The 60,556-nt window shown below is 41.5% G+C and overlaps 4 protein-coding genes and 4 non-coding genes across 12 annotated transcripts in view; 4 read left to right on the top strand and 4 right to left on the bottom strand.

The window, feature by feature from the left end:
- The first annotated feature begins 771 nt into the window (after nucleotides 1-771).
- Nucleotides 772-853, top strand: Trnas-aga. Its single transcript has one exon. It is a non-coding gene; the product is annotated as a tRNA-Ser (tRNA).
- An 8,358-nt stretch (nucleotides 854-9,211) lies between these two features.
- Trnas-cga lies at nucleotides 9,212-9,293 on the bottom strand. Its single transcript has one exon. It is a non-coding gene; the product is annotated as a tRNA-Ser (tRNA).
- A 456-nt stretch (nucleotides 9,294-9,749) lies between these two features.
- On the bottom strand, nucleotides 9,750-9,831 carry Trnas-cga. The gene has a single exon. It is a non-coding gene; the product is annotated as a tRNA-Ser (tRNA).
- A 168-nt stretch (nucleotides 9,832-9,999) lies between these two features.
- On the bottom strand, nucleotides 10,000-10,072 carry Trnar-ucg. The gene has a single exon. It is a non-coding gene; the product is annotated as a tRNA-Arg (tRNA).
- Nucleotides 10,073-13,445: 3,373 nt separating this feature from the next.
- Nucleotides 13,446-15,223, top strand: LOC108151248. Of its 2 annotated transcripts, none has more exons than XM_017279775.2 (3): nucleotides 13,446-14,181; nucleotides 14,243-14,956; nucleotides 15,022-15,223. In XM_017279775.2, the coding sequence occupies exon 1, from the start codon at nucleotides 13,489-13,491 to the stop codon at nucleotides 14,164-14,166; it is 678 nt and encodes a 225-aa protein (XP_017135264.1). In that variant the 5' UTR covers nucleotides 13,446-13,488; the 3' UTR covers nucleotides 14,167-14,181; nucleotides 14,243-14,956; nucleotides 15,022-15,223. The 2 variants fall into 2 exon arrangements, with proteins under 2 accessions (XP_017135264.1, XP_017135256.1); XM_017279767.2 differs by having other exon boundaries at nucleotides 13,447-14,181; nucleotides 14,240-14,956; nucleotides 15,022-15,218.
- Nucleotides 15,224-23,140: 7,917 nt separating this feature from the next.
- LOC108154357 lies at nucleotides 23,141-26,141 on the top strand. The gene is made up of 2 exons (XM_017284656.2): nucleotides 23,141-23,282; nucleotides 23,350-26,141. Exons 1-2 carry the CDS (start codon nucleotides 23,196-23,198, stop codon nucleotides 23,923-23,925), a joined length of 663 nt encoding a protein of 220 aa, XP_017140145.1. The 5' UTR covers nucleotides 23,141-23,195; the 3' UTR covers nucleotides 23,926-26,141.
- LOC108164647 (ubiquitin-conjugating enzyme E2 N) lies at nucleotides 25,103-27,837 on the bottom strand. Of its 2 annotated transcripts, none has more exons than XM_017300497.2 (2): nucleotides 27,649-27,837; nucleotides 25,103-26,141 (listed from the first exon to the last, which is right to left on the bottom strand). In XM_017300497.2, exon 2 carries the CDS (start codon nucleotides 26,028-26,030, stop codon nucleotides 25,575-25,577), a length of 456 nt encoding a protein of 151 aa, XP_017155986.1. In that variant the 5' UTR covers nucleotides 26,031-26,141; nucleotides 27,649-27,837; the 3' UTR covers nucleotides 25,103-25,574. The 2 variants fall into 2 exon arrangements, with proteins under 2 accessions (XP_017155986.1, XP_017155987.1); XM_017300498.2 differs by lacking the exon at nucleotides 27,649-27,837 and adding an exon at nucleotides 27,415-27,488.
- Nucleotides 27,838-59,875: 32,038 nt separating this feature from the next.
- Nucleotides 59,876-60,556, top strand: part of LOC108163093 (sex determination protein fruitless) — a 128,466-nt gene continuing 127,785 nt past the window's right edge. For all 3 annotated transcript variants that reach the window (XM_017298220.2, XM_033395741.1, XM_033395736.1), the window contains exon 1: nucleotides 59,876-60,556. This exon is cut by the window's right edge and continues 22 nt beyond it. The gene's annotated coding sequence lies outside the window, so the exon portion shown is untranslated.

Here is a 60,556-nt window from a genome sequence, read left to right as displayed (position 1 = left end):
ATGGTTTATGTTGCTCTTTGGAAGTGGAGGTTGGATAATATCATTATCTTCACTTATTGCAGATACTATTGAATTCGAGAAGCTGGTATTGGTACCTCTATCCAACCTATAATATTCCCTCTGCCACTTGAACTTATCTGTAGTCGGTATATTATGCACACAGAAAGATTGGAAATAGTAAGTAGTATGATAAGTTATGCCGAAATACCGTTCATATTATAGTAATCTTTTTATAGATAATAGTACTTCAGACTCTATATATATTTCTGGCTGAACAATTAAAACAAAAAACGAACTTGGTTGTCTTATTGGAAGACGAGGAAGACGAATAATCATTTCAAGTCATTTGAACCTGTGTTCGGCGTACTTCTGCCACTCAATGGGATTCTGGCCACACCGTCTATTGCTGTTTTTTCGGCCTAATGTTTATACATATATCCATGAATCGTCATCTGTGTAGATGTTTTCTGTATACAGAAGCAGCTCGATGGTATTTTTGGATCGTGTGGAAACTCGAGCCACTTTTAGGGCGATTTTTAGATTGAGTGGCGGCCAACGTGAGGTGTGAGGTGATCATGGAAAATCTTATCAATCTCAGGATGTCAGTTTATCGCAGAAAATACCAAACTTTCTAATGCAAATGACGATTGGGCCCTAATAAGGCAAAAAGTGGTCTAGGCCAAAAGTATAAATTGTAGCCCTGAGATAATCGTATAGAAGACCCTCGTCGATTGCCGTTTCACGGCGATTGGGCAGGCAGGTGTCACCGAAGCAGTCGTGGCCGAGCGGTTAAGGCGTCTGACTAGAAATCAGATTCCCTCTGGGAGCGTAGGTTCGAATCCTACCGACTGCGTAGAATGACCCCATATTTTGTATCTTCTTTGTCTTTAAATATTTTTTTTCCCCATTATTTCTCACTGACTTTAGTGACCCAAGAAAAAAATCATAGACGAGGGAAACAAACTCGAATTGTAATTAACCCCATATTGATTGAATTTTAAAGGCTTTTAAAGCCCGTGCCACCCGCTGGGGCACAGTCTGAACAGTCCGCCAGAGAGGGACCCAGAAATGGACTCAGCATTGGATCATTGACCCCGGGACTCTTAAGATGGCAGACGAAGAAGTGTTCCAGAGATGCCAAGCGCGTGATAGACAGGCGACGAGCGAGAGACGACGACAACTTGCGCAAATCAACGACAGAAATCAGAGCAACGCATGAAGCCGACGAAAAAAATTCGCGAAAAAAAAAGAGAAGACAAGAAATGGGCAAATGTTAGATACGCGTATCTTTCGGTTTGATTTCGGGGCTTTCTGGCGGTTGTTTCTGCCGAGAGATAAACGACCGCACAAATGAAAGACTTTGACCCAAATTCGGCTCAAAGCCTGCGTTGATTAATCGACTTTTGCGCTGCTGCTCATCTCACAGATACGAAAAAAAAACAAAAAAAATAGAATTTGCACAGCTGCTCCACAGGCCCAAACCCAAAGCCAAAGCCCAGACCCAAGTCCGAACTAATTGAGGAAATCGAATGTAAAATTATGTGAGCAGCAAGCAAAAAAAAATATTCGCAAACAGCCGTGACGCATGTATCTGATAGATACGCGGATACACACCATTCGGACTTCACACGAAACCCAAAAGAGTTTTTGACCTTCTTCCTCCATCGCTTTGTTCGCCAAATTTTCACTTTTGCCCCCCACTAAAAACAGTTAATATTATGTGTCGAAATCACTTCTTCTGTTCGACACTCCCATTATTTTTGTCCGATTTCATATTTGCAATCCAACTCCAAAGACTGCTCCAGTCTTCGGATACCTGGAAATTGTCTCAATTCGAGCGGAGTTTGCTGTTATTATTTCAGCAATACTCGAACTCGTATCTGCTCGACAAATGTGGGCCAAAACTGCAGACACCCCTCCGGAGATCACCCTGAGAAGTAACCCTAGCATAGATACAAGTGTTCAGAAGTACGACATTCGATGAGTAATTTGGCAAGCTTATTTCCGACAAGAAATTCAAGATACATATGCATCTCTGGGTTGGGTTTATCTAGGGTTAAGATCGCTCGAGGGATGAGGGATGGGAAAAACATAGAGATAAAGAGATGTACCACGACCGCTAGCTATGTTCTAATTAGTTTCCATTTAGTGACCTATTTTATTTGAATTTTTAGAGTGTTAAAATATCTGACTGTGTCCCAAGGTTCTCAGAACAACGGAACGAAGGGGACTGAAAGCATTTTCAAAAGCATTTCATGAGTGTAACCCTTTAAAGAACGATACTGAATCCATTATGAAACAGTTTCTGGCTATTTATGGAATACAACTTTTCCTAATCCGTGATGCTTAAGCCTTTTAACAGTAGAGTGTCCCAAACTTGGCCATAAAATAAAATGTATTTACATTTAATAAGCAAAATCAACTAACCAAGTTCCTCATGCGGTAAAAGTTTTGTTGCCCTATTTCTGTACTACCACACACTCTATAAGTCACAAGTTAAACGTTTGCCCTGGCCACGCCCCCGAATGTGGGGGGCAGACTACAAAACTGTCAGAGGGGCGGAGGCAGAATGGAGTCCCACAAGGATGGGTAGGGGCAGGAGGGATGGATGGATGGATGGATAGATGGCGGTGGCTGACTCAACTTGGAAGGGAAGTGCAAAATGTTGAGAAATCATTTGCATAAAATAATTTTGCGTGTTTTGAGTAAATAAATTACAGAACAAGTGTAGGGCAGGCCGCAGCAAGAGAGAGAAGTAGTAACCGATATGGCTACGGAATACTGGCCACAGATACAAATACAGATGCAGATACAGCTGCACATAGATATACAGATACATAAGCCCACACACACTTGTGTGGAGAGGCAATGGCAAAAGTTTTTCTTCAGTCTGTCTGAACGGAGTTGTGCAGACAAAAGATACAAATATAGCTACATATCCCTAGCCCCCGAATCCTCTATCACCATCTGTGGGGATACCCTCCTCCAGCCCCTCCCAGTCCTTGGTAACATGTCGTTGAGCAATTAATAACGGATTATGAGGCGACGGCGACGACGACTCCCACTAGCATTGACAATGCGGAAAAAAATGGCATAAATATGGGCTACAAGGGACGAGAGGAAAGGACGAAAGGTGGGATAAGCTCTCTGACGGTATCTTTGAGATTCACATTTTTGTGGACAAAGAATAAAAACACCCAGTAAGTACAAACAGTACTTCAGCCCGACATTCGGACTCTGAGATACCCCTGTTATCAGCTAGGGAAGGAAAGAATCTTCTCGAGTACACAGATTATTAAAAGGCAATTTTGGCATGTCTATAGGTCTGTCTATCTATGAAATGAACATGGGCCTGCCTTCTCTTACATTTTTGCTGTCCCCTACAATCGTTTAAGTGTTCATAGCCTCTACAGTTTTTAGGATATTGCTTTAATATTTGGTTTGAAATTACGCAGAATCATTACCTGCCATAGTTTCAAATATCATTTTAATCGCTAGACTATTAGACACAAAAATTATGCCTTTGTGGCATCTTCTACTGTTGTTGAGGCGATAAAAAAAATCTTCGAGAATCATGATAGATTCCTTTGATCTAAAAAATGGTCCATAATTTAAGAATATTGTAGGAAGACTACAATCTCAGGCCTCCTAGATCTGGAGATTATCGAAACCTTAGATCAAAAACCACGCATGCATTTACTCATTGATTAATTCCTTGAATATTTCTGTTATAGATCGTATTCGAATCGTTAGCTCGAATACAACATACCCTTGAAGCCTCTACGGATTGCGGGGTATAATAAAAGTAACGCATATCTATGCGCTACAAATGTATCTTTCATCATTGGCTCTCCTCCGCCTCCCTACCCCCATCGCACACAGCTTTTCTTTCTCGGCTCTGTCGCTGTACCCTTGGCGCTGGTGCCAGGCTTTTAAGCTGATGAAAAGGAAAATTCCCGACCATTCAAAGTCCAAAGTTTTCTTTCTTTTGAAACGTGGTTCCTCCTCCATTCCCTCACTTGATTTCCATCTTTATTTTTTTTTTTTTTTGGTTGAGGGCAGGATTTCTTGTGAAAAGCGTAAAAATTGCTGTAGATTAGCCTCGACGACGGCGACATTGTTGGGGCTCTGTTTGCGTTGAGGGACATCTCATATGAGTGTTGGGCATTAAACCTCCAAAGTTCGTCCTGAAACTGGTATCCAAAGGGAGTAGAAGGAGTGAAAGAAGTAAGAACAGAGAGAATGCTTAAGGAATAGGAGTGTACGATGTGGAATTGGCATTAAATGTAAAGAAAGAAACAACAAAAATATCAAAGGAATTTAAGGCGCGAATTTGGGATGCCCCTAAATGAATGGATTAATATTATGTATAACCATACTTTTAGGAGTACTTGAAGGAGTGAAGAAAGTGTTGACTATCTTGGCCCTGATTAGTTTTCTTTTTCATCGATTGGAACTCATGGCTCTTCAACCCTCTAATACCTCTTAAGAACGACCTACAGATCCATTCGACATCCTATATAAGCCCTGACAGTTCTTCGCATTTCCCACCTTTGGATCTGCTGCTGTTTCTTTTTATTATAAAACAAAAAACAAGCTACAAAATATATATATGGAAATTCCACTGCTGGGGTCCCCAAGCGCCTCACTGCCCCTCCTCGCCCCCTGTCAGACCACCCTGTCAAGTAAATTCTATTACACTTTTCGTATTTTTTTGTTGTCTTTTTTTCCAGCTTTTTCGTTTTATTTTATGTGCGTCTTGTGATTTTTTTCGTTGTTATTTTGGTTGATTTTTGTGGAGCTCTCTCAAGTGCAATATGCAGGCCTCCCTGTGTCCTGGGCCCCGCTTTCCCTGCCTCTTCCCTACGAGGTCTGTCTCATTCTTTTTAGTATCCTTTTGGATTTGGCTCTCCGGCTCCTTCATGTATTTTTTATCTAAATGCCCCAAAGGCATTCTTTTGCAGCATAGACAAAGTCCTGGCTGGTGCCTTCTTCTACTCATCCGAAAAAAAGCGAAGAAAATAACGCAGTTTCTCTGTTGCTGCTTTTGTTGTTGCTGTTGTGGCACGAGTATTTTTTTTTTTGTGACTTTCAACAGAAGTTGGGGAAAAAGTTGCAAAGACGGCAAAAGTCATGCGCCAGAGAGCTCCTGAAGGACGCATCAAGGAGACACACTGTGGCAGCAGTTGTTCTCCCCTCCCCTCCCCTACCCCCCCACCACCACACCACAGCACACCTCACCCCCTCCCCGCTGGCCTTCTGTTTCTCTATCGGTGTCCCCGTCTCATTCTGGCCGCTTCATCATCATTAGCGCCCTCCCAAAAAAAAATGCAAAAAGAAAAAAATGCAACACACAAAAAGAAATGCCGAAAATATGCTTAGGGTTAAGTGTTCCCGTTAGAGGGTAAGGCAGCTGGAGGCACACCGTCACCCTGCCTCATGCCGCTCTCCCTCCTCCTCCTCCACCTCCCCCCTGTTCTCCTGTCAGGGCCATCGCCCTTACCATCATCGGTGCTACCATCATCGCCCTCGCAATTGTCAAGGCCCTAATCCAAAGGTTTCTTGTGTTCCAGGGGGTTTCCAGGGATAACGGTGCATACGGATACACACTGTCCATTGTTTGACCACGACAATTGTTACAAACACAAAAACCTATGCGAATAAAGGCTACCCCGAACAAGGGATACTCTATCGCCATATGGAGGGACCAGGAGTCATCGAGAGATGGAAATGTTACTGTTCCCCAAAAAAGGAATGATTCTTAAGTAGCCATCGATCCATCGATTCTACCGATCCCCGCTCGAAGGCTTTGGCAAGGGTATACAAAGCAGCGCCCCCCCCCCCCCACCCCCCCCACCATCAAGAGGCGGCCCTGCAGTTCAATGCACCTCATATCTAAAACCCAAAAAAAAAAACCAGAAAGAACGTATATAAAATTCTGAAGAAGAAAACAAAAATAAGCAGGGAAGGCCTCACACGCACACATGCATCTGCGAGTGTTCTTGGGTGTGTGTGTGTGTGTGTGTGTGTGTTTGTGTGTGTTATTTATTGCGACACAAAGGACTCTTGCAGGGAGAGACAGACGTTCAATGTCCTGCAGCCTGAAAACGGGCTAATAAAATGTGACGAGCGTAACGCAAAACGCAACGCGAATTGAAAACTTTTGCTGTGGCAGGACACATGGCTAGCCCACACACACACACACACAGACAGCACGCAGGACATTGACACCCGAAAATAAAATGAAACAAAATAAAAAAAAAGAAACGCCAGCGAGCCGAAAAGTCCGAAGCCCTACGAAGACGCCGCCGAAACTGCCGACGAAAGCGAAGCCCAAAAAGCCAATCCCTCTCACAGGACATGGCCAGAACGGGACACGGGCACGTGTGCGTGTCGACAAAGCACACACAAACACACACACGCACACACACACACAAACACACACACAGGCAAGAGTCTGTTGTCTGTTGGATTATCCCCTGGCCCAAAACGTCATCGGGCCCTGGTCCTGGTTCTGGGCCTGGGTCTGGGCCTGGGTCTGGGCCTGGTGTCCGGGAGTGCATTGAACCTTCCGCAGCCGCTGCCGTTTCGCCTTCGTCTCGGTTCTTCGGCTTCTCCTTCTGGACGTAAATCAAAATGAGAGTGTGTCCTGGGTGCTGCACAAACCGGCAACAGCTGATGATGTGTCCTGGCCTGGCCATTGCGTATACGCAGTGGGGAACCCTCGGTGCACCCACTCAGGGTATCGCCCCCGGGCAGCGGTGTGGGACCGGGCCTTTGGTCTCTGGCCTGAAGTTCGTTGAACGTTTTCGTGTTTCTTGATGTTCCTTCTTCAAGTTGATGTTTGCCGCGTCTCAAGTTGCCATTCCATTTGCAGCCGAGCCAGCTGCCGGGCAACATGTTGCCGGCAACATTGAGCCAAGAGGCGGTGTACTCAACATTCCAGGAATTTTTTATGAAATTTCAAGGGCATTTCAATTGGGCGGGAAGTGCTTAAATGTAATTCAAGGCAATTCGAAAAACTTCAAATATAAGAGGTAAAATCTCTGGAATCAGATAATCTGATATCCAAATACAGCTCTTAAGAAGCTCTGTACTTCCATCTTAACCCAGAAAACTGTTGTTTCGAGGCTGAATCCAAAAGATACAACTGATTAAGAGCTTATTTTTTAGCGAATTAGTACCACTGAAAGACTAAAGTCTAAAAATAGGACCAATACCAAGCAGAATACATAAAATTACAAAAAAAAAAAAATAATAAACTTCTACTTTGGCTCAAATTACCTTCAGAAATACCCATTCTGCCGATTCGATTGAAAAATCCTGTGAAAGGTCATAAAATTTTCTTTACAAGCAATTAATTGATTTGCATATAGGCGCTCCAAATGCCCAGTGAAAATTATGAAGTTGTGCCAAGGCAGCTCATCGTAAATATGAGGACGTGATCTAATCAGCCAGGCCTAAAACCAATTGTGGTCTCATGCCATCATCACACATCTCATCTACATATCCATCGACTGTGAATCAGCCATGGAATATTTTCCGAATTCCCGATCATGAGAGTCTGCACAAGAGAAAGCCATACTTTATAGGAATTTTTCAATAAAGAAAGAAAGAACATTGAGAGGTTCTTTTGATCAACTTTAATAATAATTCTACAAGATTTTACTAGTTTTTACTGGTTATAGAAGACGCCGCTTGTCACCTCAATCAAAGATGGGCAATCGGCAGCGTTGGGCGGCGTCATCAAGCAGAATAAAAACCCCCTCAAGTTGGAATTGGATTGCCACTTGGCTTGGATCGGAGGGCCTGAAGTTGGAGGTCGGACAAACGACCACCAAAACGACGACGACATGCAAATAATCTTCATACATACATATGTACATATGTGTGTTGTGTGTCGCTTGGTTGAGCATTGTTAAGATCGGTATCTGCTGGATTGGGAGAGGGGTGGGGGGGAGGGTGCCATTCATGGCAGAAGTCGGCTGAATAAAGCAGTCAGTTTCCGAGTTGGTAATACATTTTCCAAGCAACGTCCCTCTCCGGCTCTCTGGGCTGGGGCAACAATCTAGTTTGGCTGCACTTAATTTCAGCGCTTAACAGACAATTAAAATCCAATTAATTCTGACGTTTATTATGCTAAGCCGACTGTGGACGGGGCGACCCCTGTGCCGGAGGAGCCAGTGCCAGTGCCAGTGGCAGAGCCGGAGCCAGCCTTCGGACCGTCGGGTCTCCACATAAATTCATGGCTCCCAGCCGCCTCGTCCTACCATTGCCCAGTAGTAGTAGTAGCAGAGTTCTTCATGCCGCCGCCGCTCTTGTTGCACTGTCGCTTCGCGTTGTCTAAAAAACTTGCTCCTCTGCCTCATGTGAGAGCAGCAAAAAGAGTTCCCTGTTGCACTGAAAAGTTGCCCCCCCTTCCCAGCGCCCAGCTCTCGGTTGCAGCCACATGTTGATTTGTACATGGTTGAGGCATGAAAGAGTCCAATAAATCTTTCAATTTGGTATGCCAATTGGCAGGGATTACATTACTTTGTGGCCAAGCTCAGCATTCATGGATCTGCCTCTGATTACACACATGTTTCGGTAGACTACAGGGGGACTTGTGTCCCCAAAGTATGCTGCCCCTGAATAAACTTTAAATCTTTAAACAATTTCCTTCTTTACACAAAGAGTCATAAAATAATTACCGTTTCTGGCCAATCATCGGATGACCGACCAAAGACCCCTTGGCACGACCCAAGCCATAAGCAAAAGGACCGTAGCAGACAGGACACATTTCGGGCCTTTTTTTGGCGTACGCACGCACACACACATGCCAGACGGAAGGGCAAAACGAAAGTAAAGGAAAGCCAGCCAAACAAATAATTTGTACAAAAATAAAAGCAGCCGAAAAAGATACAAAAAGCGGAGAAGGTTCAGCCAAGGTTCAACGAACCCGAACACCCGACGAGTCGGCAGTAAACGTAAATAATTTGTGCGTGTTTCCCGTGCTGGTATTGGTGCGTATCTGTGTGTGCGGTGGGATCTACGTCTCTGCCAGACAAACGGCGACACAAAAATGCAGACGAGGCGACAAACCCACCGACATACCATTAATTATTCAAATGGGGAAATCAAATTTAATAGAATTTTGAAATGAATTTCATGAGAAATGAAAAATAAAATGGAAAAAAAGACTCTGGAGAGAAGAGAAGACTCCCGCATCAATCGCAGCCGGTAGGATTCGAACCTACGCTCCCAGAGGGAATCTGATTTCGAGTCAGACGCCTTAACCACTCGGCCACGACTGCTATTGGCCTGACCGCAGACAGACTTTTTTGCAGATTGAATGGGAATGGTATGCTAAATGATTATCAAATTAATTGATCATAAATGATAACAATCAAGACTGAAACAAGCTTCATTTGGGCAATAGTTTCCCTAATCTACCAAACAGAGATATGGATTCGTATTGCCCTTTTGTTTATCTCTGCGATATAAGTACCGAAATTTCTAGCTATATTTGAGAATAGTTAATGGGATATTTAATTAAAATTTATGTACATTTAAACAATATAAAATTCAAGTAACCCGAATTTGTATTGAGTGTATTGAGTTGTATTATTAAATTGATTCCCTGAACAATTTTGTTCAATTCAATTGAATTAGTTGCTAGATGTTTATTATTAATATTTTAAATAAAATGCAGGCAAAAATTACAAAAAAAATGTAGCCTGAGAAAGCCCGGAACAAAGCCTCAGTCAAAGCGCAGCCGGTAGGATTCGAACCTACGCTCCCAGAGGGAATCTGATTTCGAGTCAGACGCCTTAACCACTCGGCCACGACTGCTTGTTCCAAGTGTGTGTCGTAAAGGCCACATAGCGTTCTGGCAGGCAACAGGCGGGACACAATGCTATCCTTGGCATTGCCTTTAACTAATAATAAATTGTTGTATAAAATAAAAAATAGTTTAGGAAAAGCCAAACAAAAAAAAAAAAGAAAAAGTTAACTTTTGTTCGACCGTGACAGGACTCGAACCTGCAATCTTCGGATCCGAAGTCCGACGCCTTATCCATTAGGCCACACGGTCAGTTGTTCTACGAGCATCCCGAATCAAATAAAACCAGCCGGTGGTCGAGAACTGGGTATGAGAATGGGATCTGGGCTTAAGTGTGGGATTACTTCTATGATGATGGTGTGATGGGGTGGGGGGGGTAGAATGAGTTCTTGAGCAGGGAGGGGAAGTATGAAAAGCGGGAGACAAACTGCATTCATTTTTTCGTCTTTTGTTGTTGTATTCTTGAGATATTCATGTAGATTTTTCAGATATATTTAAGAGCGACCCGCTCTGCGTCATCACATGAAATAGAGGGAGAGGGGACGAGATTCGGAAAGGGCAATGCCTCTCAAACTGCTTGCCCCCAAAGGCGCGAAACGGGAGTGGAATACCCCGCATTTACCACCCGGTTATTTACACCATTATTGTGTTAGGTCATGATTATTTTATCAAGAAGAAGCTGCAATAAAAACGCTGTTGGCTGTGGCCCATCCACCCCCGTTTCCACTCCCAAGCTGACGTCGTTGACGCTTCTTGGACCAATATTTTTTCTTTTTTTTTTTTTGTTGGTAGGGTCTATTCAAGTGTTTTACTTTTTGGGGCTGCTTAAATATTACGAGTGTGTATGTTTAGCATTTGGATCGATAATTTCTGTCTGCGCCAAACGCATTTACGTGTTTTATATACACATATGTATGTGCACATATGTATGCGTGTGGCTTTGTTTTTGAGTTTACTGTCTACTTATGGGTTGGAATAAGCTTTGGGATGGGTGGAAAAACATATTGGGAAACTACAACATAATAAAAACAAATCCAGGGCCATATAAAAATACAAGAGATTACACATCTACATTTTAGTTGATATTTTTTCATATATGTATAAATTGTCATTAGCTCATTTTTTACATTTCACATTTTGACATATGTTTGTGGACGTTGACATGCAATGACTGCATCTTTCAAGAGGCGATGCAGTTACTGCACCGTCAAGTGGCCCGTGTGACACCAGCAGAAGGCTGTTACGCGCGGATCCCAGGCAAAACGCAGCCCTCCTCCCGCCCAACCGACCGAGGGGCGCTGCCGCATGACGCGCGGTGCGTAGCCGAACCAAACGCGAACATGCAAGAAAGATAGCTATTAGACTAACATTCGAGGAAAATTAGTACTAAACTTACTAAGAAACTAAGCATGCAATCAAAGTACAAATACCACTACAGTTACTAATTAATAGAAAGGTGTGTAAGGATTAATAATTTAATAAGAGGAAGAGAATTAGTGGTGGATATAATATGGTAGAGCATAAGACCCTAAACGGTTCATGCAAGGAATAATTCGATCTACAAAGTGGAAGGAACAACGGTATAAAATTTCTAGTCAGTCTAATAGGAATCGTGAAGTTTATGCGGCTCAACAGATCAGTGCTGTCTTCGTCACCCCTGATCAAGTTGTGCATAAATATCACACCAAGCATTTTTCTACGGTTAACTAAGGATGGGAGGTTTACTAATAGTAGTCTACTAGAGTAAGATGGGAGTCTTACACCCGCATCCCAGTTAAGGCCCCGCAGAGCAAAGAGTAAAAAGTTTTTCTGTACTGATTCTATACGGTCCTGGTGTACTTTGTACTGAGGGCACCATACACAGGAGCCGTATTCTAAGATCGGACGAACAAGCGAGGTATAGAGAGTCTTTGTTATATAGGGGTCGTCAAATTCCTTTGACCACCTCTTTATAAACCCAAGCACGCCCATGGCCTTATTTACCATGGTAGAAATGTGTTCGGAAAACTTTAACTTGGGGTCTAACATAACACCCAGATCATCCACCAGGGTAATTCTCTCAAGAGAACCACCAAATAGGGTGTAGGGAGCCAACAAAGGGCTAGAACGATGAAATGTCATAACTTTGCATTTCGAGGCATTAAGGTGTAACAAGTTTGCACAACACCATGACTGAAAGTTATTGAGATCGGATTGCAAGCGAGAATGAAATGAAATGTCCTTGTACTGGACACAGAGTTTAACATCATCCGCATACATAAGTACTCGAGAGTATGTTAATACTGAAGGTAAGTCATTAATAAAGAGTGTGAAGAGTAAGGGGCCTAGATGGCTGCCTTGTGGTACTCCCGAAGAAACCTTTACTGGTAAAGAGAGGGAGTTTTTGAAGAGGACTCTTTGAGACCTAGAACAAAGATAGCTAGAAATCCATCTCAGGAGGTTGGGCGGAAACCCTAAAAGGTCAAGTTTATGCGCTAAAAGGGAATGGTTTACAGAGTCGAATGCTTTACTAAAGTCGGTGTAAATAACATCCGTCTGTAAGTTACATTGAAAGCCTTTAATAATAAAAGAGGTAAACTCTAACAAGTTCGTGGTGGTTGATCGCCGCCTTATAAATCCATGCTGAGTTGGAGATATAAGTGACTTGCAGAGATGTTGCAAGTGCGGAGTTAAAACCCTCTCAAACATTTTAGGAATAGCGGATAACTTTGCTATACCTCTATAATTTTTTGCATCAGACTTGCATTGTATTTGCCAAGTTCTAGAAAGTTCTTAGGTGAACATTTTTTATAACAGCTTCCTAAGCTTGATTAATGGGCCATAATATATATAATCTAAAAATCGTTATGTATATTTTTATTCGTTTTTAGGCTTTTGGTTTTAAATGGTTTAAAATTGAGGTAATTATTGAGGTCACATTTCATAGCGGGAGGAGAAATTACTAATTTGAAAATAATAAAAAAAAGGCCTATTTAAACGGAGTAGCCTGGTCCATGTTGAAATTATACACGGCTCAAATATTCCCGCAACGCGCTCTCTTTTCGGGGCTTATTTTGCTCTCAATACAACAGCAAACACATAAATGCATATCTTTCTCTGTCGTCTCTGACCGTAAAATAAGACCCAAAAGAGAGGGAATACTAGTCTAGACTGGTGCCAGCATTACTGATCAGTGTTCATCAACAAATCTGAAAATTTAAAAATACTTAAATGTACTGTAAATATACTTAAATATATTCGAATGGACTTTATGGTAAAATCTTATTCTGGAAAAAAACTATATACATTTTAAGCATTCAAAATAATGTTATTATACCCGATACTCAAAATAAGTATAGGGGTATATTAGATTTGTGGTGAAAGTGGATGTGTGTAACGTCCAGAAGGAAACGTTTCCAACACCATAAAGTATACATATGTATATATTCTTGATTCGCTCCGCCCACTTCCGCCCCCACAAAAGACGAAAACTAAAAAGGCGCAATCAGAAAGGATAACCATATCTACCAGATTGCCGAATCTGTCCTCGTTTTTCTGTGCATTTTGCAACACTGTACCATTTTGTGCAGATAAATAGAAAATTCCACTTCGATACATTCTTTACTTGACAGGAAAGTCATTTACCAGCACCGTTCTGTTGACAGAAGAACACTTCTCTGGAGAAAAAAATGTCTGCTTGTGAATATAATTTGACGAACAGCAAAAAAGAAATGGAAAACGCTATTAAAAAAGAGGCAAAAGGCTCAGATGTGGAAACAGACGAGAAATTTGAAGGTATCACAGTGGATGCCGCAGATCAGCAGCGGGTGGTTTCGTATCGGCACTTCAGTCCAGATCTTTGCTTTTCGTTGAGCGACTCGAGCACCGATTCTTCTGATACCAGCAACAGCTGGGACTACAAGCGACGCGGCGTTAACAAGAAAAGACTTCACAAGATGCGTGCCGCCGCCATGCGTTTAGCAATAGGACCATCCCTCTCGCCCAATGCAGGGACAAGTTTATCAAGCTCAGATGACGCTGATCCTATCAGTCCCCCATCCTGTAAGCGGCTGAAGACCTCGGCCACCACTTCGAAACTAGAGTCATCCAAACCGAGTGCCCCGAATGTGCGCATAAAATCAGACGCCCATCGGAAGAGACTGGAAGCGTTTCAGCAGAATCTGCGTGTGGTCAATGAACAGATAGCCAAGAAGTATTCAGAGCTCAACTACGGCGGTTTACGTGCTGAACCCGGTACCATTCGGCGTCTTCTTGGACGTGCCTGCGTTGGCATCAATAAATTTGCTGACAATCCAAAAAAAACTCCAGAAACAAAGACTGAGGAGAAAGGCGCAAAGAAGAACTAGAGCGTGGACATTCTAGTAAGTCCTAGTCCTCGGGAACATTTTTTCCCAATAATCTTATTGTTTTTGAATACAGAAGGATGTCAAAATCAAAGAAGGTGGACACTCAAGATGGAGGGGGGCCAGCACCAACACGACTGAACAGCAATGAATGGATCTGCATTTAAACCATAAACAAAACATACTATAGAATACTACGCAAGGCGCCGTCGTAGGACTTTAACACTTTTTCGGAATTTGATTATAGCTAAATCAATTATACACATGTAACAATTATTCGCAGGGCACTATTTATGCTTTCTTAGGCCATCCACATCCATCTGTAATTATTTTTCCACGCTGAAGACAAGAAACAAAGATAATTTTATCTAGAGGTGGAAATAATACCGGAATCCAAATCGATATTCATCACTTGGCAGCTTTTGCTTATCGATACATGACACTCCCTACACTAGTGAAATAAAAGAACGAATTTCGCGAGAAAAACAAAAACAGATCTGATTGTAAATTAGTGAATAAAAAATGGAAAAACTTAGATTTAAAATCGAGCTTGAAGTTCGGGATCGTTGCGCCGTATAGAAGGGACTACAGACCGAAGCCAACATCGAGCGATGAAAACGACGGCGGTTCGGACATGGCAATGTGGGACGATGAAGAAACCGACGATGGAGCTCAGGATGGGGAGGATACATCAGTATCCGGTAGACCATAAGCCAAATGTATTGTAGAAAGCAAGCCACAAAGATGACTAAAACATGTCCGTCCCCAGCTTCGTTTCTGGATCTCAACTTCTGTAATTAGTTGCTGGTCTTTTTTTTTGTGACTTGTTTGCTAACCAAAACTTACTTTTCTACTTAGAGGCGGAGAAGAAGGTGTACAATTGAGGCAAACATCCATTAATCATGCACCGAAGGAATTAGTGGGGCCACCCACTGGCGGAGCCTCGTTTTGGATTGTTTTTTGACCGGGCATTGTTACCACTATCCCATTTCCAAACCATCAATAATAACGCAATGTGGCAATGGGCAGGCAACACAGGAGCTGACAGAATTAGTTGCAAAAATTTATTTATGACTCTTTGTTGGGCTGCCGTCTTGTTGTGTTTTTTGTGGTGGGCATTGTTACCAGCAGCCACCGCCACAGCCACCATTGCCATTGCCAGGGAGGCAGTGCCTCTTGGCCCGCCGCTCACCTGTGCTGTGCTGATTTATAGCCCCCCCCCCAAAGTGCTGCCAATAATTGGCCATAGATCGAACCAAAGAACGAGAGAACTTTTGTCTCCATCTCGAATGTGCACTGAATGTTGTTCATTTTGATACCCCCCCCTCCCTTAACACATGGGTGGGCAGGGCTGGATTCTGCATGGTATACTTGAAAGAAAGTAACCAAAATTTTAGGTATTTTCCAATACCAAAATCTCTAGTCATTAAAGCTCCTATTCTGTAGAAATCGGCTGAAATCCAAGTAACGACGGGGTAAACCCATAGTCGTAATGTTGTCTATAATTTTAATTCTTTAGTGGATTTTCTCTTATTGTGTATTTTCCTTTTGTTCCTTTTTTTTGGGTTTGTCATGGCCATGGCAGAAATCTCATTAAGTTTTACATGCAACGAACAACTGACATGCAAACTACATTCGGAGAGATATAGAGATAGAGAGAGGACCAGGGGAAATGCAGTGGAAGGCCAACTTGGAGCAAAAGACCAGAAGAACTCGGTTGCCAAGTGCGTGGCAAAGGCGAGGCTGATTAGCATATTACCATGTAATTAGATAGTTTGTAATTAATTTTAATTGTAGCCCAGGCTACTACTCTCTCTCTCCCTCTATTGGTCTCTCTGCACATTGCAGCGGAAAACTTCGCACTTTCCCAAGGGGGGAAACTAACTGCAAAAAGATGGGATTATCAATGGGGGGATTATAGCATGATAAAACCCTACACTGAAATGTCGCAACTCTCAATATGATTTGAAGTTGAGAATACATGTATCCCGGCAACAATCTATTGCTATACACTCTGAGAAACACACCCATATTTAAAGTAAATATTATTTAAAAACTTTTAAGTAAATAACTAAATAATAATATCCGGTTTTTACGTAAAAACCTAGTGAAATTAAATAGAACTCGCTTTGATTTAAATATAACTTTATGCAAAAGACTTGTATACGACGAAATATATTTAATTAAATAATATAAAACACTTTAAAAATAAATATTAAATTCTGTAGGAAATATATTAAACATACAGATGCAAATATTTTATTGAAATATATTTATGTATGAAATATATTTGGATCAACTTCGGTTTATTGTAGACAAAAATATTGCCTCGACGTCCAATAATTTACTCATGGCGTGTAAGCTTTAAGTAAATAACTAAATAATAAATAAATTAAATATCCGGTTTTTAACTAAAAACATAGTGAAATTAAATAGAATTCGCTGTGATTTAAATATAAATTTATGCAAAAGACTTGTTATACGAAATATATTTAATTAAAGAATATAAAACACTTAAAAAATATATATTAAATTCTATAGGAAATATATTAAACATACAGATGCAATTATTAAATTTAAATATATTTATCTATGAAATATATTTGGATCAACTTCGATTTATTGTAGACAAAAATATTTCCTCGACGTCCAAGCTAGTGGGCAGGGGGTTCCAGTAGTATTCCCCTAGTATTTTCATATTAATGCTAATGTTAATTCTTTTCACAATTTCCACTCTTGGTGCAAATATATTGGTAGACATTTTTAAATCCAAGTGTAGCTAGAATATCTCACTCGATGCCGCCTCAGGTGCCTGAATTTTTCCTATAAATTATGAATCACCAGGTGGTACGTACGTATACGTATATTCCACTTCAATTGATCTCTGAATATTTGATGGAAACAGTCAGGTAAACAATATGGTAAACGTTTTGGTTGTATTTGTGAAGCAATATACTACGAAAATAGGAAAGAAAAGGAAGGGAAAGCAGCTAAAGAAGGTCCTCTCTCTTTCGCTGTGTGCCTGTCCATTCGCACAAAACCGAAATAAATAATTGATGAAACAGCAAAGCGCACGTAGGGATTTCAGAGTCCCCCATCAACCCATCAACCCACCAGCTCCACAGCCAGCCGGGAGCAGCAGCGGCCAGTTCCAGTTGCTCCTCGAACTCCACCTCTCTAGGTGGTGGTATTTTTACCGGTCCCTTTTGGAGCTCCCTCTAAGCCCAGTGTTCTCTATTTTTCCTGGTCTTCCATCTGCAGCTGTTTTTCAAAAGCAAAAACCATCTCTGGCCTACGACGCATGATGTTGTGTGTGTGTTGTGTGCCTGCCTGGCCCTGCCCTGCCCCCCTCGCCATGCCACATGCCATGTGCACTCGGGATATATATATTGGTATACTCGGCATATGGTGGGGCGTGGGGGATAGTGTATATATATGGTATATATATTCCTGTACGTGCGCACTTATCGATTTTCTGCTTGAAAAACGTTAAGCGAAATGCGCCCAAAGCGACGTTCTCCGTTAAGTTTGGTCCGGCCAAGGGCCAGGACCAGGACCAGGACTAGGACCAGGCCCAGACCCAGACCCAGGCCCAAGCGCAGCCAGGGTTCCCAGCCCCACACAAGCCGCCGTAACCCTACACACAGATACCCCCACATATATATGCCACACACACCCCTGGACAAAGGGTTGCCAGGGCCACATTTGAAGGGACTACCGCACCGTTCGAGTGTTTTTCCCCCACCCCCTGAGTCTGAGTGATGTATGGCTGGCTGGTTGTGTGCTTCTGTGTGCTTGTGTGTGTGTGTGTGTATGGGAGGTGGCAACAATAGGCGTGTTTCGTAGGCGGTCTTCCTCCACTTCGTACAGTTTTTGGTCCGCTCGTCATCGTCAAAGTCAGTGGTCGGTCACCCACAGCCAAAAAGGAAAAAAAGAATATAATTAATACCCAAGTTATAAGCCAGCGGGAACGTGGTAGAAACTACATTTATACCCGATACTCTCCTCCGCCAGAGAGCGCACACTGTACCAGGAAGAGTGTGTGAAAGATAGAGAGAGAGGATGAGTAAGCGCGTGGACAAATTTATGCCTTCAATCTGGGGCTAATATTTATCAGATCTGATCCAGATTCGGCCATATGGTAGATATGGGCTTTCCCTATGATTATGCTTCTTTGGTTTTCTTTCTTTGGAGGGGAGCGTGGTACAATTTTGAGCTACACTTGCAACAGTCTGACTTTACAGGAGTCTGGATACAAAATTTAGAGGCTTTAGCTCTTATAGTCTTTGAGATCTAGGCGCTCATCGGGACAGACATGGCTATATAGAATCGACTATTGATACTGATCAAGAATACATATATATACTTTGTGGGGTCGGAAACGCTTTCTTCTGGGCGTTACACACATCCACTTTCACCACAAATCTAATCTACACCTAAGCTCTCTTTGAGTTTTAAAAATGTGGAAAAAGTTTAATTACCTTTTTGCCGTGATAAAAACAACCAACAAAACTTTCCATGAATATAAACAACAAATAAGAGAATAATAAATGCAATCAGGTAGCTCTTCTATCCATATAAAACAATATAAATTCCGAAAAATCACCTAAAGATTCAACAATCTAGAAGTTTAAAGACCAAATGAAAAAATAACTAAGAAATATCAAATAAACTTTAATTAAAGTATTTTAATACCCAGGAGCACTGTACCCACTGTGGTAAAGTGATGCTCTCTCCCATCAACAAATACAAATACCGATAAGCAAATGTGTGTTTTGTTAACTTAATTCCCGGAAAACTTTCCATAGGCCACATATCACATCTGAATCGGGGGGCAGGGCAGGGCAGGGCAGGGCAGGGCAGGGCAGGGATTGAATATGACGAGATGGACAGAACGTCAGTTGGAGAGAGAGAGAAAGAGAGAGAGTGTCCAGCCAATGGATATATATACAATATATATACATATCTTCATATAACCATAGAAACAAACATGTGTACAAGCCATAGACAGTGCGTTTCAGCAGTAGCTTATTGAAACTCTATAAGGAATAAATTCTAAATCTCTAAAATGGTTACAAGAAATGTTTTCCAAAATAGATCCGTTTCAAAAGAGCAACTGAGATCCAGCTTAATTATCCAAAAAAGGGTCTTCTAGATGTGTATATTTTTCGAGAATTATATTCTTTAAAGCTTTCTTCTCGTAGTTATATTAATGTCACGCACTGTACTAACTATCTGTGAGTCCATATATGAGAACGGCCTGTGTGCGGTCCTGTGCGTTGCATGTGTCTGCCCCTGTCCCCAAACAAACACACACCGACAGACGGTTGGAAATCCCTAGACCCAAGTTGCATGAACTTCACATTACTTCGCATTTTCGCATTTCGGAGCTGAGCGGTGGGTGGTGGGTGGTAGGCGGTGGGTGTGATGTGTGGGGCCTACCCAAAAGCGAGTCAAAACAAAACATCAAAAATGGGGGAATGGCAGCAGAAGTAGAAGCAGTAATAGACGAGGAAGAATGAAACGCAGTGCAGAGCACACACACACACACACACACACACATGGAGGACACGCAGGACACCCAATGGCCACACACACACACACACACAGAGAAGAGGCGGCCAAGCCCAAAGGCCCGGCTTGGATGCCGCCATTTTACTGCGTCCTGCACACACACACACACACAAAACCCTCAAACCGCCAACGTCCCACCCACACACACACACACACACACATACCCCCCTTTGTGCACATTTGTGCTGCAGGTGCGCCACTGTGTGTGGAGGGAGCGAGAGAGAGAGAGAGAGAGAGAGGCGTGTGAGAAGGCGAGTGAGTAGGGGGCGACGGACAAAGGACGAAGGACCTAGAGTTGATTGCGAGCGAAGCAAAAATTTCCGACCTATCGCATGCAGTATCCTCGTTGCGTTTCCCCCTCCCTTCCAACCCCTCTGATGCATGCGTGTGTGTAAAACCTAAGCCCACCCAAACTCCCATCGAAAACTCCCCCGCACAACCCAACCCTTAGATACAGACAGACAGAGAGAGAGAGAGAGACAGACGTAGACAGAGCCCAGGACCCATCCTGTCCGAGCCTGCTTTTTAGTTTTTCCTCGTTTCTTTTTTTTTGGGTAGGTGGGGTGGGGTGTCATTCCTTGACTCGGACTCTGTGTGCGATATCAATTAAGGATACAGCTCACTGTACGGCTCTCCTGCCTCGGCTCTCGGCTTGGCTCTATCTATCTCTATCTCTCTTCTCCGATTTCTCGCTATTTTAGAGGATTTTTTGGTAGCGATAGGCAGACCAGGGTCCAGTCCTCCCACGCCCCATGCCGCCACATGCCACCGACAAAACTTTGTTCAATGCTGCAATGGACAGGACAGCCGCCAGCAGAAAGCGTTGGAGCAAGCGAGAGACATAGAGAGGGACACAGAGTTGCATGTGCGTGTGCGTCGTTGCTTTTGGGTGTATGCACTGCTGTGTGTGTGTGTGGGTGGGTGTGTGGGTGGGTGGGGAGTGGGGCCCTAATGGAAATTGGTTTTATGCATGTTGGCTTTTGTTTATTTTTACAATTTTGATGATGTTTTGCTGAATGCGATGCGAGTGGCATAGCCATAGCGTATCCGTCCCTCTTCAGCCCCACCGCATACCCCCTCCACAAAGACCACGCAAACCCAAAAACAAAAAAAAAAGACCGAATGGACATGTCTCTAGGCTGGTTCTTCCCTCTCTTTTACTCTGCCTGTCTGTTGGTCTGTTTGTCCTCTTTTGCACTCCGTTTGTGTGTGGGTTTTTTCCTTTTTGGGTGTTGACTGTACTTCCGGACATTGCATTACATTACGTACTTGTTTTTCTCTTCCCCTTTTCGCCTCTTCTGTTCTCTATCCTTCTCTCTGTGTGCATTTTTTTTTTGAGCTAGGCTGTACGCCCCATTTCGATTAGCTTTCAAACCCACACACAAAATGGCGAATTTCGTGAGCAAGCGAGACGCAAATGTAATGCTGATTTTAGATGACCTCTTGGTAGTGACTGTACCACCATAAAAGACAAAGAACCAAGAAGAATTAGTAGAAAAAATATTGTCAAAATCTTGCAAAAAAAAAATAGAATTCAATTCAAAAGACCCTTAGAAATACCCAAAAACTGGGAAATTGTACAAATATATGGCTATCGTTGCTCTGGCACTAACAGTGTTCGAAGGCCAGGTGTTCAAGGAGCCAAATTGCTGGACCAAAGGGCAAACCAACTTCCAAACAGAACTGATTTTGTTTAAGGCAATTAAATCACTAATTTAATCACTAAACTTTGTTATTGTTATTGTCATTAGATATATTTTTTATGGATGGTAGATAGTGCCAGTGGGAGTTCCACAACTGTCGACAAATCCCACCTTTCCCTAGAGATATGCTGTGTGGTGAAAGGCTATAAGCTGGTTCGGGCTATAATACTGATCCGATGGGAACAATCAAGAAGATATGATAATTCTGTATGATTCTGCTCTGGCGGATATCTTCTATCCTGTTAAACGAATTTAACAAACTCTCTTGGAGCCAAGCCCTACCTGCCTCTACATGTATTTTGCCCCAAGAGAGGGATCTGCCAATACTCCCTCTGGTGTATATCTGCAGGGAATCAGGTGTCTAGGCGACCATTTATCCGGTTATATTCCATGCCAAAAATAAAACTAGAAATTCTCTCGAGCACACACAAAAAAAAAAGCGCATGCAAAGGCTTGGGCAAAAGGTAAAATGAGAGATGGTCGGAAGGAAAGGGACGCATGGGGGGGGAGGGTGCCAGGAGTGTAAGAGAGACACACAGCTGATAGTTGCTTGCAACGATTAATAGCCATAGTTATGGCCGTGGCCAAGCCCCGAGCCGACAGGACCACCCTCAGCCCCGTTCGCCACACGGCCTCGCCTTTGTCTGCCGATAAAAAAAACAACCACCTCACCCCAGCCCACACACAGGGAAGGGCCCTCTCAAACATCGCACTTTGCATATGCGTTTTACCATGTGCCTTCCAATGCACCCACTCACATTTTCCGGAAAAACAAAATCGACACAGACCCCGCAGAGAGAGAGACAGAGAGAGAGAGGCTAAAGGCAAAAGGCAACAAAAAAAAAAGGAAGAACAGAGAAACGCAAAACAGAACTAAGAACACAACAGACACAAAAAAGAACAGAAAAAATGCAAAAAGTATTCTTTTAGGTTCGACATTTGACTGCCCAGAGTCCTGTGTCCTCTGTCCTGTGTCCTGTGTGTCCAGGGGCCTCAATCTCCCAGAATCAGTATATATCCCATATATCCATATACGTATATACACATATGGACAGAGCGAGAGCACCCAATCAGAGGCGGGAAAAAGGTTTTCGGTTTCAGTTTTTTGGGGGGTGTGGCCAACTCACACACACACAAGAACACCAAAAAAAGGATCCACAAAAAAGAGGACACACATTTTTTTCCCCCCTATCTGCTGCCCAGACCCGGGGGGAGGGGGGGGAAATAGTGGACATGGACATGGACCACCGGGCAAAGGGTTATGCATCCCAAATGCCGCACACCCACCGACATATCGAGGGGACCCGCAGGTCTCCCAAAACTTCCACCAAACAGCAAATGATTGACAACAGCAGACGGGAACCACGGGAAGACCACATTTTCATGTCAAATTTTGTAAAATTTTTTAAATTTTTGAAAGTTTGTAGAATTTGGATGGTCAGGAAGAGGTACTCGTAATGGATCAAAGCCTATGTACGATGTATGACCTGCAAGTATCTTCAACCGATTCCATTTGAGTATATATCTTGAAGAAATGAATCCCCTATGGGCTGCCTTATCATGCCGCCAATTAATAGAAAAATACTCGATTTCTTACAGAACTCCTCTTAATATTCCTCATTACAGATTACACGGAATCGTTGATAACACGTATTGCTTTGCACATCTTTGTACTGTGCAATGCGTGGACCAAATCAGTCTGGTTTTCCCTTTCTCGAACTTTGGTTGGGTCTCAGTTTTCTCAGAGCATTCAACATGTGGTGGTTTTTTGCGATTTTTCTGCTGTTTGTACTGCAACATTCAAGAGCCAGCATTGTACGAGTGCAACCCGTCGTCAGTGAGGTAAAAACTAATCGAAAGTTTAAATCAAATCAAATTTAAGTTAATTCCATGATGTTTTTCCTAACAGGATTCAGTGAAAGTCAGTGTCCAGCTACTAACGCAGTGCAGCTCTTATTGCCTCCTCATTGCCGAACCAGTGCTCCAGTACGCGGAAAAGTGTCAGGAAAACAGCAAGGCGTACCAGGAGAAGAATGACCAGCTGAACAGATTGCAAACACATCTGAACGTCTATATGGATAAAGCTAGGGAAATGGAAAAACTTTTGAACTACAGCAACACGATTAGGGAAGTCCTGGCGGAGTCCCACACGAACCAGACCAACTTCAGCACCAATGTGGAGAACATAATCAATGAGTTGGAGATTGGGAATCAAAGGAGGATAATTAAGGACCTGGAAAAGCAGTTGGAAAATCGAAACGTACAAATTAGGGAAGCGGAGTATGTTATTGAGAAAATGAAGGCAGAGTGCCTGAAGGAGAATATTACGAGTCAAGATGTGAGGACTAAGCAGCAGGACGAACCAATTAACAACATGACCGTGGAAGTCGAACAGCAAGTGAATCAATCGGAAGCCAGCAGGGAGGATATCAAGGATCGACCGAAAAGTCGATCATTGATAAATGGTTCAGGGAATGAAGCATAATAATCGGACACAAGGAAGAGCCTATCGTCGTATAGGTAGAAAGGTCCTATACATCAAATACCTATCAATGTCTATGCCCGATTACACTGTAAAGATATGCATAACCCATGAATTAAAGACGTGCCCGTCAATCCATAATAAGACGCAACGATTAATTATTTTTATTTTTTTTTTAATTTTTTATTAATTTTTTTATTTTTCATTTTTGCATTTATTTCTTATTTTCTCTTAGAAATAAATATGTTTAGTTTTTGCTTTTGTGTTTCCTCATGTCTTTGATTTGTGTTTACGTTTTATTTATTTATTTCATTAATTTGCTTCTTTTTTTATTATTTGGGTGAAAAAAAATGTATTAATTACTGTACATAATTTTTCATTGAGAACTGCCCTTGAAACGTTCACAAATTCAAGCCACTACGTTTAGTTTTTTTGTATAAATATATATTGTATGTATTTATTGTTTTTTTTTTTTAAATCAATTTTTTTGTGATTTTGTGGTGTTTTTTTTCAAAAATTACTAATAGCTTAAAGGCTTCTTGTTTGGTTAAAAAAGTGTTCAAGTAAAACAATCTGCTTATCAAAGAGGCGACTCAGACACAACCCAGCCAACGCTCAAGTGTCAATCGATAATTTATAGAAATGGACAAAAATTACTTGTAAATCAAGGGACTGTGAAAACTAAAAGTAATAAGTTATCGTTTAATTATCGATCATTTATGGAACTTTTCAAAAATATTCTTTTATATTTTGTTGAAATAAATCAATCCAAGAAGCTAGTTATCGATAATTTATCGCTTGCCCTCAGCCTTAATAAAAAAACTTTAATAAATCATAGCTGAAATGTAAATTTGATCAAATGAAACATACGAATCAACATATCCACGGAATAATCGATGAAGCGATGACAAAAAAGAAACACCTTTCCATTTCTGGCACACGTTGCTTGTCCTCGTAATTGATTTATTATCGAATGCTCAGATTTAGGCTCTTTAAAGGTTAATCTTGTGGGTGTTGGTGTGTGTTTATTCAGTTGCGATTACTATACAGATACGAATATATGTATAGCGATATAGATTTATATATATATGTATATAGATACCGGGAGGGGGGCTTTGAAAGCCCGAACCCCCCCAACGGACCCCATCAAAATTGATTGAAATCAAAACGAATTGAAATCTATGGGTATTTCGGATACATGTATTGTGGTATATAATTTTACAACGAATGGTTACCTCTTTCTCTCCCTCGCTTCCATATCTTATCTGAGTTCTCTTCGATATTTTCGCCATGTTCTACGTAACACCTCTCCTATCCATCCGTCATTGCGCACTGATCATACCCGGATCTCGATCGCTTAATTTTAGAGAAGGAAACAATAAGTTGGTTATCCCGCCCGAGACAAAAAAAAAAAATAGGAAAAATTATTTATAACATTTTCTTCTCTTATTTGTTGTTTTCTTTTGTGTTTTTCTTTAGAGATTTAATATATGCTTATGCATTGTTTTACCCCACCCGCCCTACAACTCCAGTCGCTGTCCCCGTCACGCACCCATCGCAAGATCATCCTCCTTCCATGCATTATCATCTCGTGCTTTCGTGTCGTCCTGCTTCGTTCAAGGATATGATAAGGTGCCGACAATGACAAGGATTCAGTCTTCGACAGCATACTTCTGGGTCCACTCACGGGCGTTGCGTATGGCCTCCGCCTCATTGACCTTCCAGAGCTCGGCCACATCGTTTGCCAGGGGATCATCGGGATTGGGTGCGCTGAGCAGAGCCTGAATCGACAGCAGAATCGTGCGTATCTGCAGCGCTGGACTCCACTTGTCCTTGAGCACATCCAAACAGATGCGGCCCAGACGATCGATATTGGGATGATAGATCTTCGTTATGAAGCGCACCTTGGGGGCCGACATCGGATAGTCCTCGGGCAGAAACAGTTCCAGCTTGAAGACGCCACCCTCGAAGGGCGAGTCATTGGGCCCGGTGACGATCACATGGAAATAGCGAGCATTATTTTCATCCGGTATGGCATTAATCCCAGGCACCGGCTCCTGCATCAGGCGCTGTGTCTCCTTGATTATGCGGCGTGGCAGACTCGACATTTTCTCTTCTTTCCTTCAACTTTTTCCAGCTTCTTCTAGGTGGCTTCCTTCTTCTGGGCTGCTTCTTTGTTACTTCCTCTACTTCAAAACGGTGTGTTGCTCCGTGTGTTTCTGTAAAGGGTACAATCAAAAGTAGAGTGGAAAATTGTTTGAGATACGTGAATACAAATAAATTTTCTTGTTGCTGCAATGAGAATGTGTTCAAGGACGCAGCCTGTTGGTGGTTGCTGGCTGCTGGTTCTGGTGCTTGTTTGTGCGCTGTGGGTTGTGTCTGGGTTGGTGGTAGAGGGCTTTCTAGCTTTCACTTTCCTCCAAGCAAGTGGAAACTTTTGATAGAAGCAAGTTGATAGAATTTTGCATGCCCCGCAAATAGTACGCTCTGGTGATTGGGTTCTTACAGTACAGACCTGTTTTGTACCTCTTAAAGCTCCTTAAGAAACGGAAATATTCCTCCTCTGGTTGGGGACTTTATTCCTGATCGCTGGGACTCGAAAGGAGCTTCCACTAGCACTCGATGTCTGTCAGATGCAATTTATACACATACGATATGGCCCCAAAAACGAACTATACAAGAAAGCCCCATAAAAGTGTAATCTTAACCATAAACGAGTATTTTGCTGCACAGTGTAATCGGTCGGTCACACTGGCCCATATGACGCACAATGGCATAGACGGACGGAAGACACGACAGGCGAACGCGCGCACGCCCCACTGTGTGCATGCGGAATATGGCCGGTTGTCAAGAGCACAGCGCAAGGGGGGAGCGTGTGGTGGAACGAGAAGCGGGGCGGGGAAATTTCCAGAAGGAAATGCACAAAATTGTAGAAAATCTAACCAATTTTTGCAACACTTAATACCCATGCGTGTGTGTGTGCGAGTGCGGCTCTTTGTTGTTTTAAAATTTATTGATTTCTTTTTAGGTGACACACGCACGCACATTGGGCACACACATACACCAACGTAAGCGCGCGCGGCAGAACCCCAAGCATGGGCTTTGCGGGGGGGTGCGGGGGCTGCGGTTGAGGTAGAATGAGCCACAGTGGCATGCCACAAAATCAATAATATTACCAATTTAGCTAAACACCTAATACGAATTTTAACACTAATGCGAGCGATATTTTTCGCGTAGCAGAACGCACGCATACTCCCTCCTCATACACACACACACATAAACACACATGGCCTGAGGCAGAGACGCGCACAAAAACGAAAAGAACAAAAGAAGACAAAGAAAGAGAACAACAATTTTGCAGGAAAATAATAATTTTTGCAAATTAATTAAACACAAAAAAAAAACCTCAAAAATAAGCAGCGCAACGCACAAACAAATTTTCGTAGCAAAAACCTATACAGACACACCAGCACAGTGCACACACAAACACACCTTTGGGCAGATTTGTTAAGCCGCTGTCGGTTTTTATCAACTTTTTGTATCAAATTTTTGCGTAAAATGCGCGTTTACTTTGCTGGCCGCCACCTCCAACACGTTGTCCACGTTCTGCCTTATGTTCTTTTGCACTTTTACACTAAATTTCGTAGTTTTAGAGAGAAAAACAATGGGATTTGCAAGAGAAACAAGAAAAAAAAAACGGGGTGGAACAAAAAGTTGCACACTCACAGGTCACAGGGCTCACGAGATAGGTTTCTGGCTAACTTTAATTTTGTTCGATATATACGGCCTTTTCGGCAAATTTGGTTAAATTTTCTTTTTGTTGCAGGCAGTTCGCTCCACCACAAAAAATTATGAATGTCGAACACACACGAAAAAAAAATTTGTAGACGTTGCCGTTGTGTGCGCGTATGCGTGTGACTAAGATGTGCATGTGTTGTATTCGTGTGAGCGAAAAGAGTTGCCAGCTTACCAGTTGCGAGCGCAGCGAAAATTAATCGGGTGTTATTCTCAATATTTAAAGACAATCATGACAAAATATAATTTTGTACGGAAAACATTTGAATTATGACATCTATTTATAGCATTTGATTTCAATTTCCAATGTACTTTTATAAGTTCTCTGTGTAAGCAAACCCTATTTGCACCAAATACATAGCATTCAGCTTTCCGACACGATGCAAGACCGTGTTTTGCAGACATCAGCTTTTTGCTTGGCAGTCGGCAAAACGGCGCGCAAAAATAACTTAGGCCGAACATTTCTGTAATTAAATGTTGTCGTTATGTGCGAGTGTTCTTAAGCTTAAATTGCTTTATTATTTTGTATTATTTTATTTTGTGGAAAACCGATCAAAGCTGGCAATTTTCTACAAACATACATATGTACATATGTATGTAATTAAATGTGCAGGTGCAGCGCCCCTAGACCGGCTTGCCGTATTGCGCCCCTAATCTACGTTGAAGCTTAAATGAATAGATTTCCTATATGTTTTTGGAGCCATGAAGTTTTTAATAGCTGGGTTCCCCCTTTGTAGCGCCCACTTTACGGTAATTATATTCCTTTGGGTAGATTTAAGTAACCAGAGAGACGCATTGGCAGGCTGGCTGGGCTAGAGCGAGAGCGAACATACGTACATACATATGTACGTATGCACATACGGGCATGATACATACAAAGCAAACAAAAAAAACGATGGTCCGGTCCCCTCTGTTTGGTCAATTTAAAATGTGACACCAACACCGAAACAAAAGCAACGACCGAAAAAAAGACCAACAAATTGTCAATTTTGTGTAATCAACGTTTATGCGTTTTAAGTGCCATACCGGTATTGGACGTGAGGGAGAGAAGAGGCTGGTCATAAGCCCACACACATACGCATATCAGCATAGCACACACACATGCACGCTCACATGCGGACATGCACATATTTGCCTGCAATGCCCAATTGGACGCACAAGAAGCAGCAGAAAAACGGCAAAAAACTATACAAAAAGAAACAACAACAAAAATACCAACAGGCCATTGAGACAGGCGGCTTCTCTTGCCTCTCGCTCTGGCGCTCGCCTGCACCACACACCGCTCTGCTGCCTATTTGCAATGCAATCGAGCGAGCGCACGACGACAACGACGACGACGACGACGACGTAGCGTCCGCTGCGCGCACAAATACGAATGATAAATAGCTGCGTGTGTGTGTGTGTGTGTTTGGTGCTGTTTCTTTTTATCTCGCTTCACACACACACACACCCAAATCGTGCGGCGCGTGCACATTGAAAAAGGGCAACAGCAACAACAAGCAGAGGCAGCCATATGCATTCACACACATGCATACATATGTACGATCTGTTTTTAGGCTGTGGGGCAACAACTGTAAAGTAAACCCAACCCACAAGGCCCATGCTCGGTTTCGAGCGTGAGCAGGAGGGAGAACGTGATATAGTGAGAGTGAGAGCGAACAACTTGACTCTGTGCTGCGGCTGCGACCACTGCTGCAACTGCGCTGCCGCCTGTTCACGCAGTATCGATACGCCAGTGTGTTTTTGAGTGTGTGTGTGTGTGTGTGTGTAGGGGTTGTCCGATAGTGGAGGAGGGTGCATCTAAAGGGGGGTTCGTGGTGGTGGCTGCGACCTTTACTTGCTCTTGAGATGCAGCTGTTTAACGGCATTTGTTTCACTTACTTTCTACGGAAGACAGCTGATCATTGCAGGGGGTGGAGGGTGATGTGGAGGTGGAAGTGGGGTAAGAAGAAGTGCATGAGAGGAAGATAACGATAGAGAAAAGTCCAAGGATGTTATTGCCAAGAGAGGTTTTTATAGAGCGGAAGATATTCTCAGAGTTTGTATTGGCCTTTTTGTTGGCCTTGTCCCGGAACTAGTTAAAACATTGCGGTACTCTTGAATACATGCATTTTGCTGTTTTTCCACACCAAAGCTTTTGGGACGAGGAAAATGGATCAGACCATAACAGAATATCCTGATATTCCTTTAAGAACTTTCATTAGATCTACAGAATAAAGTTGAAATAAAACAAATTCCAAACTAAAGGAACGATAAGAAGAACATTTCAACCTGATTTTCTTGAGACTTCGATGAGATTAGAATTACACTTAGGAGTACTATAATATTTAAAAGAACTGCGACAAATAGGTTGTACAAAAAAAGCTGAAATGTTCTAGAAATGTTTCATTTCTACCTCTAAATGTAAAGGTTTTTTTTCCAGAATCTCTGGTAGTCGCTGATTGATAGAGCAAATAATTCCCCAATAAAATGGTTTCTAAGATTTCATTAAACACTCGATATGAACCCTAGAAGGAGCACAATCCACCCTCGTTCTCGTTCTCGTAGGAAAATGTCTGCTGTCTACGCCATGTTGTAACTATGGGAGGGATTCTCGTTGTCGTTTGCAATGGAAATTTGTGTTAAAGTATGGAAAAACAATAGCAGATAATAATGGAAGACAAATCCAATTGCAAAAATGTCAATAAAGTAGAATTAAAGCCATTCAAAGAAGTGAATGGCTGGTATTTGAAAATTTCTTATGGGATGGCACTGGGACTCCTCCCATTTGCTTCGGGCTGGAGCGTGGATAATCGCTAATCAATTTTTCCGATAGATTTTCGATAGACATAGCGATAGACCTGTTGATGTGTGTCCGGAGTGCGATTTCTAAAACAAAATCAAACAAAATGTAGATGAATAAATCAATATTTTAATCGGATATTTTTTTGCAGCTGCAGGCCATCAAATTTTCGACATATCCAAAGAGCTCTTCAAATATGGCAACACCGACTGTACGTCTGTTGTAAGTACAATAAATGTATATAAAATCTGTACCATAACTTAACAAAAGCAACTTCCTTCCCTGCAGGTCACGAGGCGAGACTACGATTTCAAAAGGAAATACTGTGAAAATTCGGAGAGTCCCTCACGCATGCGCACTTCATATGAAAGAACTAATGCTAAGTCGAAATTGTCGAAAGAGATATAAAACCATAAGTATCCTCCAATGATGATGATGATGATGGAGGATAAGACTCATCGCATATCCAAAGGTACATTGAATTGAATTCCATTGAAAAATAACCATGCATATATGCATGGAAATTATGTACTATAATTAAATGATTAATTTTTGGCATAATTCAAAAATACCCACCCCCTCCAGCCGCCCACCGTTTCCGTTCATTGTGCGACGCATCAACCCTTTTCATGTATTTTGTCAACAATTATCGGCAACCAATCCGCAGAATGTTGCCAGCCGCGCATGTTGCCAAAGGAGAGAAGCAATCGCTTTGGGCAACATGCTAAAAGAATTCACTCTGCTCTTTCGCTCTTTGGCGCCCTGCAGCACCACCGAATGCATCTCAAGAGAGTGTGTGTGGTGTGCCGCTCTCTCCGCTCTCTTCCTCTTTGCTCTTGAGACCCAAAACGCAACGAACAAAACGAGCAAAACAAAAATTGCAAAAATACAAACAAAAAAAATGCCGTTTTGCTTCTGTCTTTTTGGTGTTTGTTGCCGTCGAAGGGCAAGGGATTTCGGTGGGTGGGTGTTTTTTTTTTCGTTAGTGGGGGAGGGGAACAGGGTGGTACAGGGTTAGACGCACGCAAAAACTGAAACAAATATATAAAAACGAAACGACAGGGCACTGAAGATAGGTGAGAGGGGGGATGTGCGAAAGGAAGGGCGGGGGTGTCCGTTAGTCATTAGGCGACGTCAACGTCAGCGTAGCTGTTAATTTATATGCAGCGACTGTTAACTTTATGTTATCGCACCTGCTATCTATCACTTCTGTAGTAAAGACACACAAAGATACATACATACATATGTTGGTAATGCCATGGCAATGTTATTGTTATGTTATGGCTTATGTTAATTCTGCGTTAAAGTCCAAGTGTTCTGTATGCTGCTGTTACCGTTAAAGCAACTGTTAAGCGAACAGCTGTCTGAGTATTTCGATCTGATTTGAAAGAATAATGTTAACAGTATTAACATACTTTTATGTTAATGCTGATGCCAAGACTTCTGAAAGCGCTCTGTTATAGCTTATGTTAAGTGCTTTGTTATGCATTCTCTTATTTGTATTTGTTTATTGTATGTGTATTTTCCTGCTGTTAGCGTAATTTTGGTTTTATTTTTGATTTTAATAACTTCTGTTATGTTATTCTGTAACTTCTCTTCGTCGTCCATCACTGTTAATGCTAATGTTTCCTGTTCAATGTGGTTCGATCTGGCACTGCTACCATTTTTCTGTTAAATGTACTGCAACTGTTACTGCTACTGTTGCTGCTGTTACATGTTTCTGTTAATTCTCCTGTTGCTGTTAAAGCTCCTTGTAAGCCCCCTGTGACTGTTAGTGTTATTCCTTCTGTTCTGTTACATTACTGATCCTCCTGTTAGTGCGCTCTCTCTTTTCAATCCTCCTGCTACCAGCTGCTGTTATTTCGTCTCATGTTGCGTCGGGGGTCGCACGCTTTTGGGTGCAACAGACTTGGCCTCGGCCCGCGACCCCCACCCCGCCCGTCTTCTGGTGGGTGGCGCTAGGGCTGGAAGGACGCCTAGTGGGCGGCTGAAAGGAACAAAGGAAACCCTTGGCAACGCAGGCCAACAAAAAAGAAGAAGCAGACACAAAAAAATATCAAGAAGAACACAGAGAAGGCACAAGAAGGAGACGAAGAAGGCGACGCGAACGAAGCCGAAACGAAGGAAAGCCGAACGAAAGCAGGACAACAAAGGGGTGTGGGTGGGTGGTGTGTGCTCTGTGTGTGGGTGGAAAATTGCGTCCTGTCGGCCGCTTTTTGGTCACGGGGGGGGGGGGGGGGGGGGGGGGGGGGGGGGGGGGGGGGGGGGGGGTGCAGCAGCAGCAGCAGCGTAGGCTGTGTGTGTGTGGTGCACAGGGGGGTTTGGGGCGCCACTGAAGTTGTTGTTTGTTGTCGTTGTCGCCTTTTTTTTTTTGGAGTCAATGTCTGGGTTTTTCTCTCTCCCTCTCTCTCGCCTCGTCTATGACTATGTGTGTGTGTTTGTGGCGACTGCGTGCAGACAGTGGCAAAGTCCTAGACCCTGCCACATCCTTACCCCTTATCCTCGCAATGCGTTTTGTTTTGGGGCAAGTGCCCCATGCCGCATGGACGGGTGGGGGACGGCTGTGCGCGGAGGTTGGCGTTGAGTCGTCGCATTTTCGATTTTATTGAGCAAACAACGAATTTTCAAATAAAAACAAAAACCACGATAAAAGTGAAGCAAAAAAACACAATCTGAAAAATAAGAAACAAACACATAAATGCGAGGCCTAAGGATTAGGGGTGGGGGGGTAGGTGGAGGATTGTGGGGGCTTTGGGGGTGCGGTGTTTGGGTGGAATTTTTTGGGGAAAAGTTTGATACCCTATGAAAAGGAAAAAACGAAAAGAAAAGCCTCTTTTTGCATTTAGCAATGGCTCTCAAACATGACACTCTAAGCCTCAGTGGCTCTCAAACATTGATAGAAAGGAAAGCGAGCTTTCGCTGTTGTTCATAAACCAAAAGCTTCTTTGTGCTGACCGATCAGTGGCTCTAAAGCTGTTTCAGAGCGGCTCCAACCGTGAAACACAGCTAAGGGTTGCTCAAAGAGCAAGCGAGGAAGCTAACAATAAAAACTGCTCAGAAGCCATGCCATTGCACCCCAAAATAGGTGCTTTCTGTCGATCAAGCAGTGCACAGGTGGAGGAGATACTGTATTTACAGATTTTAGATGATATCCAAAGAAGAGCCATGCCAAGGGATAAAATGCAGAGCTTTTACAGTTTTGAGACCCTTGAACCATTGTAATGAAAGACAGTGCTGCTCAAAACTGCTCAAAGAGAGCGCTAGAGAGAGAGAGAGAGAGAGCTTTATCTGCAACCCTCACAGTTTTAGGATCATGGACTTGATGCTTTTGTACCCTGATCAGCCCATGACCACCAAACTGTGATAAAACAGTTTAAGCAGTTCAAGCAGTGCTTCAAAAATGTACTTAATAACAAATCATTCCCAAAGTAAAAAGGATCAGGCGAAGGAACATCGCTGAAGAAAATCCCTTCTCATTTTCTTTTAACATTCATTGATTTCTATAACAACAACTTGAAAGATTCACCGAACTTATCACTAAAAAGTTAAGGTCAACCTGAAGAAAAGTTCTTTAAATAACACTGAAAAAAACTCTTTTTTTTATATTAAAAATATCGTTTAATTTATGTTTTTATTTATTCACAGCTCTACCTTGCTTGGAATTTTTGGAGCTTTATCCTCTTTTTGAAGCTACATATCTAGAAGGACCTTCTTGAGGTAAATATAAATATAAAATATAATCCTAACACGGTGGTGAATTCTTAGCGGCAGTATTTCTGAATCTTTATAGGTTTTAGGGATTTTTTCTCTGTGGGCGGAGTACAGGACAGCTGACAGGATAATGATCTGTCCATCCTTTTCTTTAAAGATCTAGTAACAAAGATATGGGATTTACTATTAAGTATTATTAGGCAGCATGGAAACGATCGTTTGAGCCCTCTAAACATTAGTAGATTTGATAAAGGATGACAATAATGACTTAAACAACAAGTATTACGAAGAAACTGAGTAGTAAATCATTCTTAAAAGAAGAGTATATCTTTCAATTGATATGAAACGGATCGATTACAGCATTTCAATATAAAATTTCAGTCAACAAGAGTTGCGTTTTATGGATCAATAGAAGATGTAGAGCAAATTCTCCTTCGTCTTCTTTTGCCTCTTCTAATATCTGCCTGCTTTGGATCCCCCATCCCCACCGCGATCAAATTCTCTCCTCCTTTCTTCATACTTTCTTTTTTTTTTGGTTTCTGCCTATTTGAGCTTATGTATAATTTTGTTTTACTTCTATTTCCATGTCTGCGAAATCTTCTCCCCCCAAATTCGTATCTTTCTTTTTTTTTAAACTTTTTTTGCAAACTTTTTTCGCACGCTCGCACACACAGGCAGAGAGCGAGAAAGAGAGAGAGCGGCAGATCTCATTGAGTGTGTTGTGTGGTGGAGATGGATGGGGTGGGGGGGGGGGGGGGGGCTGCTTAAAAAGAGCGTACGCTGGCGGAGAGTAAGCGACGCAGGTGTATTGGTATGTGTGTGTGGGAGAGCGCGCGCCGCTGATAAAATTCGCAAACAAAAGAGAATTTGCAAAAACAGTTTAAGAATTCGCAAACGTGCTCTCACTCGCTCGCTCTCTTTGTGTGCGCTTCTGTGCCTGTGTGCCTATGTGTGTGTGTGTGTGTGTGTGTGTGTGTGTGTATGTGGGGGGCATTCATTGCGTGGCTCTTTTTTGGTGCTGGTGCGGGCGCAACATGTTGCTGGCAACATCTTCTGTGCTGCCTGTGGAGGATCTACCTCTCTCACTCCCACTGGAGACATACACTCACTCTCTATGTGTGGTCTCCCCGTCTCTGTCTAGCTTTGACCAATGCAACTTTTGCACTACTACTCCCTCGTTGCCTCTCGCTCTCACTCCAAGAGTGAGTGTGTGCTGACCCCACCTCCCCCACCCAAACCCCTTTTGCTGCTATTCCCTCTCTTTACTTCTTTTGATTTTTTTTTTTTGCATTTGCCAATTCTCACTCTGTGTCTGTGTCTGTGCTCTGTGTGTGTGTTTGATTTGGTTTTTTGGCTGGCTTTTGTTTGGAGCGCAGTGGACGCTGACGCTGACGGTCTCTGCCAGTGTCTCAGCCTCTGCCTCTGCTGCCGCCACTCTGACTGGACTCCTCTCTGCCTTGACGCTCTCCAGAGCGTCTCTGCCAGCGTCTCTGCCAGCGTCTCTGCCATCGCACCGCACTGTCCGTTGTTGTCGTTGTTGCCGCCACAGTCGTCCGTCAGTGGGTCTATTCATTCGGTTGTATCGCTTGCTCCTCGTCTCGTCGTCGCCTGCTCTGTGAGTGCTGTGTGCCCCCTCTCTCCCCCCCTCAAAAAAAGAGAAGAAAATCAACCGAAAATTCGCAAAAAAAAAACCCTCCCCCAACCCAAAAAAACCTTAAAAACGCGCCAAAAAAAATTTACAAAAATTCTCAATAATTTTCTAAATTTGTGTGATATTTTTTTCAAGTTAAAAATACTCGAAAAACTCAAAAATACAAATTAATAAAATAATTTAAAACTGTATACAAAATATTCGCACATTTTGCCACAAAAAATATGCCTAAATACAGTTTAAAAATATTCAAAAAAATATAAAAAAAATATTCTTTCAATTTCTAATTTACTAAAATATTTACCAACAATTTTATTTGGTGGAAAAAGCAACTAAAACTCATACAAAAAAAAGTTTGCCAAAAAATTGTTATAGAAATTTCACTTTGGAAAGATCGTTTTGTGGAGGGTATGAGTCGAAAGGGGGGGATCACTCTCTCCTCTCTCCGCTCTCTCTCTCTGTCGTTATTTTATTTCGCTATTTCTTCACAGTTTCTCTCAGTTTGTGCCACTTTTGCAATCGTGAAAATATAATTAAACAACGTACTTCATTTTGCATAATTTACTTAGGGCATTTGTGATTTTTTTTTGTGGCTACAATCAATGGAAACTAATTAAAGAAAGAAAACTATGGGTTTGAAAGGAATTTCGTGTGAAATTTGAATGAATATTAAAAAAGTTGGGTGAAAATTTGGTCTTCCAAGGGTTTTTCGGTTTATGGATTTCTATATAAATTGGGATTATTCTTCGGCGCCTCGAGAGTGCACGATTTTCCTTGGTTTCACTTTCATTCATTTAATAAATTCTTCCATTCCTTCTCTTAAGAAAATTCCATGGAATTCCATTTCTAAGTTGCGCTTAAAATTGGCCTCAAAAATTCCATACATTTCCTCAGCAAAAAAATGACGAAAATAATTTTTTTTAAATATCCCATTGAAATTCCTTAAACAGTCGTGTTTTAAAGAATTCACTGGAATTAAAAAAATTTAATGAATCCGGTTTTTTTCCCAAAATTAAACCCAAAAAAATTCCTTCGGTAATCCCTTGGAAAATCCATAAGTTCTCTGGAAAATTCCTTTAGAAAAAGTCCTTTTCGGAAATGATCTTGAAAACGTTTTCTGTTTGAGCGATTTTGGGAAGAAGAGTGCGCGCCATTGCATTTCTCTCAAAACTATTTTCTCTCTCTCTCTCTGAGGCCTATTGCAGCGCAGTCTACGTCAAAGTCAGCGTCGACTGCGCTGCTCCAATGCGTTTTGCGCTTTGAGCTTTTCCACTCAGCTTTTGAGCGGAGTTTGGCGGCTTCTTCTCTTATTGTTTTTTTTTTTTTTTGCATTCTGCGTGGCTCTCTTTGGGCTGCATGTGTGTGTGTATGTGAGCCTGTCGCGCTGCCGCTGTTGGCGTCGCGCCTCCTGGCCAAAAAATGAATCGCCGCGTCGCTGCCGCCGCCACTGCTGCGGTCCGGCACGGTAAACGTATCGAAAACGTATTGAATCATAACAGATCCGCACGTTGTCGCGCACGTACGCAGCCCGCGGAAGAAGCATCCTCTATCTCTCTCTGACGGCTGACAATACGGCAACAAACAACATCTCAAGACAACTATTTTTTACAACACACTCCTCCGCCACACACTCCAAACAACAAACAAACAAACAACAAAATCAACAACAAATTTCACCAATCAACAAAAGTCACAAGCGCGAAAAGGGATTTTTTTTCTGTCAAAAATTTCCCTCATTGGAATGCAAGTTTTTACTTGAAAGAAAAGTAATTCAGAAAAATGTTTTAAAATTTCAAATTCCCTTAAAAATAAAATACATTTCGCGGCGCGTAAACGTATTTTGAACTGTATTTTTTTTCTAGTGTTTTTCATTTTTTTTTTCTCTGTAAATTTTGTTGTAAAGAATATTATTTGAGAGCACACGAAAGGAAAAGTGTGCGTGGAAAACAGCCTGGAAAATTGTATTAAAAGAAAGGCCACAAAAAATATTCAAAGTGCTTAAAAGTGCCAAAATAGAAAACCAAGAAAACACGAAATCAAACTCAAGAACAATTCTGGAAGACTCTAGAAAACTACTCTGAAATATTTAAAAAACAAAAAATTGTTGATCTTTCGCATAGTTTTTGGAACTCACGGATCCTTCTGGATAATCAGGGAACTTTCCTTTGTTTAGATTTTTGTCCAATGGGATCGTCCTGTAAAAACCTGAAGTTTCTGTGAAACAATTAAGCGAAAGAATTAGAGTGAATGGAGTCGGTTTTGCCGTCGGAATAATGGTATTCCCATAGTTCTTCCAATAGTATTTTCTCTGTGAAGAGCTTGAGGCTGCCCCTAAGGAAACTTGTGTCCTCTTTCCCACTGAAGGATACCCCTTTGTGGGAGAGTGACAAGAGAGTGTTTCAGGCTTCCAGTTTTTGAAGATCCTGAACGGTTTTGGTTCATTTGGTTTTTCACAGATTTATGAGAATATTTGGTGGACAACTTCTGTTCAACTAAAGATTCAGATACAAATATTTTATAGATTGAAACGGGGATCCTGTATAATATTTAATGATAGTTTGCAAGGTGTTTTATCCAAATCAAATTATCTTCAATTTCAGAGATTTTTTTATGATTGAAAATCTTTTAAAAGTTTTGATTAAAGTTTTTTTTAAGGCTCTGCTAGGCTCTGAAAAATATTGGTATTCTCTTTGTATCTTATGTCCTTTAAAATATATGTCTTCTGATTTCCATTTCAAGATCATGGGCTTCCCCACACCCACACATCCTTTGGTAGGGGAGGGGATGTCAAAACTATAACCAAAACATATGGCAGGCATTAGCCCCTTGCTGCTACCCCCCCCCGTCCCTAATTTGATATGTTGCACATTTTGGATATATTACGCATACGCCGCATTGACCATTGGGCGAAAGAGACAGAGACAGAGAGAAAGAGAAAGAGAGAGAGGGAGCTAGCTGCACTGAGCTCATCCTTTCTCCCTCTATTTCTCTGCGAGTTTTGAGTGAAAGAGCGGCTAAGAGATGACTCAAGCTGCATTCGCTGTCGCTGTCGCTGCCTCAGTCGCAGCAAGCAGTGCTGCGTTTTTGTCGTCGTCGCGTCGCTCTTTGCCGAAGCGCGTGCGGCGCTCTTAGGCACAAGCACACACACACACACACAGAAGCACACAGAGTCATAGACACACGCAGAGCTTGCATGTTCGTGTCTCGGCTACGAATCGACGAAGGTGCGCTTCTCGCTCTCTGTCTCTCTCTTTAGTTTTTTGCTTTGCTGCCACTGCTGCTCTGCCACTGCCACTGCCACTGGCACTGGCACTGCTGCTGGTCCTGCGTCTGCTGCCTCTGCTGCCTCTGCTGCCTCTCTGCCACTGCCTGGCTCTAATGCTGGTTCTGTCGGCTTTGGACTTTCGCAGAGATTTCACACGCGATGCGATTGCAGTTCTTGCAGATACTTTCATACGTTCGTTCGTGTTTATTTTTGTTTGGACTTGCAGCGCGCGCCGCCACACGGCCACACGGGGCACAATACCAGAGCCGCAGCAGCAGAAGCAGCAGCAGTGACGAATGCACCATCCTCGCAGCCTCAAAAACCAGGAAATATTATTTCAATTTTATTGTCAAAAATCATTTTCCGAAATACATAGTTTTTTGTTTCAACTTTTCTTCGGTTCCATCGTTGCGCGCGCGTTGTGTTGTGAGTGCTTTTTTCCCCAATAAAAAACCCAAGAAAATACCTCAAAAAAATACATCAAACAACCTTAAAAATCAATCTATTATTATAAATACACACAAAGTAGAACTGCACAATATACAAGAAGATAAAGATAAAAGACTTCAATTTATATATATTCGCTTTTTATTCGATTAAAAAAAAAAACAATACCAAACGAATGATTCGTCTATCAAAAACATTGCACAAATGATCTGAAAAGATTGTATTCCTTCAAGAAAAGTCTTTCCCTTTCTGCTTCTATTTTTTTTGCAATTTTTTTTCAAGTGTCAAAAAGTAGTTCTGATATTCGAAAAAAAATCCTAATATTCCATATTCCATTAATTTATTCCAGGCATAAACTCGAAACACAATAAAACAAACAACCAAAATGTTTTATATAAATATTATTATCAACAAAAATAAATAATACAAAAAAGTAAAACAACAAAAAAAAGCAAGAAAAAATTAAACACAAAAATTCTACACGACAAAAAATCTTATTCTAAAACAAAAAAATTTGTTCAACAATGAAACAACAACAACTACACCAACAACCAGAGCAACAACACCAACAACTTCAACAACAACCACTACAACAACAACAGCAACAACAAAATCAACAACCAAATGAAACACATCAAAGCGGCATTCTTCATGTGTGTGTGTGAACAACCAAACAACAACAACAACAACAACCAAACAACCAAACAACCATTACAAATTTAGAAAAACTTACAACAACTTTTTAGACAATTTTTTTGGAAGAGAAAAACTGAAAATCGAATAAATTATTTTGTGTACCGAAAAACTGAAACTAAAAATTTTGTATAATTTTCTGTTATCGACATGCTCTAAGGGTTGTGTGTGTGTTTTCCTTAAAAACGTTTCTGTTTTTTTCGATTGCAACAATTTTTTCCAAGTGAAAACATTTTTCGTGCGAACTAAAGGAAACCCCAAATACAGCAAACAAAAATTCATTTTTTCGACAAGCTAAATTTTCACACAAAACCCAAAAATCAAAGATTCAGATTAAATGCAACAAGCAACAACAACAACAACCACAACAAGAAAAGGAGAAGCAGAAACAACAACAGCAGCAACAACTGTATCAACAACAACAACAACAACAAGAACAAACACTAAAAAAACGTTTTGAAACTGCGGTGTTTGTCGTTTATGGTGAGTGTTTCCGAATTTTGAATGTGTGAAAAAAACGAGGTTTTAAAGGAAGGCAAAGAAAAAGCGAAAGTCCCATAAATTTTGAATGAAATCTTGAGAAAATATAGTCGAGGAAAAGATCTAAAAGTTGTGTAGAATATAGTGGTGAAAAATTAAAAGGAAACATGGAAAAAGTTCCCAAGGTTCTTCTGTTAAACCTTCTGGAAAAACTCTCCAGTCTAAAGATTTTTAAGAGCGAGTTTTTGTTTATAAAAATTAATTCCTATTGACTTTAAAATGTGTGAAAATGAAGCCTAGAAATGGTGAATAGACTATAGATAATCTCTTAATGTGTACCAGAACTCAAATGTTGTTAAAACTGAAAAATATTTTATTTGGGATTGTTGAAAGTGGGGGAAAATTTGTTTTACAATCTAGAACTTTTCATTAAACGGAAATGCGAATGTTTTTATAAACACTCTCGCTTCGTTTATAAATTTTATAATCTCTTTATAGAAAAATATGAATTTTGTGTGTTTCCAATGAAAAGCGAAAGTTTTATAGAAATAAATTACGTTTTTCTGAACCTCAAAGTGTATTTAACTTTATATATTTCATGAAAATACAGTATGATTTTCCAACAGGAAATATGAGTTTAAGCCAATACCTTCGTCATTTTTTGTGCGTGTCTTCTGGTATGTTCTTTTCAGTCTTTTAAGAACTGTATTCATTGCCTGACATTCAACTTTTCTGCTAGAATGAGTCACTAAGTTAGTGAAAGAAAAGGTTTAGGGAGTTATGGCATTTCCCCAGAAGCGCATTGCAAAAATGTAAAAATGCATTCCCCCCTCACCATCGCCAGAGACAGACAACTATTTTCTTTTTTTTTTATTGAACTTCCCGTTCCTCCAACCGGATGCGCTTTTCGATCAAATTTGCTGAATTTTATCAAATATGTAATATGGAAATGCATTTTTCTGGGCCACACACAAAACTGCAAAAATCAACAGAATTTGATTTCATAAAAAAAAACTAAAAAAAAAAACGCAAAGCTAAGTGCTTGGTCAGAGATTGGCAGAAGAGAGTGAGAGAGAGGGGGTAGGACAAATAGAACAGGGAAGGGGAGTGCAAGAGGGTGGGGCAGGGGAAGTCTTGGGGTAACTTCCGGCGCCAAGCGGCGGAACAGAGGCGCCATCTCTTCAGAAACTGCAGATGGGACTTCAGAATGTGGGGAGGAGCGGCCTCATAGCCACTATCTTTCAAGTGTGGGAATAGCCGGAATGCAAGAATTTAATATAATTTAATAAAGGAGAATGTTTGTAAAACTCTAGAATAAAAGGGAATATACAAACGCGCATTTTCAAAGGAAATCCAACCTCAGCGGCTTATCAAGGGGTAACTTAAGGTTTCATAAGGAATAAATATTATATTAATATATTTCATTATATAAATGTGTAGGTGTCCATGGCTATGCAACACTACGAATGAGCAAAAAGAAATGACCAACACTCCCATTCCCAACCGTCACTGGCTCAACACTAAGAAGAGTCTCTTCTAAATATACTCCTTTACCAACACTTGAAGCAGGCTGCTTTACCAACACTTTGAACCCACTGCATGCTTCAATTGTTTCTTATTTTTGCCCCATGCCCCGATCTCAGGCGGAGCTTGCAATTTTGTAGCAATTATAAATATTTATAAGTAAAGGGGTAATACGATCTCCCTATTCCCCATGCCGCCCCCCCTCCCTGGCCCCTCGCAACGGGTGGTAGGAGGTCCCCCTCTGTCATAAAGTGATTTTCTGATTCTGATTCTGTTTCTGATTGTGGTTATTTTTCCTTTGTTCTTTTTTTCTTTCTTTGCGCAGGCGCAACCTTGTTGCAATTAAGAATTTTTGTAGCCATCGAGAGAGATTGCCTTTATCGAATATTTAATATTTATTTCTATGATCCTAAATTCATTTCAATTTGAGAGTATGTTTCGTTTTGTAGTCGCAATTTTTATTAGAATTTTTGCGTAATTGCGTTTGGGCCTTGCTCTGTTTTGTATCTGTGTGTGTGTGTCTGTGTGTCTGCCCCTGCCTCTGTGTGTGTGTGTGTGTTAGTGTCTGTGCAACTAATGAGCAACTGCCGGTCGCGGCTTGCTTGCCGCAGAAATTATTAACTCATTATGGGGTCTCCTCTCCGGGCGTTTTAAGTGCCTCCAAGTCTCCAGCCTGCTTTTGTTTCTTTCTTTGTTTTTTTTTTTTTTTTAGTTTTTTGCATTTATTTTTTAATGGCTTGCGTGAATTTTAGTTTTTGTTGCTGTCTCTGCCTCTGTTGTTGCTGTATTTGTTGGTGCACCTTATTTGCTGTGGCAATTGAATTGAAGGTGCAACATTGTTGGAGGACGCGTTCTTTTTTTTGCGTCTGTTCCGAATCCCGAATAAATGGGGGAGAATGCATGTAAAGTGGCGCAAAGAAAAGTACATCTGAAGTAAAGAATGCAGCAATAAGGTGCATGCTTAGAGTTGGTAAATGGCGGTAGGAGTGTTGATTAATGCAGATAGTAAGAGTGTTGGTTAATCTTTGGAAAATAATTAAAACAAAATTTGTCTTAGATTTTAAGTAATTTTCAAGGTGTAAGCCATTATCAGTGTTGGTTGGTCATTTTTACAGTGTTGATAAACTGAAACAGAATGTCAAAAAGACTTATAGAAGACCAGTGTTAGAAATTGTGGCGTTCCAAGTTGAAACAACAATCAAAGAGCAGTATAATGTTTATGCAAGTTGAATACGCATTTCCAGTGTTGCACAGTGCGTACTGATCAAGGCTCGCATTGCAAAAGCATCCATAAGTCTTCGAATTTACGTCTGTTATTTGCCTCTTCTTTAATGGCAGCTCTCGCACCTGCAGCATCCCCCCACGCACCCCCACCCAAACTCTGAGGCTTGGCTCGGGCAAAAGTCTAGACAAATCAATATAATCCAGACGGCAAATGGCCAATATAAAAAGAAGTGCATACACACGAGTAACAAAAATATTACGCATACGCCGTGACTGAATGCAATATTCCCCCTCCTCTAACGCCCATACACCACCTTCTCCATCTATCTCACTCTCACTCTCTCTCTGTCTCTCTCTCTGTGTGTGTGTGTGGAAAAACTGCAGCAAATTAAACAATTTTTAGATTTCCTCAACAAGTTTTCCTTTCAGATGTTGTTTTTTGGGAAGCAGCGTTTTTTCTTTACTTTCATTCGTTTTGTCTGTCTGTCTGCCGCAGCAGCAGCAGCAGCACACACACAGATACAGGAGGTCTATATATATATATATATGTATTACGTATTCTATATACAATATAAAACGTCTATATTTGCATTTGACAAAATAAGTGCATGAGGCGCAAGAACGAGAGCCAACGAACCAAACGAACAGACGAAAGAATCCAAAAAGAAGGCCAACAAACCAGAGCCAGTCTTCACCCCGATGCCTGATATACCCTTGGAATATCCTTACAGTATATGCCTATGTATTAAGGGACTTAATGGTTATGGGTATGGGACTCCCGCCGACTCAAACTTCAGAGATCAATCGATTTTCGATCTTCTGCGACTCTTGGGGGCCTGAAATTTCCCTTTCAAAGGTGTCCTTTTCCACCACTTCATTGATGCGAGAATACCCTTTTGTTTGTAGGGTATACAAATGCCGTTAAATGTTCCACAGGACACACAGACAGAGGGGGGGAAGGAGAGTGAGAGAGAGAGGGGTCGCCCGTCAATTGCGAAAGTAAAAACAACAAGAAATACAAGCAAAATGCTTGCGGTTGTCGAGAGGGGTTGCTGAGGGGGGACACAGAGAGGGTGGCCTGCAGAAGGGTAAGCAAAGTGGGAGAGAGGAGAGAGAGACAGAGAGAGAGAGAGAAGGAGGAATGTAATTTGGCGGCGCTTTCGTTTTTTTTTTTTTCGTTTCTTTTTCTCGGCATTTCGCCGAAAACTCGCACTTCAATTAATCAGACGCTGCAGTCGCCGTTGCCGTCGCAGTCGCAGTCGCCGTCTCTGGATGGGGTGGATGGCACAGCCCCCCCGCCACACCACCCCTCTTGCCCGGTCATGGGCCAGGGCCCAAGTGCAAGCGCCGTCCTGTTTCTGGACTTCGTTTTTGCCAGGACCACACAAACAAACACACACACACACACACATACTTATATGCTTATATAAAGGATATATCAGGGATATATATAGTATATACTATAAAAAGGGGTTCAACCATTTGTAAGCTTCGTTTTTCTATGTTCTTTTTTTTTCGGGGATTTTCTGTTTGCGTTTTGTTGGATTTTCTGCATCTGCGATTTTCTTCTCTTTTCTTTTTATATTAATCTACAGGCGTATGTGTGTGTGTGTGTGTGGTGCAGTTGCGTTTATCTACAAGAGTATAAGTAGAAGTTAAGAGAAAATTAAGAAAGAATAGGTAATTATATATTTTATATATTTAAATCTACAGCTAACATGTGTAGGCGCACCATGCAGCAGTTCTCCTCGGTCGTTTCTGCCTCTCTCTCTAATTTCTCTGGGGTTTGGGTGTCGCTTTCTTTCCCTGACAGACAGTCGCCACAGTGTTATCCCCAAATGATCTTATTGTAGGGTGGAATCATCAGCAAGTGTTTGAGAAACTCTCAAATAGGATCATAAATGGATGTTCTTTCCAAATCTATGGCAAAAAACCATCTTTCTCTAGATATGTTGTGGGGATGTATGTAGATTTTAGGTTGTTCATTTCTCGCCACAAACGTTGCCACAATTTCCAGGTTGCATGCAAAGTGTCATCTATCTTTGCTAGAAGTCCCGATCTTTCTTGCTACTATTCTCTCTACACCCCTCTCTCTCTCTCTCTCTCTCGCTGCTCTCCGTGGATCAGTTGATGTGTCTGTAGGCCTCACTTGGCTACCGGTTTTTGCCTTCACAGATCAATTATGATATAATTATCTTTTGCACTATTGACAGCCACCGAAGGGGCCCCACGGAGCACTGTCTGTGTGTCCCTCTTCCCTGTTTCTCTGTCTCTTCTGTCTGTCTGTCTGTCTGTCTGTGTGCTGCTGCCTCGTCTGGTGGCAAGTGAAATGCGCGCATGCGCACAAGTGTTGCTTGTCATTATGTTAATTGCATTTAAGCGCCAACAACTGCCTCGAATGAGGAGAGCCCCCCGAAAAGAGAGAAGACAGAGGCGCAGAAGAGCAGGTAAATAGAGAGGGACAAAGAGGAGACGAAGAGGGTAGACAGACAAACAGACAGACAGCGGAGATGCAGGAGAAGAGAGACAGGGAGACAGGGAGACAGGGAGACAGAGAGACTAAGAGACAGAGAGCTTTTATTATATTAACTTGCTGCTGCATATAATTGATGATGATTAAATCAATGCTACCGCAATGCGCGCCTGCATCTTCCATCTTCCTTGACCCCTCTGTGCGCCTGCTCCCCGCAGTACCCACACACACACACACACACACACACATGTGGAGAGGCTGGAAGCGTGCTCTCCTCTCCACTCTCCTTTTTTTTTTTTTTTTGCATTTTTTCTTCACAGTTTCAGGTTTCGTCATCATTTTGTCTCCCTTCCTTCTTCCTTCTGCATCTTCCATCTGCTCTTTTATTATGCAATCGTATGGCGGGGGGACTCGGATTCGGGTTCCGAATGATATTTTGTGCGAAAGAAGTTTAGTCCTCAGATTAGTTTAGTTTTCACGATGGTATGAAGATATATATAGAAGATATATGGAATTTGTAAAGAGTATTTATAATATGCCTCTAAAAACATATATTTATCTATCTATCCCGGCCTAAAGTAGCTGTTCTACGTCTTCTCTAAGGCCACATATCTCTCTATAAAAATTATCAATACACTAACTTAGAAATCGTTAAAAAAATTTATTTTTGCTGTGTATATTGCATTATTTGAAGGGACTTTATATCCATTATCCATTCTAGCTATTCATTCAAATAGGTTTTTCTTGAGGCACATCCCTTTCTTGTGGCTATTCATCTGTAAACCCATATATATCGGCTCCGATTATTATTATTTTTTATCATTATTCGCACTTTTGTTATTCCTACGAATATTTCTACTGCTAATGCTTCTAATCATCTCATATTATGATGCTATTTCTACTACTATTATGATGATATTTTTAGTGCGATCACTTCCTTTCCGCTCTCTCTCTCTCTCTCTCTCTCTCTATCCTCCCTCATTTTATTGGTTTTATTCCATTCCTCTCCATCACTATTCCCATTCTTCGATGGGTATCTTTAAGGCTCCAAATGATGTTTCATTTTCCACTATTTCCGATTCCAAAATGTATTCGTTTCGTTCCCTCCTATCCCATTTGGAATCTTCCTGCCATTTTCCCCCTTTTCTGTTTAATTTTTGTGTTTTTGCAGGTGGCAATGGAAATTTGTCGAAAATATAAATTGCATTTCACTTTGAATTTCGGCGGAGCAGCGGCATTTCTTTCTGTTCGGTGGGGGCCCTCTCTCCTTCGGGATAGCCCCTGTATGTGTGTGTTTGTGTCTGATCCTTCGAAGCGGACTCTACCCCTCGACTCTTACGAGTATTCCTGAGTGCTCCTGCTGGTTCCTGGCGTTCCATCATTACGAGTATCATTCGGTGTCCCGTCTGTCTGTTTGTCTGTCTTTCTGTCTGTCTTTCTGTCTGTGTTTTTGGGCTGTTTGTCTGACTACGCTTTACGCTCTAAATACGCCAAAGATAATCAACGAAAACAAACAGACGACGGACGAGTGTGGTGTGTGGAGTGGTGCCCCGGCGACAGGGTCAGGTGTATAAATTGCACAAATACATCCCCTCCTCATCCAACCAGCCATCCTCTGGCCATATACTAGAAAATAAATATATACTCGGAATATATACTCGCATGTGCATGTGTATGCATTTATGTGTAAGAAAGGCGAAAAAAAAAGGGGGAACTCCATGCCTCGTTGCTTCTGCTGACGTTTTTTCTTCATTTTTGCATTCATTTTTTATGTTTTTTTTTTGGGAATATTTTGGGGTTGGTTCTGTTGCGTTTTTTAGGGTCCCAAAATCGTCGTCTCGAAGGGTTGAGACAACCGCCGTCCGACTATATTGTGGAATGGTGATGGAACGAAAAAAAAAAAAAAACACCAGAAAAACGTTCCAGAAATATGAAATTTTCTTAGGATCAGGCAAACTCCAAGGAAAACCCAGTAGATCTACGAAAGAATTATAGCCCCAAACAACGTTTCTAATAATGATATGAAGTCTCTTAAAATGTACAAAAATATGTATATTTGTATCGATATCCATGCCAAAAGTATTCATCGAAGAGTCTACTCTTAAAGAGAAATGTCTTTAGATATAGAAATAGGAGGAGGAATAGGATTGGGAGTGGGATTAGGCATAGCGATTGTAGTATGAATATTATCTTTTCTTTATCTTAAAAAACAAGAACTGCCTGCAAATTTCACTGAGAAAACAACAAGAAATGAGCTTGAAAGAAATGGCATCGGGAGAGAGAGAGAGTACAGCCCACATGCATGTGTCCCTGGGTCCTGCATAGCCCCCCAGCGAGAGGCCGGGTGGGGGTGTTGTAAAAATTGGAACAAAAAGGCAGCGAATTTTTGAGCGGGTCGTCAGAAAATGGTGTTGATATTTCTTTTCTCGTGGTGCCATCATCATCATCATCATCGCCGATGCCGCCGCTACTCTGCTGCGTTGCTCCTTGGTGGAGGGTTTTTTGTTTTTGCATCCGATATACTCTATGGAGAGAAGAGCCCACACACACCTTTTGAATTTTTAAAGCCACTCATTGCAACTTTTTTCGGGTTGATTTTCTTTTGTTTTTTTTCGGCGTTTTTCGGTTTTTCGGGGGTTCTTCTTGCTATTACTTTCTGCATCTGTTTATGCAATATAATTCGTGGTATTTTCTGCACTCTTTTCCCAGTGTCCCACCCCCCCCTGTTTCACCCTTTATATAACATTCCTTCTGCTTCCTTCGGCGTCTTGCTCAAGCTTTTTTGGTATATTTTTTTGGCAATAAGCTTTTTCCCAAATGCCGCAGGGTTGTATTTGCATTAGTGCTCGATGCATGTGTGTGTGTGTGGGTGGAGTGGGGGTGTGGGGGGCTGCCATGCAATTTTTACCCTCATTTTGCATTCGAACAAACTTTTTTAACTTTCTTTTTAATTTTTTTTGGTTTGTTTTCTATTTTAGAGCTTAACTTTGAAGCACTGCATTAAGAGGGGCTTGTGGCAGATGGTTGGAAGGTAGGACCCCTCCTAGAAGGTCCTATGATCTTTTAATGAATCCTCGAATCTGTTGTGATATTTCTTATAGAATAGAACGCTTAAAAACGCACCACTCCCCATATAGAATGCCAGGCTCTGTCACGGAGTAAAATCCAATATTATAACATATAGAAAAACGAGCACAGTCTGTCTGGATGCCTCAAACCCCTGGCCAAAAATTCCCCCGGTTTTGTAACACATTTTCTCGTGTGTGTAGCATTTTTCGGGGGTTCAACACCGCGATGCGAACAGGAACACGAACAGAAACAGAAACAGGACAAAATGCCAGGACCCCGGACCCCGAACCCCGGACCCCGAACCCCGAACCCCGGACCCCTACCCATGTCTTATATTTTATTTATATATTTCGTTTCTTTATTCTTTATTCCTTGTTCTTTGCTGCGTTTTTTCGGCTATATATATACATATATGTACGTATATATTGTATATATCGTTTGCACTTTTTTTGTGTGTTTTGATACTCTAACCGTTTGAGTGGTTTGCTGTGGCATAGTGCTCCCTTTTGGTCAAATTTATCACAGATCTAACAGGAATCGGCACAAACAGTTTCTCATTAAATCTGATAATATTTCAATACGTTCAAATATGTTTTTACTTTGTCTGGAAAGTGCAGTCTATTTTCACAGATGTTTTTTGAGGCCCTGTTGAGCAATAAATCACAATGGAGCCTGTTGCTTTCCCATTAAAAAATATAATAAATGATGAGAAATATCACAATATTTTCATAGTATTTTCATTATGGAAAAATATTATGTTAAATGTTTTTAGATGGGTTTTTTCTTTACTGCCAGCACTGCTTGAAAGTATTTTGTATACTTTACACGAACACCTGGTTTTCCTTGCAAAGTGTATCTTATGTTTCGGTTTCGAAAATCCACTTTATATATTTTTTTGTTTTAAGAGAATTTTTTGGCAATTGGTTTTCGTTGTTGTGTTGTGTTGTGTGGCTGTGGCTCATCGTTTTTTTTTTGTTTTTGTTTTTTTTCGGGGTTGACTGCAATTGCATTCTGGTGGTGCCCGCGTGCCCGCGTGCCCCGTACTTCTGTGGGTTGCACTCCTACTCTCTGCTCCCCATTGCTGCCCTCCCCTGAATTTTGTGCCGCCTGCTGCAGTGCGTTTTGAAGTGGAACGCGCTGCGTCTGGCCTTCAAAAAAGGCCTCTCTGCTCATCAACCATCATCATCATCAAAAAACATCAGTCCCGTGTGAAGGGGGAAGAAGCTTTGTTTTTTGTTTTCTGTTTTTTTTGGGAATTTTTGTACATTTTTTTTTGCGTTGCATTTCAGTCTGGTGTTTATATTTTTTTTTTGGGTAATTTTATTTGTTGCACACACACACACGGGAGGGACTCACGCACTTCCGGAATACAAGAAATATATATATAAAAAAAAGAAGAGTTAAATGGGAGAGTTTATTAGCCCCCGACGACAGCAACAACAAGTTGACAGTGGGACAGAGCGAGAGAGAGAGCGAGAGAGACAGGACAGCCGGCGTCGCTTTTGCCGTTATCGCGTTCATCGCGACATCAGCGTGGACAGGAGGAACCCAGCAGCGTCGAACGGGGTAACAAGGGGACACCGGGAGGGAGGGGGGCTGGGTGCACATGTTTCGCGTTTCGTTTCGTTTTTTGTTTTTGGGACTTTTTCGCGCACTTGTCGCCGCGTTTTTAACGATATTTTCTGTTGTATTTTTCGTTTCATTTTTGCATCTGCCTCACATTTTTCTTATTCTTTGTTTTTGGGGGGGGAGAGCTAAAGAGAGAGAGAGAGAGAAGCGATCTGCGTTTGAGCTTCCAAGTAAAGCTTAAAGGCTTGAAAGCTCGTGCCTTGGAAGACATTGGAAGCTTGCTCTTTTATTCCACTCTTGTGCTCTTCTCTTTCTTGTGCTTTTGTGGGACGTTACATGTGATCGTGTAGGGTGTGGTGCTCTCTCTCTCTGCCCTTCCCCTCCGAAAAAGGGCTTATCAGGCTGCGACCCCAAAGGCGGCCCTGATGTCGTTGATGTGACAGCCAAGACAAATCGACTTTGACAGGCGGCAGTGCGCCACACAGCAACAACAGCAGCCACAAAGCCAGCTCATTATCATGTTGAAGCATCAACACCATCATCATCATCATCATCATCATGATGATGAGCAGCTGGATTGCACCTTGTATGTGGCATGGCCTCGTGTATTTGTGCGTCTTCGCGGCTTTTGATGACGACACAAAAGCTACAGAAGTCAAACAAATTTTAGCGGAGGAGCAGCAGAGATAAAGAGAGACTTTTGGGAGAGAGAGAGGATAAGGATAAGGATCAGGTGTAGTTTATGTTTGGAAAGAGATGCTCCACAATATTTTTGGGCCACCCCAAAGATAGCTTTACCCCCCTTTTCCCCCACCGCAAAAAGGCAATCAAGCAATCAAGCTTCCACAGGCCTTTGCTTGAGATTGAGAACCCCCGCAACAGAAAAAAAAGTGACCACACCTTGGGGGCAAAGCCTGCCTGCCACTGGTTAACACTTGATTAGTTGTGTCACCCCATCGCCCCATCAACATCAGCATCATTTTGTCCCCCCAAGGACGTGCCCCATCCTTCCTTTCTCCCTCTGTGTCTGACTGTCTGTGTGTCTCTTTCTGCTTTTTTCTCTGTTTTCGTGTTACTGTCAGCCTCATCTGCTCTCAGGGGCAGCGACATGAATGCGACGCACTTCGACGACCTTTCATTATCTTTGCAAAAGCACCAGCGAGGAGGGCCCCTCCTCCTCCACTCGCCCCTCAGCTCTGTGTCGCTGTGCCCCGAGTCCTTTGTTCACAGAGAAGGCATTGTTGTTTCCCGTTGTTGTTGTTGTTGCAACTGTGTTGTTGTCAGCGTGGGCTCGCTTGTCACCAAAGAGAGAGAGAGAGGAGAAACCTTTTTTGAAAATTGCGTGAGTTAGTTGCAACATCAGTGGCAGAAACAGCAACAGCAGCAGTAGCAGCGGGGCACAGGATCAAAGAAGCTTTATTATACCTAGGATACCTGCTACCTGGGTGAGGGTATGCTGTATCCTGCCTGGGGACATCTACCATCTACCATATCTATTTTTTTTAAAATTATTTTTAATGTTAAAAATCTCTCTACTGCTAAGCCACTCTGGGAGAGGTGGGAGGTATATTTTTTTCCCTAGTGGGATATCCCTTATTCGACTATAATTCCCTCTTGTATTGGTTTTGTTTTCCTTTCTTTTCGTGCTTGATTTTTCTTTTTCTTTATTTTTTGCGTGCGTTGTAAGTTTGTTTTTTGTTCGCCTCATTTTTTGTCGTTAGAAAAAACTTCCCTGCGGGTCGCAAAAAAAAAGAGGAGAAGTGCGTCAGAAGTGCACTTCAACAAGGAGCAAGGAGTGCGGAACGCAATGTGCAACATAAAGCGACAAACAACACAAAAGTGTTGTGTGCCTGCCCCGTCCTCCACCCGTCCGCCACCGTGGGCATCCGTCTTGTGGGCTTTGAGGTCCTTTGTAGTTTTGCCGACTCCCTGTGTGTGTGTGTGTGCGCGGGGTCCTTTGGCATTGCCTACTTGTAGGCGCACTAAAATGCGTTTATGCATAATTTTGCACTACCCCCCCGCACACCCGCCGTTTGGCCCTTCGCAGGGAGGTCCTCCCATATTTCTTTTCAAAAGTTTCACTCTCTCTCCTCTCCTTTTGACATTTTCTAATTGCAGTGGCCCCAAGAGGGTTTTGCCACATAAATTATTATTAATTATTGCAGCCAACTCCTACTTCTACCCCCTTCCCCCTTTGCCCTTGCCCCCTCTCTCTCTTGTGTGCGTTCCACATATCGATTGCATTCGGGTCCAATGCCCAAGTGGCAGGGGGCTGTCGCCTAAAATGCGTGCTCAAGTGTGTGCGAAAAGAAGGAATCAAACACACACACACACACACAGATACACAAAGGACACACGCTTGAACCACAAGTGAGAGACAAACTCCTTAAAAAAAAAAAAAAAAGAAAAAGCTCAAAAGAGGAAACGAGTGGCGAGAGAGATAGAGACGAGAGGAGGCTACGAGTAGCGACTGGAGGCCACGAGAAGTGCGAGATTACAAGGAGTCTACGCAAGTTTTTTCCCTAGTCCTTTGCTTCCCCTCCCCCCCTCCTCAATACAAAGTTGAACTAGAGTTCAAAGGTAACAATTTCGCTTACAATGGGTATAAGGAAATATATATTATAAGGAAAAATCTTGACAAGTAATCAATGGAGCATAGAAAAAGCCAAGATTTCTAGAGGGAATGAGGAACTAAGCAAACGAATTTTATATGGCACCAAAAATATAGAATTCCCTTGAAAAATACAAACGGGCAATGAACTGAACTTAATTATTCTTTCTTTTATTGGGAAAACCCCCGTGAAAGCCAATCTTTTACCAAGAAAAGCTTTGATGGAAACTTATGTGGGAAAAAGAAAAAAAGATGTTTTTCCAATGAAATATGGCAAATGATTCACAGTGTTGGCTAACATTGGCTAGTGTTGGTCAAAACACTAAACCGCCACGACGGCCACTGTGTACATTTTTTTTTTTCTTTAGCTGAAATTCTTGTGAAGACCGAAAACATTTGTTGATGTTGATGTTGATGTCGATGATGATTCCGCACTGCATTTTCGCTGACATTTCGCTTTCATTTCGCATAGATCCCGTGGCTTGTGGTGCGGTGCACCCGGCTGCAACGGGTGTCGTCGATGTGAGGGGGGATTGTCGTCTCGGTATCATATTCGCAGTCCGCTGACGTTGACGGTTTTTTTCTTCGTTCTTGTTCTTTTTCTTGTTGCAATTGCAGTTGCACCCGCTGCAATTGTTGTTCTCCTTTTGACAGCGACTGCGACTTCAACTTCGACTTCTCCTTCTTCATATTTTTCGCTGCATTTTTTTCTTCTTGCCTATGTGTTTTTCCAGGAATTCCGTCACTGATACTGGCCATATGCAAAAACAAAAAAAAAATATATACGAGAGCCGACAGAACGAACGAAAATTATTGCTGCATTTTTCACAACCTCATTTTCTGGAATACAAAAATTATTGTTTGTTGTACAATAATTTATGCAAATATTGCAGACGCGTTCAACAAAAGAAACTTTATAATTATGTGGAAGGGTCAGCGAGACGACTGTCAGGCAGTCAATCAGGCAGTCCGTCAGTCCGTCCGTCAGTCAGTCAGCCAGCCCGTCAGTCCATCAGTTTGTCATTTTGTGGCTGTCCAAACAAATTGAGCTGGTAAAATGGGTTTGGTTGGTGAAAGGAAAATGATTCAGATGATGGACAGCCAAAGACTCAATTCGAGCCGAAAGAAAACCTCATGCCATACCCAAACATAGTCCATTTCTTAATCACAATGATGGTTCTCTATAATATTCCACGTTCTTTAGCTTAGGAATCATCAATATAACACCTTATACGAGTTTGATCATACTTCAGGCGAAATCCTTTCTTTACTTGATTTTTTCTTTAAAAATATTGAAATGTGCATCTGCCTTGCTTGCTCCTCAGGAACCTTTTGTGTCTTGTGGCTTCTTTAATTTGTTTGCAATATTTTATCGCCCTCTTTGCCCCGCCCCGTCTTCTTCGCATATAACACTCTTAAAAATGTAGAGATGCCGTGACATTTGTCCGTTTATATCCAATGACTTGGCCTGCCAGTCGATTGCCGTCTAAAATTTCATAAATTCAAACGAATTTCGTCGCCCAGGCAGAAGAAGAGGTAGTAAAAAAAAGAGTCGGAGTAAACATTCCTTACGTTCTAATAAAACATTGTCACTTGAGGAGGGGCAACAGGAGAACAACTGGAGAAGGAGAGCGATCGTATGAGACCTGAACGCTTTTTTGTATACCCTATACATGGGTAGATTTTTTAGGGCAGATTGATATGTTCTTGATCGAAATTGAGAGGATCATATTATAGAGTTTTGATAGGGAGCGATCGGTGTTAGATCGAGTTGTTATGTTTGAACCAAAATGGAAGCATTCTTCAATGTAGATTCAATGTAGATTCTTCAAAAATGTAGATTTTTAGTTACAATTCCATAAGGGAGCTTTATACACTAACAAACTATCGATTTTAATCGATATCTTCCGATAACATTTCGATTTTTATTTAAAATTTTATAAGGGACATTCAGCCATGTATGAAGTGGATTTATCGAAGAGATATAATCGATTGTTATCGATAAAATTCCGACTTCTAGCTTAATTCATAAATGACTTAGAAAAGCTTATTCTTCGATAAGCTACAATCGACTATGATCGATAGCTTTAAATAAAATTCCGATAACTTACTATAGAATAGATTTCCGTCGATAAATTGTCGATGGCATTGGAGGACTGTCTTCGATAGTTACCCACAGAAACGGTCGATGTGCTAGAGAGTCTTAAGCTTCGGCTTTTGAAGAAAAACCTCCATCTCTTACTAGTTCCTTCAGTTGCTTCTTCATTTCGATTATTGTTATTGCATAAATTTATTGTCAACGTTTTTCTGTGTGTCACGCATGGCAACAAATGCATACTCGTCGAAGGAGTGGCAGGAGGAGGCATTCTGTTGCTGGCACGTCGTCCTTGCCCGTGTTTTGAGCAGTAGTTGTCCTTATCATACAATTACTAGGCAAAGTGCACTCGACTCCACGGAAGAGAGACGACCACAATCGATGGGCGGGCAGAAAGAGATGGTAACAGGGGTTGCTGGTGGAAGACGGGGCGAGACAGATAAAATAAATGGAAAATGTGCACAAAAGAAAACGAAATTAAAAACGCAAGACGCAAAAAACCAAGAGACAACAAAATTTTATGTACCCTCCTCCAACACCCCTCCTTGTCCATCTCTCTCTCTCTCTCTCTCTGTCTCTTTTGGGTCTTACGTTTCCCCACCACTGCCACCATTCCCCATTCAAATTCCTTGTGCCTCATTCCTCATTCCCCTTGTTGCATTCAGCCCCGCCCCGCCCCACACGTCCCGTAGTGTGTTTTCACCTGCAACGGAATATGCAACTTGCGACTGTTTTGAGGGGTTTTTCCCTGTTCCTGTTCTTCTTTTTTCCCCATTATTTTTGTTGTATTTTTTTTTTTATATTTTATTTTTGTGTTTTCCTTCGTTTAGCTCGTCCTGGGGCCCAGAGGATTAACCCCTGGCAGGTCACTGGGGTGCTAAAAGCCACAATCGGGAGACAAATTTCAAGGAATATTTCAGAAAAATATAATTATATTTAGATTTACTTGTTTACCACCCAAAAACGGTAGACAGGTCTATCGACTCAAAGAATTTAATACTTCGATTGGATACAATCGATTTTCGGCGATTGCCTCCGATAACTCCGTTATATATTCTTAAATAATAATAAATACTAGTAAAAAAAAGTATATTCTTCGTTCAGATAAATTGATATTTATCGAGATTCAAATCTTTGAATTCTTCGAGTAGATACAATCAACGTTAATCGATAATTTCCAAAACGATCATAAGAATCTTAGAATATGGCTTAAGGAGGGATTCTTTGATTAGAAAAACCGATTCCTATCGATAATCTTTCGATGAAATGTCGATAGATACACAATGGATGTGCTAAAGTGAATAAGTTCTTCAAAAAATCGATTTAAATCGATACAGTTTCGGTTCACTAGAGAAAAACTAATGGATTGACTTTAATTTTGGCAAGAAATCTGAAGAAACACTTGAATAAATGCTTCTCGAAATATAACTGAAGGGCAAATGGTGCCAAGGAATAAAGAAACATCATGTTTTATACATCAAAATTTCTGGAATCGAAACCCACTTCAAGGGTTGTCTTTGGAAGCAGTCCCCCCACACACAAGGGTTAACAAATGTGTTTCGATTGTGTGTGTGTGTGTGTGTGTGTGTGTGTGGGGTGCTAGGGGGGTACGTACACTCGTATCTTTAGCCCTGTCTGCAGTTGCAAGTTGGCCTGTTGGCGACTGTTGCAACTGTTGATGCAACACTCACTCACCCAGACATCCAGCAAACAGCTGTGTGCAGACATTTTAAGCAGCCTGTCTGTCTTCTGCCTGAATCACAAACACACACTCTCATCTATGTATGTACTAAACATATACATAATATATACATTTATGTACATGCCGAGTACGAGTATGCATAAAAGTCTTCTTGTCTAGGCATAGAATTGCTTTGCGTCTCGCTGTCTGACTCTTGTCTGACTCCCTGTCCGATTGTCTGAATGTCTGGGCATTGGTTTAACTGTCTCTCTTTCTCTTACTGTCTGTCTGTCTGTCTGTCTGTCTGTGTGTCTCTCTGTCTGACTACTGTCTATCGTTGTTGGCCCCAGACCCTTCCGCCTTGCCCCTAGCTGTGTTTCGCCTTTAGAGCCTTCCTTCTGTCTGTTTGTTGGCCGCTAACTGGAGCTTGTCATGGCATTCCATTTCATTCCATTCGATTGAAGTCCAAGCCCGATCCTTAGCTGCACGTGTCATGCAGCAGCATACCTCGGTCGGGTCTTCGCTTAAGCTTATTATTATTATTATTATCCTATTAAAAAGAAGCAACTCCTTGTTATCCCTTCTGTGAATCCTGTAATTAATTGTCCTAGTAAACACCTCCTATATCCTTCCTTTATCCTTTACACAAACACACACACACACACATTATGCGGAAACTGATGCGCAAATCTTTTCCACGTTGTGTTCCGCATATTATTTTCCGCTTCTTTTTGCTAGCCAAAAGGCTTTGAACTTGAACTTTTCCATGAGCGTATAATCAGACAGCCAAAGCAACCTACTTATGGCAGCAGAAGCCGCAGAAGCAGCAGCAGAAAACGAGGAAAAGCGGAAAAAGTGGAAACTTTTTCAATGCCACAAAGAGCGATAGAGAGAGAGAGAGAGACTGACGCAAGTTTCCAGATGCCAGTCTGTCCCTGTCCCTGTCCCGGACTCTGACTTTGAATCTTCCTCCCTCTCACATCATCATCATCATCATTTTCATCTTATTCTTGCGGCTGATTAAAATATGCAAAAGTGTGGAACGGCATGGCAGACAGCCAGACAGACACACAGACACGAGTGATGACGTTATTCATCCAAAAATTGTGTCTAAAAACCTTGAAAATCTAGCTAAAAAAAAAAAATAAAATAAGTAAAGAAAATAATAAATAATGCGGATATTTCGACTGCTCTAATACCCGGTAAAGGAGTTCGAAAGAAAGAACTTAAGATATATATCAGAATTTATTTTTTAATATTTATAAATAAATAATTCTGATCAAAGATTTTTGGACAATATTTTTCTTTTGTAAATCCCTTAAATATGCCTACCATATTTTTATTTTTTTGTTCTGCTTTTTTTCAATTTTTTTCTCTATTTTTTTAAAATATTTTCTTTTTTATTTATTCAATAAAATATATTAAATTTATAAAGATCCCTGTGTTACGCGTCATGCCACAGTGCCCCTCGGCTTATGGTGCTTGATTTCTGTATAAATAATAATAAAATAAATACTCTTCAAACCACGCGTCGAGTGCCACGAGGTATCGGGTATTCGATAGAGGGACACCCCTGAAAGTCGTCATAGTTCAAAGGTTGACTTGACTTTTGTTGTTCTGCTGTGACTTTTGTGTGTTAGTGTGTGTTTGTGTGTGTGCTTGCAACGTCATAATTAAGCGCCATGCCACATGTTGCAGCAGCAGTCAAAACTTTTGCCATCTAACACACACACACACACATACATATGCCTGTCTCTTGTGTTAATTTCACCGAAACATTCTCTCTATATGTGTGTGTGTGTGTGTGTGTGGCACTTGAGGCAACAACGCAGACAGTTTACAGACTTTTTGAGACAACAACAAAAACAACAAGAACAACAGCAGCAGAGTGACTGTGTGGCATTGCCATTCAACTTTTGCCTGCCGCCTCCATCACTGCCTCTGACTCTTGTCCTTAGAGAAGGACCTCCAGCAAACAACAGAACGCCGCACCCCCCACCACCCCTCACCCAACACAAGAACAACATTCATTTGGGGTAATTAAAATAGTGAAAGTTTCCCGCTCTCTCTCTCGCTTTTGCACTCACTCTGTGACATTTTCCATAGCCTACATTTAAGCAAAATTAACTCAAAATTTGTGCACGTCATTAAGACAGGCTCCAAGGCCCAGGGCCCCCCACATTAAAGTCGTTAGAAAGATCAAGACTTTCATAGGAAATACTTAAAGAAAATTATTATGGGACTGGATTTGAGATGAGAATTATTATATTTTTTCAATTTAAAATTGATATTTTTGGAAATTGTAATTTTTGTATATTTTTAGATTTTTCTAAATTAATCTTACTATTTTTATAGATATTTAGAATTTAAGGAAATTTAAAGAAATGGATTGAAGATTTTTGTTCACCTTAAAGAACTTCTTAAGAATATTTCAAGGGCCAGAAGTTTTCCTCTTTTTTTAAGGAGAAATATCTATCTGTTAAAATAGTTTTAAAGCAATATTTCTTTTGAAAGGATACGAAATTTTGAACTGAAAAAAATCCCTTTTTTGTGATTCAGATATTTGTGGGGGTCTACTTTCCCTCAGTAAAAGTGCCACAAATATAAATTACTATAAATACAAAAAAATTCAAACATTTTTTCTCTTCTTTTTCCTTGCAGCATATTCTTCAAAATTCCAAATTTCAACGAAGAAGAAAGCGTGTAAAACTCAAAGAGAAACCAACAAACACAACAACAACAACAACAAAAGGAAACCAAAAAACCAACCAACAAAATCTCGGCAACAAATCGAAAGGCAACTCTAGAAGAAACCACACAACACGCTACAACTCTGGCAGTGCTCTCTGGCTATAAATAAATAAATAAAACAAAAAGCGAAAGCAAAACCACTCTCTTTCACACACACACACATACGCACTATCTCCCTTCCTCCCATACACACACACACACACACATACGAGAACGTACAGTCAAGACTCGACTTGAGGAAGAAAAAATAAGCAACAAACCAAGGACCAATTACATGTTTATGGAACAGCAACAACAGCAGCAGCAGCAGCAACAAAAAAAACTCTCCAAATAAAAAATAAAAAACTATTTTCATCTGTTTTTGGGGCAACTCTGTGAAAGAAAAGAAACAAAGAAAAACAAAACAAAAAAATAAGGAAAGAAACACTCTCATTAACTCTTAGTCTCTGTCTCTCTCTATCTTTCGAAAGTAATTCTATTTCGGTCTCAAAAACAGTGTTGTAAAACAGCCCCATTAACAATATTTCGGTGTGCAAAAATTTCGAAATAAAAATTAGAGTTTGAATAACAACAACAAAAACAACTGCAGCAGCGACAACAACACAAACGAAAAGCAAAAGCAAAAGCAAGCAACAACCAGAGAAAGAAAAGTAAAAGGAAACAACAAAAACAACTGCAACAACAAACACAAAAAGGAAAAAAAGGAAGAACAAAAAGACAACCAAAAACAAAAGCGACGTAGACGACGGCCCCCAGGACAAAAATCAATTGCAAAAACTGAAACTTATGGATTGCTGGACGGGTAACGCCCGA

The sequence above is a fragment of the Drosophila miranda genome, chromosome XL, assembly GCF_003369915.1.
Source record: "Drosophila miranda strain MSH22 chromosome XL, D.miranda_PacBio2.1, whole genome shotgun sequence".
NCBI classification, from domain to species: Eukaryota; Metazoa; Arthropoda; class Insecta; order Diptera; family Drosophilidae; genus Drosophila; species Drosophila miranda.
Note: the sequence above shows the minus strand (reverse complement) of the source record. Positions and strands in the feature narration are given on the sequence as shown.

Bases quoted from the DNA above. Each gene is read 5' to 3' on its own strand.
- LOC108164647 (XM_017300497.2), bottom strand. From the start codon at position 26,030: ATGTCGAGTCTGCCACGCCGCATAATCAAGGAGACACAGCGCCTGATG.
- LOC108154357 (XM_017284656.2), top strand. From the start codon at position 23,196: ATGTGGTGGTTTTTTGCGATTTTTCTGCTGTTTGTACTGCAACATTCA. The intron at 23,283-23,349 runs GTAAAAACTAAT...TTTTCCTAACAG, and splicing joins TGCAACCCGTCGTCAGTGAG to GATTCAGTGAAAGTCAGTGT.
- LOC108151248 (XM_017279775.2), top strand. From the start codon at position 13,489: ATGTCTGCTTGTGAATATAATTTGACGAACAGCAAAAAAGAAATGGAA.